The 71,103-nt window shown below is 46.4% G+C and overlaps 3 protein-coding genes, 2 long non-coding RNA genes and 1 pseudogene across 13 annotated transcripts; 3 read left to right on the forward strand and 3 right to left on the reverse strand.

The window, feature by feature from the left end:
* The first annotated feature begins 4,499 nt into the window (after positions 1-4,499).
* Positions 4,500-16,161, forward strand: LOC120713499 (annotated as a pseudogene).
* Positions 16,162-32,726: 16,565 nt separating this feature from the next.
* Positions 32,727-34,959, forward strand: LOC120712716 (DNA-3-methyladenine glycosylase-like). 2 transcript variants are annotated; one of them, XM_039998577.1, is made up of 5 exons: positions 32,730-33,242; positions 33,836-33,893; positions 33,997-34,080; positions 34,171-34,312; positions 34,508-34,959. In XM_039998577.1, exons 1-5 carry the CDS (start codon positions 32,822-32,824, stop codon positions 34,796-34,798), a joined length of 996 nt encoding a protein of 331 aa, XP_039854511.1. In that variant the 5' UTR covers positions 32,730-32,821; the 3' UTR covers positions 34,799-34,959. The 2 variants fall into 2 exon arrangements, with proteins under 2 accessions (XP_039854510.1, XP_039854511.1); XM_039998576.1 differs by having other exon boundaries at positions 32,727-33,242; positions 33,836-34,080.
* Positions 34,960-40,616: 5,657 nt separating this feature from the next.
* On the reverse strand, positions 40,617-45,745 carry LOC120639239 (phosphatidylinositol 4-kinase gamma 7-like). The gene is made up of 2 exons (XM_039915223.1): positions 45,565-45,745; positions 40,617-43,469 (listed from the first exon to the last, which is right to left on the reverse strand). Exon 2 carries the CDS (start codon positions 42,105-42,107, stop codon positions 41,277-41,279), a length of 831 nt encoding a protein of 276 aa, XP_039771157.1. The 5' UTR covers positions 42,108-43,469; positions 45,565-45,745; the 3' UTR covers positions 40,617-41,276.
* Positions 45,746-47,357: 1,612 nt separating this feature from the next.
* Positions 47,358-48,203, reverse strand: LOC120639334 (zinc finger protein ZAT3-like). The gene has a single exon (XM_039915299.1). It carries the CDS (start codon positions 48,201-48,203, stop codon positions 47,358-47,360), a length of 846 nt encoding a protein of 281 aa, XP_039771233.1.
* A 6,257-nt stretch (positions 48,204-54,460) lies between these two features.
* LOC120712718 lies at positions 54,461-60,277 on the forward strand. Of its 8 annotated transcripts, none has more exons than XR_005690990.1 (8): positions 54,461-54,936; positions 55,281-56,149; positions 56,319-56,384; positions 56,964-57,022; positions 57,164-57,485; positions 57,583-57,663; positions 59,022-59,147; positions 59,722-60,277. It is a non-coding gene; the product is annotated as an uncharacterized LOC120712718 (long non-coding RNA). The 8 variants fall into 8 exon arrangements; XR_005690992.1 differs by having other exon boundaries at positions 54,464-54,936; positions 55,824-56,149; XR_005690994.1 differs by having other exon boundaries at positions 54,466-55,960; positions 56,094-56,149.
* On the reverse strand, positions 59,149-60,823 carry LOC120712719. The gene is made up of 2 exons (XR_005690996.1): positions 60,375-60,823; positions 59,149-59,503 (listed from the first exon to the last, which is right to left on the reverse strand). It is a non-coding gene; the product is annotated as an uncharacterized LOC120712719 (long non-coding RNA).
* Between the last annotated feature and the right edge of the window lie 10,280 nt (positions 60,824-71,103).

Consider the following 71,103-nt stretch of genomic DNA (forward strand, 5'->3'; position numbering starts at 1 on the left):
TGTGGGAGCTGGTCGCCCCGCTGCCGGGCGGCTTGAGGGGCCGGCCGCCCGGCTGCCAGGCGGCCTGTCCTCCAGGGGCCCGCGCGCAAATTTTCTGCAAAAACTTTTGCAGAAAAGCCCCTACCGCCCGGCAGCGGGGCGACCAGGCGCCGGCCGCCGGCAGCGGGGCGGCCGGGGTATATTTCTGTAAATTTCGTGAATGAAAATATATTTTTTGTAAAAAACAAAATAAAAAAAATAAAAAAAAATAAAAAATCCGCCGGGCTGGCCAGGTTGGATTGCTGGGCTAGGGGGGTTAGCAGGCCGGCTGTAGGGTTAGGTGGGTTGGGCTGGTTTGGTTAGGGGGTTAGGTGGGTTTGAGTCCAAGTTAGAGTTAGGGTAGTTAGCTTTTGATTTCAAATTTGAATGGCCCAATTCAAATTTGGAATCCACACAATTTCAAGCAAAATTTATTCAACCCAAATTGAAACAAGGTAGATTCAAGAAGAGTCGAATAACTCCAAATATTGCACACTAACAAATTATCCTTATATTTATTAGGTTTAAAATTCTAGAGATTTTGAGAGAGATAGCATTAAATCTTATATTTTTCTACCTATTATCACGATCACACAAAAAGTTTTTGAAAATTCGCATTTTTGGAGAATATAACATTCCGTAAAAATTACGGGATGTTACAGCTTGCATCAATATAGCTGCCTCGGCCAGGTTGATCAGAGGACTGTCGAAAGCATCGTCGGCTGCTTCATCTAGGTCCTGTCGCAGGTTACGCAGTCCGTGCGGAGTTGGAGCGCGTTGAGCCCGAGCGGTCGCATTTTTTCTGCGAGTGGCGTGGCGGCAGTTGCGTTGTCTCCGTCTTTCCTTGTCTTGTTGGGACTCATCTTGCGGAGCATTGACTGTTAGCTCATCGTCTGAAATTTGGTCCAGACTGTCGTTGGCGTATTGATTAGCCCGAGAGCCAAGTGCACTTTCTTCTCCTTGAAGCGAGACGTACACCTGTCTATTTGGGGTCGAGTGAGTCGTGCTGTAATCAACCAGAGCAGTGTCACCAATTTCTTCTCCTCTGATTGGAGGGAGGGTTCTTCCTGGTTGATAAGGCAAGTCTTGTAGGCAAGCTACCAGCCGGACATTGTTGATGGCATTAGCGGATTCGGATTTCTTCCAGAAGACGACTCAGTTTTGAGGCGTAGCCGGGATGGTCAGGTTCTGGCAATCGAGTGAATCCGAGTCGAGGTCGAAGTCATCGCCCGAGTCCGGGTAGGAGTCGAACAGGGGAGGAGTCCGAATCCCAGTCCAGTCCCATTGGTGGAAGAGTGCTGAATATGACATGGCTGAATTCTCCAGTCCAAAAGGAAAACGGGTAGGTGTCGAGTCCAGCAAGGTCAAGTTCTCGATTTCTTTGACGATTTCAGGAAGAAGGATTTCGACAGAAGTGATTTCGCCGAGTTCTTGCTGGGGAGCCCTCGTATTCGTGGGGTTGATCAGATGGCTAGAGAAACCTCCTGATCTGTTGGCGATGCAGACCCACGATCTGAAGACGAAGGTGGTACCGGTGTCGATCGCCGGAAAGACGAAGTTGAAGGATGCCATCAAATTCTTCCGGTGATCTTTGGTGAGAGGCCCCACGGTGGGCGCCAGCTGTCGGTGTTTTACCGTCGGGTTCTCTGAGGGGTATCCCGAGAAGAGTGATTATGTGTAGGGACTCGCCGAGATCAGAACGCGATGGTGCAAGGAACACAAGGATTTAGACAGGTTCAGGCCGCCGGAGCGTAATACCCTACATCTTTGTGTGGTGGTTTGTATTCCCTCTGGTCTTGTTCGATGTCTTGGAGGGGTCCCTGTCTGCCCTTATATATTCTGGGGGCACAGGGTTACACGGAGAGTCCTAGCCGAGTACGTTTTGAGTCTTACTCCGAGTGGGTCGAGTAGTTTCCTTGTACTCTGGCTAGTTCTACTGCAGTACGAGTAGATACAAGGCAACGAGGGGTAGTCCATGTACTACCCCTTATTCCAGAACATTCTATGCCTACGAGCAGTCCCGTGGTCCCGTGTCTGACACCAGCTGCATGTTTCTTGGGGGCTCAGGGGAGGTTCAGGGGTACAGGCGAAAGCCATTTGCTCGCTTGTCGGCCGATGACAGCGACGCCCTCGGCGCTGGTTACCTTGTTGAAGGTGTCATCGACTACCCCTCGTCTTGCTTCTTTGGCGAGCTTTTCAGGTGAAAACCTAGGCCACTTTTGGTCGGATGACAGTGGCACCAGTGGCGTCACATCCTTCTTGAAGGCATCGTCTTATCTTTGGAGCTCTGCCGGCCGGTTGAGGCGTCGTTCTTGGCTTGGTGGCGGTGGTGGTGGTCATCGTCTTCGTCGTCCTGCCTTGGCTTCATGTCGCCATCATCAGTTTGGTTGCTCAGATCGTTACAATCTGGCGGATGCTTTGCCGCCTTGTTGGTTGAGGTTTGTTTCGGGCGGATGCTTTGCCGCCTCGGTCATGCTCTTTGGGTGGATGCTTTGCCACCTATACTGTATTCGTGCGGATGCTTTGCCGCCATAGTCTTTGGCTCTGGTTGCCACCTTGGTCGTTCCATCCGGGTGGATGCTTTGCCACCCTCCCTTGGTTGGGCGGATATTTTACCGCCATCGTTCTCCCTCAGCTCTGGCGGATGCTTTGCCGTCGGGGTTCATGATGTTGTGACGATTGCTGGGCAACCTTAGTGATGTTGTAGGATCTTTTTTGCAGGTTCGGTTGTAAGCTGGTGTGGGCTCTTTAGGTTTGTGGTTTGAGTGTGTTGTCCTCTCTCATGTTGCTTACTGGCTGTGGTGTTGGTGGGAGTTTTCGCCTGTGTGTGTTTTTTTTAGTGTTTCTCTATTTTTAGTCTTTTGTGCTCTTGTGTTTGTCAAGCTCTGTTTGGCCGCATCAAGATTGTGTCTGTAACTGCTTTCTTCTTAATGAAAAACATGCTAAGTCACGGTCGCGAAAAAAAGGCAACACGGCACGCCCTGCCCTCTCGCAGTTCAACGGCCGGGGCGAGTTGTAGGAGTAGCCAGCAGGACTGCTGCCTGCGCACGCTAGTTTTGCAGTTGCACGTGAGCTGCCGATCCTTTTCTTCTTTTTATCTGCTCCCTTTGGACGTGCCTTGGACGAACTCAGATTGGGTGACATAGTATAGACATGTCACAACATCTGTCGGCTGCCGGCGCACGGGATTGAGAGCCGTCTGCCGGCTGTTAGAGCAACTCTAGTAGGGCTTTTAAATTTGGTTGAGCAAATACTTATTTAGAATTCCACTTTTAAATTTTAATTATCCAAATATGGACCTCCATTTCAGCAGGCTAAGTAAATTAGGCTTCCAACAGTTGATAGCCCAAATAGAGGGCCACCAAATTGGGGGATGGGGAGAGAAATTTGAAAGACCTATCAAAATGGCAGCCCATTTACTTCCATTGCTGGAGATTGATTTTTTATGTCCACAGACTAAATTTTCGTATGGACTGGAGTTGCTCTGAGGCCCAAACGGCAAATATTGTGTGCGAGCCCATGGAGTGGAGTCGCTGGATTGGTTTTGGAGGGTCGAGATTCACTGTAGTATGTCACGTTGTTTTCATTTGAATCCCGGCGAGCTCGGATTTTTGAATCCACGACGCGCACCGCACCTCTAGACTCTTGTATAGTATTCTTTCCGTCCTGCAAAGATTGTTCATTTAATCTTCAAATTTTATCTCACAAAGACTGTTCGTTTAGATTGGAGTAAAGTCCATCTAATTAAAATAATATAAAATACTAAGAAATAATTGCATTGAGAAGAGTAAAGAGCCAATCAAATGTTCATGTGGATGTTACTTTTCTAATTCTAATACTTTGTATTTATTGAGGATATAGCGATCCACATAAACAACGCGATCTTCAATCAGAACTGCTGTCGTTAATTAGGTCAGTCTCAATGGGAGTTTCATGGAGGGTTTCATGACATTAAATACCATCATTTTTGCTGACGTAGCAAGGAGAGAGAAGGCTAGAGTTTCATGGGATGTGAGGAGAGTTTCATCACCATGAAACTCATCTGGCACAGTTACCTAGTTCTCAGTCTAGGTAATTGTGTCCATAAAACTCCTACTGAGATTGGCCTTAGGGATAGCATAGTCATGTTACACTACTAGCAGTATATCTGAAATTTTCTAAATGGTTTTGTTGTATGGAGGGAGTAGTTCGCCTTACCATGGACATTAATCATCATCCCCATGGATATGGTTGAGTGGTTGGTTGAGCAGAACATCTCGTTGTGCATGAATTTTCCTTTGTGACTCGTGAGTTGTGAACCTTCCTGGGTTCCTCTTCAGTAGCCGTGACACAGTGATTACTGTAGCCGTCGTCATCATGTGTCTTCTTTTCATTGATGTACCAAGCTATATGTACGTTTCCGTCGATTGATCTGCACAACACAAGACAAGGCAAGAACTACTGTTCCTCTCGGAGCTGTGCATTGCCATCGACCATCGTCTATGGCCGCACCCCCACATACCTACGCAGCTCAAAGCAGCGGCGGCGATGGCAAGGCGCACGTGCTTGCCGTGCCATACACGGCACAGGGCCATATGCTCCCGCTCCTCGACCTTGCGGCGCTGCTCCCCGCGCGGAGGGTCGCGGTCACCATCGCCGTCACGGCGGGCAACGCCCCGCTCCTGGAGCCTCTGCTCGCGGCGTACCCGTCTGTGGGCGCGGTCACGCTGCCTTTCCCCTCCTCGCCCCTCCTCCCGCCCGGGTGCGGCGGCGCCGAGAACACCAGGGACCTCCCGCGCCACCTCTTCCGACCGTTCATAGTCTCCCTCGCCGCCCTCCGCGCGCCGCTCCTCGCATGGTGCAGGGCGCAGAGCCACCGCGTCACGGCCGTTGTCTCCGGACTGTTCACGGGGTGGACGCGGCCGCTCGCGGCAGAGCTCGGCATGCCGCACGTCACGTTCTCGACCTCCAACGCGCTCTACTGTGACACCTCTAGTGTTAATCACTGATAATTAGGGTTAAGCACAGCCATTAGTTACAAACTCATACGACCAAACTTCACAAAACCAAAGTTTTTGGTATCAGCTCAGCCGGACCGGTCGGGGCAACCGGTCTGACCGGGTGAACTGGGTTCAACTGGTTGGGCCCACAACATTTAAATCACTCACTCTCTCTTCCTCATCAATTCACCCACCTCCCTCAGCTCCCTCACGCTCCCACCCCGAGCTCTCCCTCTCTCCAAACCCAAATCCACCAATCCACCCTTTCCACTTGATTCCAAGTCCAAGGAAGTATCAAATCGGCGTGGTGGATCACCCTTCCCACGATTTCCTCCCTGGGGTGGCCGGGATTTAAGTTCTTGTGCACAAAGGAGCTCACTCAAGGTATGACGCTTGTGTCGGCCGATCTCTTTTCCTAGGAGGTTTTAGGAGATTTTCTATGGTCAAAAACGTTCAAATGTATCCCTGAACTAGTACCTAGAAGGGTTTTAGAATTTGTGGGCAATTTTTGCTGCGCCAAGGATTCTAGGTTTTGATCTGGGCAGGACCAGTCTGACCAGTCGGAGGGACCGGTCTGACCGGTAGGGGTCCGGACAGTCCGGCCATTGGTTCGGATACTCCGGGTTTGTGGTGGTTTAGACATACCGGGTTTAGGTTCGGATTCTCCGGACTTGGGAGTCCGGATACTCCGAGCAGGTGTCCGGATACTCCGGGTTTTTGGGTATTTTTGAGTGGACAAGAGCAATTGGGGTAGATCCTTAGTAGTTGTACTCGGTCGATGGTTAATTGTAATTATAAAATCGTATTTGCATTAACTCATATCATATGCATACGTGTAGCAGCCGCAGCAGAGGAGGTGGTATACGAAGTAGTTGCGGAGCCACAGGAGCCCCAGGGGCAAGCCCCGCAGCAGGAGGCTCGCGAGGAGTCGGCCCAAGGCCCAACTCACCCTAGTGCTGAGCAGCAGACTCAAGGCAAGCCCGGTGCACATCCTACTATTTCAAATTATGACACCTATATATGTCTCTAATAACTATGCATTTGGTTTAGGAATTGTTTGAAACCTTAGTTGCATGATCCCTAGGTTTTCCTGGGCCTTATACTAGTATGAATAGGTCGTTAGCACTGCAATGCTTAATAGGGCTCTATAGAAGTCGAGTGATATTTCTGTCACTCGCAAGATATAGGATGTCTTTATATTATAGTATATGAATTATTATATTCAAGATGGAAGGTATGGGATGGGAGACCGGATGGGGGAAGGTGTAGCCCCATCTGTGTTGATTAATGACCGTTCCGTTGTCGGCTGTGCTGATCGGGGATTGAACTGTACTAACTGCATGCCGGGAGTAGGAGGTAGTCGAAACCGGTAAGCCGAGTATTGCTTTGCTTCGAAAGTACAAGAACCCGCACCCAACTCCTGGGGTAGTCGAGTAGTCGCGGAGAAATGGGGATGCATATGTTAACTTTTGGTGGTCTCACGTTGAGCTCAGCTGACCATATATCGTTGGGCTGGTTCCTGTAGTTCGAGGCGGGGAGGGGAAAGGTCGGTGCGTGGGGTCCGATTGGGCTTTTGCGTGCCGTGTTGGTTAGGTCCACCTTGCAAGGTTAAATCGAATTGATTCGCCGTGTCTCGCGGTTATGAGGGCCTTGATCTCTTGGTCACATGGTAGAAAGAAATTGGAATAAGAATGAGATGAGATGCAATGAGGGCTGATATTATTTAATAAATGTTTGCTCACCTTGATTATTGTAGCCTTGCAAATCATAGATGGTTAGTCAGCTTATTGATATAATTGGGAGCTAAAACTTGGAAAAATAAGGACTTACATCTAGTGCTTGTTCTGCAAAATTAATCACCATCCAAAAGCCTCGCATGTCTAGGTATGTGGACTAAGTTATACCCACTAGTCGGGTAAGTCTTGCTGAGTATTAGTTGCTCAGGGTTTGTTGCCACCAATTTTTGTGACAGGACACCCGGACGTTGATTTCTGCCCCTGCTGCGTCAAATTCATCCGCAGAGATGCGGAGGGGTGGGAAGTGGTGGATAGAGACCCTTAGATTAGGGATTTGGCGGGTTGCACACTTGAGGGCAGGGTGTGCAGCCCTCAGTTTTTTTTTGACCGGTCAGTGGACCGGTCTGACCGATGGTTGGTTAGGCCAGGTAGCACCGGTTTGACCAGTGAGACGTACCGATCTGACCGGTGGTGTTAGAACTGAACCAGTGAAGTAATGTAGTTGTATGTTTTCTTTTCTATTTGAGTTTGGCTACGCTATGTAAAGTTTGTAAATTATGTAATTTATGTAAATTATGTGAGCTTGTGTTTGGAACTTAATATGTGAAACTCTCGTTATCAGTTGTCATCCTTGTATATTTTCAAGTATTTTGTCGGGCTTATACCATATGCGCCTGCCTTCGCGTGAGACTTCCGGTGTTGTTTCGATCAGGCCGTGTGTTGAGAAAGGACCGTCAAATTAAACCATTAAGCTAATGCGCCCGATGTGTTCAAATGACGACCATTACGCTTAATTTAGAGTTTTAATTTGGCGGTTCCGTCACAGCTAGTATCAAAGCCGAAACGCACTGGGGGTAGTACGAGCATGACTAATTTTGAGGTTTTTACGACTTAAAAACGAATTTCAACTTAAGATAAAAGGTTAATTAGTAGTGTGGGCGGGATTATTTGTAATAGCCTTGTATATGGTTAATGTTAGGGTTGTGGCTAGATTATTGGTTTTGGAGATGAGAGGATTATCGTAGGACGATCATGCATTGTGCATCATGCCATTCATTGATTTAAAAAGATTCTTGCATTTTGAGGGGGGGAAACGGTGTGAAACATCACGAGTGTAACCGGATACTCCGGACATAGGTCCGGATAGTCCGGGTGGGTGTCCCGATATTTCGGATGAGAATCCGGATAGTCCAGATTTGGTTGCAAAAATTTCCGGCTTTTTTATTTAATTTATGCTTCCTGCATTCTTCCATGGTTGATTGTTTTGTAATCAAAATCATGGGACTAATCTAATCATGGTTGAATACAGAATGGCCAGACCACCGAACCCTCCTGATTTGGCCCAGGCCATTGCGGCCATGCTCACCGGACGCGATGTGCAGACGGGACTCCTCCGGGAGATTGTGGAGCAGGGCAGGGCACAGCGGCACGAACATCACCACCAGCCCCCTACTCCTGGATATCCGGAGTTTCTGGCTACTAAGCCACCGCTCTTCCATAAGGCGGATGAACCATTGGAGGCGGACAGCTGGCTTCGGAATATTGAGTCCAAGTTTACCCTGCACTCATACAACGATGGGGATAAAACAGGATTGGCAGCCCAGCAGTTGAAGGGCCCCGCACGCACATGGTGGGAGAATCACGTGGCCATGTTCCTGGCGGACACTCGGTTCACCTGGGCCCAGTTTAAAGAAGCATTAAGGGCACATCACATCCCAGCAGGGGTGATCAGAAGAAAACTCACGGAGTTCTTGGCCCTGAAGCAGGGCAATAACAGTGTGCTACAATATTCCCAGGCTTTCAACACCCTGTCACAGTATGCCGGGTACCATGTGGACACCGATGAGAAGAAGCAGGCCTGCTTCAGGCAGGGGCTTAGCAGCAAGCTCCAGGATCGCTTGGCGATGGTCAAGTTTGACAGCTTTAGTGAGCTAGTCAATGGGGCTATCATACAGGAGGACGCCCACCTGGCTCATAAGGCAGAGAAAAAGAGAAAAGCACCGGAAGCAGGATCTTTGAGCAGCACCCCACAACGGTTTCGCCTTGTCCAGTCAGGCCCACAGAGAGCCCCCTTTCAGCACCAGCCACAGCAGCAGTGGGGGTATCGGCCACTCCAGTACACACAGCCTCAGGGGACGGTCAGGCCTCCTGTTCCTCAGCAGAGCGAGCAGAAGGTCTGGGTGCAGCAGCCGGGGATATGCCCCAATTTGTTTCCGTGTTACAACTGTGGGTAGCCGGGGCACTTTGCACGGAACTGCCCGATGCCACCAAAGCAGGGCCAGCAGTCCGGTCAGCAGAGCCAAAAGCATCACGTGGCTCATTTCAAGCCGGGGCAAGTGCACTACACCACCCTCGAGGGTATTCCTGAGGGAGCTCCAGTGATGGCGGGTCCGTTCTCAGTAAACGATCAACCCGTTACAGTATTATTTGATTCAGGGGCATCCCATACTTTTATTAGCAAAGAATGTGCGGTTAGATTGGGGCTGAAGATAGAGAGCATGCCCAAGCCGTATCATATTCACTCACCTAGGGGAAAGTTGATCACTAATCAGTTTGTCAAGCAAGTACCCCCTGCATTTGCTTGGAAATTTTTTTTCCTACAGCCCTGATAATGTTACCAACATCAAGGATAGATATTATATTGGGCATGAATTGGATGGAAGGTCAGCGAGTTATTCTGGACACGACCTCATAATCTGTGCACATCAAATCTTCTATTCATGGTAGTATGACCTTGAACTTGAGGGATCACATATCAGTGACTCCTATGCTGAATCAGGTTGAGGGCAAGACTTTGGCTGACATACCGGTGGTATGTGAATACCCGGATGTTTTTTCGGATGATTTGCCTGGCATGCCACCGGATCGAAATGTGGAGTTTGCCATTGAGTTGCAACCGGGCACGGCACCCATCTCTAGAAGACCCTATCGTATGCCACCCAATGAGCTAGCCGAGCTAAAGAAGCAATTGCAAGAGTTGCTTGATAAGAGGTATATCCGTCCTAGCACTTCACCTTGGGGCTATCCAGCAATCTTTGTTAAAAAGAAAGATCAAAGCCTCATGTTGTGTGTGGACTACAGACTTTTGAATGCTGTCACAATCAAGAATAAATACCCACTCCCCCGAATCGACATCTTGTTTGATCAGCTATTCGGGGCTCGGGTATTTTCAAAAATTGATCTCCGCTCTGCTTATCATCAGATAACAATTAGAGATGAAGATATTCCCAAGACGGCCTTCTCCACTAGATATGGGATGTATGAATATCTAGTCATGCCTTTTGGGCTAACAAATGCCCCTGCTCACTTCATGTACCTCATGAACTCGGTATTCATGCCTGAGTTGGATAAGTTTGTCGTGGTTTTCATTGACGACATCCTTATATATTCCAAGAATGAAGAAGAACATGCTGAACACCTTCGCATTATTCTCCAGCGTCTCAGACAGCACAAGTTGTATGCTAAATTCAGTAAATGTGATTTCTGGCTCAAGGAAGTCCAGTTTTTGGGCCATATTATCTTTGAGGCAGGTATTTCTGTGGACCCCAGCAAGATTCAAGATGTATTGAATTGGAAGACTCCGGAGTCTGTTTCAGAGATCCAGAGTTTCCTTGGGCTAGCAGGTTATTATCGCCGATTTGTACCAGACTTTTCAAAAATTGCTAGACCCACGACTGAATTACTCAAGAAAGAGGTGAGATTTAATTGGGATGACAAATGTGAGCAGGCTTTTCAGACCCTGAGAAAGCTTCTGACGTCTGCCCCTATCCTGGCTCAGCCGGATATTACTCGGCCCTTTGATGTATATTGTGATGCATCAGGTACGAGTTTTCGCTGCGTTCTCACTTTTGTTTTGACTCAGCCTGTTATTCCTGGGCCATTTGATATTTATTGTAGTTCATTAGGCATGGGTCTCGGCTGTGTACTCATGCAAGATCAGAGGGTAATTGCTTATGCTTCCAGAGCTCTCAGGCGGCATGAGGAGAATTATGCTACCCATGACCTGGAGCTAGCAACAGTGGTGCATGCCTTAAAGATTTGGCGACATTACCTTCTGGGCAATCCGGTGCATATATACTCAGACCACAAGAGTCTCAAGTATATCTTTACCCAGAGTGAGCTAAATTTGCGCCAGAGGCGGTGGTTAGAATTGATCAAGGACTATGATCTGGAGATTCATTATCACCCCGGCAAGGCTAATGTCGTTGCCGATGAACTGAGTCGCAAGGCGAGTTGCAGCTGTGTCTCAGCTACAGTTCTAAAAGAAACTTTATGCCAAGAAATGGAGAAGATGAATTTGGCTATTGTATCTAAAGGCACAATTGCTAATATTACCCTTATCCCTACACTTCGAGATCAGATTATTGCTGCAAAGAAAAACGATGTGGGCATGGGTAAGATTAGACAGAGGCTCAGTGAAAATGATCCCAGAGTTCAGTGTTTTCATCAAGATAATGAGGGGGTGTTATGGTTCAAGAATCGATTAGTGGTACCTAAAGATTTGGAGCTTAGGGAGCAGATTCTTGATAAAACTCACCTTTCTAGATACTCAATCCACCCGGGCAGCAATAAAATGTACCAAGATTTGAAACAGAGGTTTTGGTGGACGAGGATGAAGCGAGAAATTGCTAAATATGTGTCCGAGTGTGACACCTGCAGAAGGGTCAAAGCAAGCCATTTGAAGCCCACCGGTATGCTTCAACCTTTGAATATTCCATCAGGAAAATGGGAGGATGTCAGTATGAATTTTATTGTCGGACTACCCAACACCTCTAAAGGGTATGATTCTATTTGGGTAATAGTTGATCGATTTACAAAGGTAGCTCATTTACTTCCGGTCAAGACCTCCTATACGGCAAGGCAGTATGCCCAGCTATAGCTGGACCGTATTGTGAGTCTTCATGGGATTCCTAAAACCATTATTTCATATCGTGGTGCGCAATTCATTGCACGGTTTTGGGAACAATTCCATGCCGCTTTGGGCACACGATTGATCCGCAGTTCAGCTTATCATCCTCAGACCGATGGTCAAACTGAGAGAGTTAATCAAATTCTGGAAGATATGCTGCGGGCCTGTGTGCTTTCATATAGTAAGAAATGGGATGAGTGTCTGCCACTCGCTGAATTTTCTTACAACAATAGCTATCAAGAAAGTATCAAAATGGCACCCTTTGAAGCCTTGTATGGATGGAGATGCAGGACTCCACTAAATTGGTCAGAAGCTGGTGAGCGGAATTTCTTTGGGCCCGATTTGGTTGGGAAGCAGAAGACCAGGTCCGCCTTATACAGGCAAATTTGAAAACTACCCAGGCCCGCCAAAAGAGCTATGCAGATAAGAGGCGCTGGCCTCTGATTTTTGAAGTTGGTGATCATGTTTACCTTCGGGTGTCTCCAATGAAGGGTGTGCAGCGGTTTGGCATGAGAGGCAAATTAGCACCCTGTTATGTTGGGCCTTTTCCTATCACTGAGCGTTGTGGGCCGGTGGCATATCGTGTGGAACTTTTCCCGCATTTGTCGGTGGTCCACAATATCTTTCATGTGTCCCAGCTCAGAAAATGTCTTCGAGTTCCAACTGATGTTGTTGAGATGGAGAAGTTACACTTGGAGCCGGATCTCGTCTATCCAGAGCACCCGGTCAAAATTTTTGACTTCAAGACTCGAGTTACTCGAAATCAAACCAGTAAATTCTATAAGGTACAATGGAGCAACCACTCCGAGCGAGAAGCCACATGGGAAACTGAAGAGTTTCTTAAATCTAAATATCCGGAATTGTTCCAAGCCTACCAAGGTACCTAATTTCCTATCTACCTCTAAATTTAACTTCTTCATTAAATCTCGGGATGAGATTTCTTTTAGGGGGAGGGATTGTAATACCTCAGGTGTTAATCACTGATAATTAGGATTAAGCACAGCCATTAGTTACAAACCCATACGACCAAACTTCACAAAACCACAGTTTTTGGTCTCAGCTCAGCCGGACCGGTCGGGGCAATCGGTCTGACCGGTCTGACATGTAAATCACTCACTCTCTCTTCCTCATCAGTTCACCCACCTCCCTCAGCTCCCTCACGCTCCCACCCCGAGCTCTCCCTCTCTCCAAGCCCAAATCCACCAATCCACCCTTTCCACTTGATTCCAAGTCCAAGGAAGGATCAAATCGGCGTGGTGGATCACCCTTCCCACGATTTCCTCCCTGGGGTGGCCGGGATTCAAGTTCTTGTGCACAAAGGAGCTCACTCAAGGTATGACGCTTGTGTCGGCCGATCTCTTTTCCTAAGAGGTTTTAGGAGATTTCCTCTGGTCAAAAACGTCCAAATGTATCCCTGAACTAGTACCTAGAAGGGTTTTAGAATTTGTAGGCGATTTTTTCCGTGCTAAGGATTCTAGGTTTTGATCTGGGCAGGACCGGTCTGACCGGTCGGAGGGACCGGTCTGACCGGTAGGGGTCCGGACAATCCGACCATTGGTTCGGATACTCCGGGTTTGTGGTGGTTTAGACATTCCGGGTTTAGGTCCGGATTCTCTGGACTTGGTGTCCGGATACTCCGAGCAGGTGTCCGGAAACTCCGGGTTTTTGGGTATTTTTGGGTGGACAAGAAAAATTGGGGTAGATCCTTAGTAGTTGTACTCGGTCGATGGTTAATTGTAATTATAAAATCATATTTGCATTAACTCATATCATATGCATACGTGTAGTAGCCGTGGCAGAGGAGGTGGTATACGAAGTTGTTGCGGAGCCACAGGAGCCCCAGGGGCAAGACCCGCAGCAGGAGGCTCGCGAGGAGTCGGCCCAAGGCCCAACTCACCCTAGTGCTGAGCAGCAGACTCAAGGCAAGCCCCGGTGCACATCCTACTATTTCAAATTATGACACCTATATATGTCTCTAATAATTATGCATTAGGTTTAGGAATTATTTGAAACCTTAGTTTCGTGATCCCTAGGTTTTTCTGGGCCTTATACTAGTATGAATAGGTCGTTAACACTGCTATGCTTAATAGGGCTCGATAGAAGTCGAGTGATATTTCTGTCACTCGCGAGATATAGGATGCCTTTATATTATAGTATATGAATTATTATATTCAAGATGGAAGGTATGGGATGGGAGACCGGATGGGGGAAGGTGTAGCCCCATCTGTGTTGATTAAGAACCGTTCCGTTGTCGGCTGTGCTGATCGGGGATTGAACTGTACTAACCGCATGCCGGGAGTAGGAGGTAGTCGAAACCGGTAAGCCGAGTACTGCTTTGCTTCGAAAGTACAGGAACCCGCACCCAACTCCTGGGGTAGTCGAGTAGTCGCGGAGAAATGGGGATGCATATGTTTACTTTTGGTGGTCTCATGTTGAGCTCGGCTGACCATATGTCGTTGGGCTGGTTCCTGTAGTTCGTGGCGGGGAGGGGAAAGGTTGGTGCGTGGGGTCCGATGGGGCTTTTGCGTACCGTGTTGGTTAGGTCCACCTTGCAAGGTTAAATCGAATCGATTCGCCGTGTCACGCGGTTATGAGGGCTTTGATCTTTTGGTCACATCGTAGAAAGGAATTGGAATAAGAATGAGATGAGATGAGATGCAATGAGGCTGATATTATTTAATAAATGTTTGCTCACCTTGATTGTTGTAGCCTTGCAAATCATAGATGGTTAGTCAGTTTATTGATATAATTGGGAGCTAAAACTTGAAAAAATAAGGACTTACTTCTAGTGTTTGTTCTGCAAAATTAACCACCAGCCAAAAGCCTCGCATGTCTAGGTATGTGGACTAAGTTATACCCACTGGTCGGGTAAGTCTTGCTGAGTATTAGTTGCTCCGGGTTTGTTGCCACCAATTTTTGTTACAGGACACCCGGACGTTGATTTCTACCCCTGCTACATCAAATTCATCCGCAGAGATGCGGAGGGGTGGGAAGTGGTGGATAGAGACCCTTAGATTAGGGATTTGGCGGGTTGCACACTTGAGGACAGGGTGTGCAGCCCTCAGTTTTGTTTTGACTGGTCTGACCGATCAGTGGACCGGTCTGACCGGTGGTTGGTTAGGCCAGGTAGCACTGGTCTGACCGGTGAGACGTACCGGTCTGACCGGTGGTGTTAGAACTGAACCAGTGAAGTAATGTAGTTGTATGATTTCTTTTCCATTTGAGTTTGGCTACGCTATGTAAAGTTTGTAAATTATGTAATTTATGTAAATTATGTGAGCTTGTGTTTGGAACTTAATATGTGAAACTCTCGTTATCGGTTGTCATCCTTGTATATTTTCAAGTATTTTGTCGTGCTTATACCATCTGCGCCCGCCTTCGCGTGGGACTTCCGGTGTTGTTTCGATCGGGCCGTGGGTTGAGAAAGGACCGTCAAATTAAAATATTAAGTTAATGCGTCTGATGTGTTCAAATGACGGCCATTATGCTTAATTTAGAGTGTTAATTTGGCGGTTCCGTCACATCTACCTCGCCGTGGCGCACTCCCTCTGAGCAGGCGCCGCCCGGAGGACGCGGACGAGCCGGTCACGTTCCCGGACATCCCGGGCGCGCCTAGCTTCCCGTGGCGGCAGCTGTCGTGGCTGTTCACGCAGCACGTGGCCGGCGACGAGGTCTCCGAGGCGATCCGCCAGTTCTTTCTATGGAACCTGGGCAGCGAGTGCTTCGTCGCCAACTCGTTCGCGGCGCTCGACGGCGCCTACGTTGAGCGCGCGCTCCCCGACCTGATGGGGAAGCGGGTCTTCGCGGTGGGCCCACTTTCCGACGCTGTGAGCATCTCCGGCGACCGGCGTGGAGGGAAACCCGCGGTGCCGGCGGCGAGCGTGGCCGCGTGGCTGGACTCGTTCCCCGACGGCTCCGTCATGTACGTCAGCTTCGGGACGCAGCACGCTCTGTCGCCACCGCAGGCGGTCTGCGTCGCCGCCGCGCTGGCGCGGAGCTCGGCCGCGTTCGTGTGGGCGGTGAGGAGCGGCACCGCCGTGCCGGAGGGGTTTGAGGCGGCGACGACCTCGCGGGGGATCAGCGGTGATCCGTGGGTGGGCGCCGCAGGTGGAGATCCTGCGCCACCGCGCCGTGGAGTGGTTCCTGACGCACTGGGGCTGGAACTCGGTGCTCGAGGCGACGGCCGCCAGCGTGGCGCTGCTGACGTGGCCGATGGGCGCCGAGCAGTTCACGAACGCATGGCTGGTCGCGGGGGCCGGCGTGGCCATGCCCGTGGCGGAGGGCGACGAGACGGTACCAGACGCTGGACAGATGGCGGACGCGATCGCCGCCGCGATCGGGGAAGCCCATGAGGGCGCGCTCGGCGGAGCTTAGCAAGAAGGCGGCGGCGGCACTAGCGGAGGGCGGGAGCTCGCACGGGGACCTGGAAGACGTGGTACGCATGCTGAAGAAGGTCGTTCTACTCAAAATTCTTGGCGCCTTAAACCTTGTAAACGGAAAATGTTCAGGTCGTTCCTGACGTTAATTGTTTGAACTGCATTGTGTTACTTGCTGTTTTTGGTGGCGCTACAAGCACAAGATAGTTACTACTAGCTCAGTTTCTTCACAATTTCTGCCAGGAACATATTAGGTGCAAACCAACCTTTATGTGCAAACTATGAAAATTTCAGTCTGGGACATCAGATCAACATCTAAGGGAAGGGGCGCAGAGAGGTGGGAGTGTGAATTTGTAAAAGTGTGATTGCCCAATCCAAGGGCAGGTCCAGGTTGTAAAATTACTCAATCTCCCATACCCCTTAAATGTTGACCCAATGACTCAGATTGAAGTTTCTATAGTTTGCACGAAGAGATTGGTTTGCACCTCATACGTTGTCTTTCTGCTATGGGAACATATTATGTGCAAACTAACCTTTTCCGTAAATTTGTATAGTTTCTACGAAAAAAATTAGTTTGCATCTGTTATGTCCCCTTCTGCTATAAGCACCTCTATGAACAATCATCGCTTATTCTCTCGTAGTCCATCATCAGTTCGTTTCATGTGGAATCAAAGGACGAGATGTAACAGCGATGGCCCTTCCTCTCCCCTCGTTTCATGTGGAATCAAGGACGAGAAGTGAACACAAACCTGATCTCTCACAACCAGATCACCTAATGTAATATTGTCCTCACTAAAAAAACAGCAATTGAAACAGTTTCATAGAGAATCGCAGCAGGTTTTCCGGGTGAGACGAACCAAGGCCGTGTTTGGTTGCATAAACCAAAATTCCAAAAAAAATCCGACACCTGCATGGAGACTTAAATCTAGACGAAATAAAAAACGCATTGTAACTAGATGCTAAATTGCTACATTAATGCTACAGTAAATAACCTCTAATGACGGATTCATTAGTCTCATTAGATTCGTCTCGCGATTTACAGACGAGTTCTGTAATTATTTTTGTGATTAGTCTATGTTTAGTACTTCAAATGTAGAAAATGCCTTTTCAAAAACTTTACAGAGCGCAATCAAACACGGCCCAAGATAACATGTCATTGTCTAGCAGCAAATAAACAAATATAACACATAATGGTCCAATATAGAGATCTTGATTCTTGTTTTTTAATTTTTTATTTGAAAGACCTAGACATTGACGTGCCCAACATTCATTATTGGTTCTTGATTTATGATTCAACAAACATTACGGTAACCATAATCTTTAGAAGACTTGTGCATTTCTATCAGTACCTATATGTGATATGAGCCAAGCTTTCTTGTTTACTCAGGCTGTCGAAATCTTGAATAATAAATATTGATAGGTTATTAGTGGTTTGCTGCAAATGATAGGCTCCATCTTATACGGTTTCAGAGGGATTGAGAGAAGATTGATTTGATCAAAGTGAAGGGGGGGGGGATCTTAGGCCGCAATAAAATTGGAAGACCAAATAGAAGACTTGAACCTAGAAAATGGCATCGTAAACAAATATAGAAGCTCCAAACAATCACAAAATACTTTCCACATTACTAGAAACGTCAAAGATTGATCTTATTGATCCAAACAATCATTGTGGTTTGGTGCAAATGCTACGATGTCCCTATCGAAAAGGCACGCTGTTTTGGACACCTCTTTGTTTCGTTCCTCCGTTTGATGAGTCTGTTGTTCATTGATTTTTCACAAAGCTCCAGGTGCATGCATGCACATATTATTTATCAAGAGTGCGTTTTACCATTTTATAATTGGTGGGGACATGCATTTTGTTTCCTTGCCTTGTTAATCTTTTTGTACGACTCTGCTCGACATAATACACACACAAAATATACTTTCCCGATTATGCCACGTACGGCGCACCACTACTTATCTATTAGCTCACCTCAATTTAACATCACACAAAAAGGCTAGATTCTGTGGAAAATGTTGAGAGCTCTTACCTGACGTTTTTGTTTTTTTTTCCAAATGCATCGTGTGTCGTGTTACTTGCTGTAACCAGTAAGCACAAGACAATTTACTGCCTCAGTTTTTCCATTTCTGGTAAGCATCTTTGCCACGAGCCCACGAGGAGGGCAGTCCCCGCAAATTCGGCCAGCCGTTCGCCTCCCACGGTCAGCAAGAAGGAATTCCCTTCAAGAAAGCCACAGACATACTTTAGAGACAGGCCGCGGTATGCTTCGCCGGCGGTTTTTTATTTTTTTATTTTTTATTTTTATTTTTTATAAAAATATATTTTCGTGTTCGAAATTTACATGAATATGCCCCGGCCGCCCCGCAGCCGGGCAGCCGGGCGGTAGGGGTTTATCTAAAAAAAAAGTCGACAAACAATTGCGCCGAGGTCCCTGGAGGACCGACCGCCTGGCACCGGGGCGGCCAGCCCTCCAGGCCGCCCGGCAGGGGAGTGGCGGGCCCTGGCCGCCTGCCTGCGGGGCGATCAGCCCCCCAACCCTATATAAGGTGTTGGTTGCCCCTCACCCCTCATTTGCCTCACTAAAAATCCAGAAAAAAAAGAAAAGAGAGGGAGGGAGGGAGAGGCAAAGCGGCGAAGCCCTGCCGGATTTTCAAGCCGGCGACTGTAGGTAACTAAAATTTTCTACATTTTATAAATAGATTATGTTTTAATTATTTTTTTTGAAACAGTAGATTAGCAATCAGTTCAATTATTGTTAGGAGTGATTAGTGGTACATTTAGGTTCAGTTACTTATAGTGATTAGCGTTGATATAGTACATTTAGTGTTAGATTTAGTATTAGAAAATACTAGAAAATTGTTAGAGAAGTATTAGAAAATCAAAAAATTTGCAAGATAATATTAGAAAATTATAGAAAATGTTAGAAAATTGTAGATAATGTTAGAAAATTATAGAAAATATTAGAAAATTGTACAAAATTATAGAAACTATTTTGTTGAAACTGTAGATTAGCAATCAGTTTAATTATTATTAGGACCGATTAGTGGTACATTTAGGTGTAGTTACTTGTAGTTATTAGCATTGATATAGTACATTAGTAATCTAATTAATTAATGTTAGTAGTGATTATTGCTAGATTAAATATTAGAAAGTACTAAAAAATTGTTAGAGAAGTATTAGAAAGTCTTAAAAATTACAAGATAATATTAGAAAATTTATAAAATGTTAGAAATTATTAGAAATTATTATAAATTGTTAGAAAATCTTAGAAATTATTTAGGAAATATAAGGAACTATTAGAAATATTTAGATGTGTGTGATTGTATTGTATTGTTTTGATCTTACGTGGTAGGTATGGCCGGGGTTACTCCTGTGTTGGTAGACCCAACAATAGACTCGGGTCACCGGTTCTTTCTTGCGAAGGTTCAGCACCAAGAACTAAACGTGATGCGTTCACGTCCACCTGCAGAGTTGGTTCCTGTAGACCCACGATGGGGTGCCCAGGTGATATGTCGTCTATTTTCTGTTTTTATCCGTTATACATTTCGTTATATAATGTATTAATATTTGTGCACTGTATGATGCAGGCTGAGCGAGGCAGGTCTTCTCACTGTGGCTCGTCTTACTGAGAGTCTTACATGAAATCTATTTTGCAGTCTTCAGATGCTCCAGAAAACTGTGGTTTTATCAGGTGGGTCGATCCTGCACCAATTGATTCAGTTCAGGAGTTCATCGAGTACCTCCAGATAAAGATCTTTGATCTAGAATGTAAGGTGAACCATTACGAGGAAGTGAGCGAGGGTAACAAAGACGACGAAGATGATACCAGCAATGCTGCCGCTTCACAAGATGAACCATGCACTATTCCTTACTACAACTGCCCTTATCACAAGGAGAAGGGTCTGCCCCTCCGGCACCACCGCCTGCATCACCTGTAATGGGTGGATACTGCGGAGAAGGCTCAACGCAGTTTGCTACGTGGGGGTACGGCTATTAGGACTACCTAGTGCTAGTGACATGCTGCATTGTTGTGTTTGTTGTGTTTTTTTAAATTACCTAAGGCATGTTAGCTTAGTTCAGAATCTGTTTACCGTAGTTGCAACGGGTTCTGCCATGCCACTGCATGTCTGATGTGTGTTTCATTAACATTGTATTTTGATGTAATTCCTATGGTTTACATTGTGTAATGCAGTTTTTAGTTCTTAATTCTTACCGTTATATTTGATGTGTGGTTCACAGTATTCTAGTCTCCTGAAAAGGTCCGAAAATATTAAAGGCAAGTTCGAAGATTCACTAGATTGCTTGTGCGTGCGTGGCACCTCAATGCCGTGATCTGTGGCGCCAAGACGTGTTATCTCGGCGCCACATATTACGGTGCCGACCCCAGAGTCTATTTCTGCAAAAAGTTACAAAAAGGTCACATATGTGAAATTCTTTCGCAAAAAAAGGCTAAATTGAAAAAATTACGGCCGGTCACCCCGCAGCCGGGCGGCCAGGGCCGGCCACCCCGCTGCCGAGCGGCCTGGGGGCCGGCCGCCCCGCTGCCGTGCGACCGCCCCCAGGGACCTGCGCGCAATTTTCTCTACGAAATTTTTTTCAGAAATGCCCCTGCCGCCCCGCTGCCGGGTATATTCCTGTAAATTTCCAAAATCGAAAATATATTTTTGTAAAAAACAAAAATATAAAATATAAAAACCGCTGCTTCGCCGTCTAGCAAAATAATGGCCCATGAGCAGCCTGTATTGGGCTGGGCTACGAGAAGCCGAAATGGCCCGATGAGAGTGCGCGCGCGCGAGTTGCGCGGGCCGCCGCGACTGACGTGGAGCCGCGGCCCAAGTCGAACCGTATCCCGGCCCCCGTCACGGACGGAGAATTTTGAAGACGGGGATTAGGCAGGCACGCGACGGAGACCGCAGGACTCGACCGCGAGTGGGAGCGAAAACCGACGGGACTACACCACGTGAAAGGGACGCGAGGAAAGACGGGCACATGATTAACCGAAGTGTATCTTAGGTTACATATATATATATTATATATATAATTATGTGTACACATACAGCGAATGCACGATCGAGCGCGAGCGGCAGAATATCTGTACGTTTTTGCCTGAAAGCTAGCGTACGCCACCGACCGACGACCGTACCGGCCGATCGATCAGAATGTTTGTGGCTCCATCCGCGTCGGCGAGCTGCGCAGGGCAAGTCTCATGCACGCCAAGCATCCGGTACATGCATGCATGTTTCGAGTCTGGACCGAGGCTTGCCGCGTACGGTGGAAACTTGATGAAGATGCACAACATAAGCCCAAGCATCCGCTAGAAGCGATCACAACCACAAAGGAAACTTGACGAAGATGCACACATCCACGGAAAACTCCCACGACCGAAGCCACTCCAAGATTTGGAACCAAGTGACCGTGGGCTGGCCTTCAGGGCATGCCCCCCCCCCCCCACCCCAGCCGGCGGCAAGGTCGGCCACCAGAATTATAGATGGCCAAATAGGCTGTGTCAGATGGGCGGCACGGAAAACGATATTAAAAAACACGACACGATAGGTTTAGTGTCAGTGCCAGTACGGCACGAGCGTAGTGTAGTGCGTGGGCCAAAACCCCAGCACGCAGTGCTAGCACAGCACGACACGGATACTAGGTCAGCACGGGCTTGACACGATACCTGTCTGCTAGCCGTTAAAAAATCTAATTTTTCTAAGAGGTTTTCTGCAGATTCGTAATACATAAAGAAACACAACAGAATTGCATCTTTCTTTGGGGTCTAAACTGCAAAAGCTCGAGATCTCACATCCATGGTGGCCGGTGGCACTGTTGGCCGGATTCCCGGCGGTCCAGGCCACGGAAGACCGCGGGGAGTGGGGGAAACGAAAGAGGAGATGATGGGGATTCCGTTTTGGTGTTTATCTCCCGCGGGGACTCCTCGTGGCGGCCGGAATCGAAGTCGAAAGGGGGGCGGCGGCGGCTCTGTTTGTGAGACCGATGGCCTTTAGAGGTGGCGGCGCCCAGGTCCGGTGAAAATAGACCTGGCGACGCTAACGGCGGTGCGGTGCATGGTAGGACGGCATGCAAGAGTGAGACCGTGGCTACTGGGGGGCGCGGCCGCCGCTACCGGACGTCCTGCCTGGGTCAGCACGTCGCCGCTGAGCCAACCTACCTCCGGCACGGTTTGCTCCTCTTAGTGTTGTGTCCGGGCCGAGCGACCGGTACGTAGTGCCGGCACGGCATGGCACGACTAAGGCTTCGTGCTAGCCGTGTCGTGCCGGAGCGTGCCGTGTCGGAGTCGTGCCCGTGCCGTGCGGCACGTTTGGCCACCTATACCCTTAGGCGCCAGTGGTGGGGGAGGGCAACCGTCGACTCAAAGCCAAATGAGCACCGGACCCAGTCCCCACAAAGACGGTGCGTCCATCATGGTGCGGTGCATAGGAGATGACGGCTTGGCTCGAGGCGAGCAGCGACGGCGGCACGACCACACCTCCATGACCACTCGAGCCTCCGGATCCACAATACGGTCTAGGTTGCTGGTGCATGGTCGGTGGAGTGGGGGCACGTAGTCAGATCCGGCCCGAAGGATCCTAGATCCAACTACCGAGGAGGCTGGATATGTCCCCACCTCCCCGTCGGCTGGCGAAGAGAGAGGGGAGGGGGGAGAAGGCGAGCCGAGCTAGCTTTGGCTCAGCTACAAGCCACCGCCGCTGGCTAAGGTGGGGGCGGATGGTGGCGCGGGGTCGTCCACCAAGTCGCCATGGAGAGCAACACTAGGGTGGGGGGGTGGGGTGGGGTAGCGTTGTATATCCAATACAGGCTCCAAAAATAAAGATAACCATCAACCACAAGCCAGGTTTGATAAGGAAAAGCTGAGCAAAACCAGGTATAGGGGTGGTAAAGGGCCCAAGATTTTGAACTAGAAAATCTAAGGGCCGGGCCCTAAAAAGGCTGGGCTCTAATCTTATACAATTTTGAGCTAAAAAATTTAAGGGCCTTGTTGGGCTGTGAAGAGGCCACTAAGGCCATGGCCCATTACCACCCCTAAGTACATGTACATGTGCAGTGCAAACTTCGTTCTAGATCAAACTTTTTTTTCTAATTTTAACCAAATTTATGAAAATACATTACCAAGAGGGGAGCGCAAAGGACGACAATACTCTTTCAGTCTTTCTCCTCACGACTCCCCCCTGTAGCACGTACTTGGACTTCTAGGGCGCCCGAACCTAACTGGGATGGAGAAGGCTGTGCATCAGTGCATCCATTGCCTCTATTAAGCCCTTCAAACACGATGAAGGCTGAACAGCAGCTTGTACGATACAGGATCGAAACGATCAGACTCAGTGAAAGGGACCCCGCGCATTATACGCGAGACGACCAGGCGCGCACACACGGTACAACGACGCCAGCACGCATGCAGAATCGTCAGAATATCTCTTGTCGGCAAGTTGTGCAGGGCAAGTCATGCAATCAGGAGCATCGTCCAGTCGTCAGAGAGCTGCCCGGCTTGCCGCGCAAGGTGGTTCGGTGCATGGTCTCTCGCTCGTTGATCTCTCAATTCTCTCTCATCAGCTCAAGCCTCTCAATTCCTTGTAAAGCAGTGCCACTAACGAGCTACGGTCATGAGTGTTTCCGGCAGGGCCGTTAGGTGAGCAGAAGTGATCGAGAGCTGCCTCAGCTTCACCAGAACACTAGCAGTCCATAGCTCCATGCAAATAGCAGCACCTTGCTAGTGGATATGAAGCATTTCTGTTTTCCTTTTCTTTTGAAAGGAACAGGAGAAGCATTTCTTCATTCTTTGCAAGAAAAGAAAAGAAAAGAATGTGTAGCATTTCCTGTTACTCGTAGGTAATAACACTTGCTTAGGTGATTTCTTTCACAAACTGCAGAATATGTGCATAGCATTTCGCTATGTTCATAGAATGGAAACTTCTTCAGGCTTTGCCATGAGTCTTTGGTCTTATCATGATGGTGGGAGAAAGAAGTGTTGAAGTTGCTTGCCTCCGAGTGCAACTTGGACTTAGCATGCCGATCGATGCCGTCCCAAGCTTGGCTTCCACTTCTGCTATTTGCTGGAAAGGCCTCCTCGATCTGCCGGCAACACACACACACAGTGTCACATTTTGAGCAGGTTCAGACTCTAGGCTTATAAAACTAAAGATGGAACTTCCTTGTCCTCTTGGACGAGAGGTCACTGCTAAACCCTACTGACTCCGCAACTAATATAGATGGGGATAATAATGTCAGCGAGTTCAATTGTTATGATGACGATGCAATTTTACATTGAATTATTCGTTCCAAATGTTCAACTAAGTGCACGTAAATTTAGAAACAGGTCTCCAAAACACAAGTCTACCACTGTTTTTTGTTATATGAAAGACACGCTATTATATACTAGCCTATCAACCCGTGCTCCCCGCACGGGCTAATTAGAGATATATAATAATTATCTATCTCATACTCTCTTTCATCAATTAAATATTCTAATTCAATACTGCAAAAATACATATTTATTATTATGTAATGGCAATAACTGTGACAGGTTTAGTTATTCTCATTTTGCATCACACCTCCATATATGTTTGATATATATTTAACTGAACACTTTATTTGAACTATGTGAACAATATGAAAATTGTATTCTTATCTCTTATCTCATACACGAATATATTGTGACAAATACATTATGGTTAGTATGTTTATATAAATAATAACATAAATATTACTATTACTAATGATAGGAATAGTAATTTAGAATTTTATATTGATGCGCTTTAAGATTTTATTATATTAACATAATTTTGATTAATATTTGGGGTTCATTTTAACTTTTTATTATGTTAACATTGGATAAAATGTATAAAAATTTAGGTGGTCGTTTGATATTATTTTATAATGTCATAAGTGGGTAATTTACATGAAGATTATGGGTTTACTTTAGACTATTTTTATAATGGCAGAGGTGAGTAATTTAGATATATGTTTAGGGGGTTACTTTAAATTATTTTTTATAATGACAGAGATGGGTAATTTAGATATATGTTTAGGGGATTACTTTAGTCTATTTTTATAATGGCAAAGGTGGATAATTTATTAAAAAATATAATAAATCCAATGGTTATTATGATTAGAGTTGCCGAATTGATGGCCGGATGTTTCTGATTTTTGTGAGATTTTATAGAATTTCTTTATTTTTTTTAGACTGTCCACCTAGGATCCTAGGTGGCTTCACTTGGAGACTTCAAAAGGAGCCTCCAATTAGTAATAGTAAGATTGAACCAAAGCTTCGATATAAATACACTCATTATTATTTTCAAATAAATAAACTAAAAAAGTATTTTTTTAATCTAAATTAATAATGGTTAAGGAAACTATAAGACGTCACCTATTTGCCACTGGTGAGAGTATTATTGATGTTCATTCTAATAAAGTATTGGTGACAGATTTTCGAGGAACTGACACTGAAGAGCCTACGCGCACATGTGCATTGGGGGGGGGGGGGGGGGGGTTGGTAGTGTACATGGAACAAGCTGGGGAGTCCTTTTCTATCAAGTTATTTTCTTTCACTTCTTTGAATGTGGGTAGTCTTTCATGTTATTCTCTTCTCAAAAAAGATTTCTTTGCATGCATGCCTTAGTAACTGACTAATTCTCGAGGCGCATGGAGTAATCAGATGATGCACATCATGCACTACTGCTAGAGAACAGGTGATCGATGGCAGACAGCTCTAATTCTTCAGTCCAAACAGCTTACCTTCCATCTAATAGATATATATATATATATATATATATATATATATATATATATATATATATATATATATGTGTGTGTGATGGCCACCTTCTGGTCCGATCCCCTCCTTCTCCGACAAGCCACTGGTACAAAGTGGGAGCTGAGATGTACTCTCTTGTAGATCTAATAGTTTTTTTTAGGTTTTTATCCAAATGAAGTATTTGTCTATCCTCACCTCCATTAATAGTGGTGGTGATTCCAAATTTTCTTCCAAATGAAATATCTAGGGGAGAAATCAGGGTTTGAGGATAAAAAGTAAAGACGTATTGATTTTTGGGTTGATTTGATGTCTCTCAATCGGCCTTGGGCTTTTATAATTTTAAGATGGAGAGGACCCTGTGAGGAGTCACATCCTTACACAAAACGCATAAACAAAAAGAGCTAAAATGGATATGCAAATCTCGACTCAGACTAACAAAATCAAAGGGTCCGATTTGCCAAAACCGGATGGCTTTGATTTTAAAAAATGGTCATCCTTAGATCGCCATAATTTGTTCATCCAGACTCTATAAGCATTCTTTTGACTGTTCCATTGGATCTGTGACTTTCACTTATTTAGGTATGCCTTTCACCAGTCATGGACTTCCTACCACACTAGTCAAAAGATGTGAAAATTATTGGTTACCCCGAATTTTGTCTCCCAGGGTGGAAAACCAATTCTAGTGACTAGAATGGCTTCATCTTCAAGTATCTGCCAGTCACTATTGGGCAAGAAGAAATATTTTCCAGACGTTGTAGAATAGCTAGATTCACAGAAATATTTTCCAGACGTTGTAGAATAGCTAGATTCACCTGTATAATGTTTAGTTATTGAAAAGGAACATTTTTTCTGTATATGTATAAAATGAGTAGGGACTTGACCCCTACTGTTCCATAAAAAAAGTTGTAAAAGGCTATCTTGATGAAGAAAAGCAGGGAAAACGAGTCATGTGTATATGAAGCGCAAAGTTCAAACCACTGGTATTTCTTTCTTAAGCAAGTAACAACGCTGATTGTTACTTAATCTAGTGCTTCTGAACTGCCGGATTAAAGATTGCAATGATAAAGATAAGATAGATGAATATGGCATGTCCATCAAGGAAGGACCTAGAATCTCACTGAAATCCAAAACCACATGTGTGCTATGGAGTCCTAAGTTTCAACTACCAATTCTGTCTTGTAGCCATCTTAAAAGCATAAAGAATTTAACTGTATACAGTTTAATTCTTCTGAACATCAAAGAAATTGCTCGAGTTCCTATAGGCCCAAAGTTCTTGGTCCTTGAAATGATCACATCGCTTGGGAAGAATCTCGAGAGGTAGCTCTATCACTGATTCACTGCTAACAAGTAAAATCTATTATCTTATTATTTTGCCAACAAACAGAGCCTCCACGTTCGTTCTCAAGGTCTACAAATTACCACGTTAATCAGAGAAAATAAAAAAAATTACCCACCACTGCCATTATAATAAAAACCAACCCAAAATACCCCTGTATCTAACTAAATATAGCCCACCGCGCCATTATAAAGAAATTAATCCAACCACTGTCATTATGATAAAAATAAACTCAAAATACCCTTGTGTGTCTAACTAAATATAGCCCACCACGCCATTATAAAAAAATTAATCCAACCACTGTCATTATGATAAAAATAAATCCAAAATACCCTTGTGTGTCTAACTAAATATAGCTCACCATACCATTATAAAGAAATTAATCCAATATTTAACATAGTAATAAGACTCCAAACAACTAGCGTTGGGTCAGCTAGGAGATTCTTAAAAATTATGATCATTATTTTTAATTTATTTTTCTACAGGCATAAAATTGAAAAAAAATCCGGACAAGCTTCAGAAAAATATTTACACACCATAGCACCACACTGGAAAAAGTAGAAAAGTTGTAGTCTCACAGTGTACTGAGATATCTTATTATTTGGCCAACAAAGGGAGCCTCCACGTTCGATCTCATAGCCTAAAAATTCCCACGTTAATCGGAGAAAATAAGAGAAATTAAAATTACCTACCACTGCCATTATGATAAAAATCGGCCCCAAAATCACTGTGTTTGACTAAATATAGCCCACCATGACATTATAAAGAAACTAATATAATCCAATATATAACATAGTAATGAGACTCTAAACAACTAGCGTTGGGTAAACTAGGAGATTCTTAAAAATTACTATCATAATTTTTAATTCATTTTTTCTACAGGCATAAACATTGATAAAAAATTCAGGACAAGCTTTAGAAAAATATTTGCACACCACAACACCACCCTCGAAAAAGTAGAAAAGTTGTAGTCTCACAGTTTACTGAGAAATACTATCATTTTAGTTGAATAATTGCAATATTATTTTTAGCATACAATCAAAACATGTACAAACAAAGTTAATATGTGTTCCATTTACTAACATTTCAGTCAAAAGTCATGTTGAAACTAATAAATGGCGCTGAAAAACCAGAAACAATCTTATGTCAACCATTGTTTATCTCACTGTCTTAGTCAAATCAGTTGCAGCATATTTGAATTGATTAAATGAGTGCCCAAGGCTAAGAGAGGAGCAAAATAGGTGCACTAAATCCATATTCCATTGGAAACGATAAGGGGAATGAAAAAATAAGAAAAAAAAAGGAAAGGCCATAAGCCAGCGTGGATACGGACTGGACGACGCACAGCGGTGGAGTGTGGAGTGTGGAGGAATTGTTATTGAATTAGGGGCAAAGCAGTGGAGTGTGGAGTGTGGAGGAATTATTATTGAATTAGGGGCAACAATGAAGAAATGAATGTTTGGGGTGAATAGGATTCACACGCTCTAGCGATTCTACGAATTAAGCTGAGAATGAGAGAGTAAACATTTTCTTTTTGTCTCTCCCCTTGAGCAACCAAGGTAACAGCAAACAAGCAGCAGCACCAGCAGGTGAGTACCAGGAAGACGTCAAGAAGCTGCCGCAAATCATTGACTTAGAATCCAAATTAAATAAATAAAAATATTAAACTACAACATTAACTGTAACACATAAATCTAAAAAGTGCTCAAAAAATTTCTTATGTCAAAAATAATACTACCTCCAAATGAATAATAATCTTTTTGCCATTGACGCGATCCTCAAAACACAACTTTGAGTACTATTAAAAAATTTACACTTTAGTGAAACTAAATATTTTTTAATCAACGTATACAACAATAAATTTAGAACTATCTCAAAATGGTATCCAATTCAAACCTAGAAGGAGTATGAAAATAAAATCAAATTATTGATCCTCAAAATAGCTTTAATAAATCTTGATTTTCGCCAACAAAAAAATTGATTTATGAAAGCCGATTAAAAATGTGTAACTTTAAATATACTTACACTGCAAAAATAATAAATATAAATAATTAAATAATTTAAAATATAACATTAGATATGGTAACATCTAGCCGCGCAAATGCGCGGGTGGCCTTCCTAGTTGGGATAGAATTAGAGATGCATTTCCTTTCAGAAAAAAAAAGTCCCATGAAAAGGAATGCAAGGCCTAGTATGCTTAAACAGTAAAAATGACAGTATTTTGTTATCAATAAACTATCAAGAAGCCATTATCAATTATTTGATGCATAGGAACATATGGCCAAACGCTTGTTTTTCAGGCCAATGATTCGAAGCATCGACAGATGACCAGGTGAAGTTGACCCAAATAGCTTCTTAATTGAGGCTGGTTTGGGGTGACCAAGTACTTGCTCGGGTGGCATGGCTTGTCATTGAGAACCTGCCTCATCCGATTTGAGCCGGGCACTCCCCGCTTCTTAAGCGCAAGTCAGAGTTCCAGAAATATTTTTTTAAAAAAAAAGCTAAATTCCTTCAGTGAGCGCAGTAGACTATAGAGAAACTGGAACTGTGCAATTGAAGGTTTTTTCAATAAAAATCAGAGTTGTGAAAAATCACGCGTCGATGAGATGGCAATGATTCAGAGTTTGAACGCTGTGCACGAACTATATGGAGCAAGTCATGCAGATACGTGGCACATTTCTTGTCCAAATAATGTATTAATGTCCTATTCATAAAGTATACTATTTGTCGACGATGATTTGGTAGCCTCAACTCTCGAAGCTCTGGCGCATTACTAGAGTTAGGTGAGTAGGCAAGTGAAGCTCAGCTTCACTAACACTAAACAATGCAGAGCCTGACACGGACTGGCCAGCCTTCTCCTTATCAAAAAGGAAGGGAGATGATCTAGACCACACCATGAGCTAGGGCATTAATACTTGCTGTTAGGGCTGTACTGCAAGTTTAACAACTCGAATTGTCAAATTGTTTCCTACAAATTCAATCCAGCTAATGCACACATGGGAGACCATTTTTTTTATTATGCCATTTAGTTGGCTGGACAAGCTCATCCTACCCGTACTAACCATCCGCAATACATTGTGTTTTTCTGAACTCTGAAGTCTGAAGAATTTTATTTGATCCTAACACCATTTGATCTCTTCAGAACTCAGAAGTGATGCTTGCAGCTGCACTGCCTACAGGTGCAACTAGGACCTCAAATCTTGGATGCCATCTCACAAGCTTAGCTTCCGATTTTTTAAAGTTTGATCGAAAGGTTTCTTCCACCAGCTATGTCATTTGAGAAACGCACGCACATTGAGCATCTCCAGAGCTTGGTTATATATGAAATATGAATAGAAAGATGGCACTTCCTTGTCCATTTGGACAAGGGGTCACTTGTAACCCTAGTGACCTCGCAACTAAATAAAAGAAGAGCACTCTCTTAAAACAGAAACAGAATGAGAAAATGGAAAAGAGGGAAAAAAAAGAAAAGCTTTAAGAGAGTATTTGATTTGTCCATGCGCCACGCGGCTGACTGGGCTCATAGCCTTGGCTCTTTGTTGAATATTAGCTTTTCTTGAAGTCTTTCCATAAAGCACAGATACTAGTTCTCACTTGTTTAATTTGTTAGGTCTTATAATTGTGCACATAGTTAGGTATTGAGAATGCAAAAATTAGGTGCAACTCGAGGACCACCATGCCATTTGTTTCACGAGTAGTAAAGGTTTTTCTCCTCTGATATTATTTCTTCTCTTTTCAAAATGTTCGTCATTGAATTATATATATATGACTCCAATTTTAATTCTTTGTTCTCCATCAAATTCAGACAACCACCCGCTAATTAAGTGCATATCAAATGCTGCAACTGCACCTGTTTCAGGGGGGGAATTCTTTTGGTACACATGATAATGATCTGATGACAAATTTCATTACCACTTAAATACGAAGATATTTACAACATGGACCTTTATTTAAATGCTAGGAAGAGGAAGTGAGGAACAATATGGATTTTCGGCCCTAGAATGCAGATTTGCTTGGGAAGAAGAAGCATAGCAAACATGACTCCTACTTTGCAGTAGTGATAAAGAAAGCAGGATAAAGCTAATCACGTAACCAAAGCGTCCAGCATAATGCGTATAGCTATCCCAGCTCAAAAATAACACATAGTACCTTTACATTTCTTTTTTGGTGCATTTTGATAAAAAAAAAGGTACCAGCGCCGAGGGGTTCGTTGCCTTGTTGAAAAACAAGAAAAATTGTGGAAAGGCTATAGTGAAAGAGATTAGAGAGATGAAATTGGCCATGAGCTACTGTGGAGTCAGGTTTAAGCAATGCTATTTAGCCCAAAAGTTTTTGAAGTTAACCTATGAGAGTTATGAAACTACCAAACTGAATAGCCACCAGTGACAGAGAAGGGAGGGATGAAACTAGCCAAGCATGCACTCAGTGAGGACAAGCTTTGTAGGGCTGGAATCACCGCTTGCGATGTAGCTGGCTGGTTAAATTAGCCAATCTTTCTGGAAACTGCCAAAAGGTACAGTGGTCATATGATGAAGATAACTTGGACAAAACTGAGTATGTGAAATTTGAAGTTCAAGGAAGCAAATGTGTCCTGTTGTGATTTTCAAACTGTTAGCATTTTCTAGGATTAAACTATCAAAATGCCGATCAATGGAAGTTGGCGGTTTCTGTTAGGTCAATGAAACCAACCTAAAAGCCGATCAATGACAAAGAAAACCAGGATGAAATTAGCCATGTAATCTGGAACTGCAAACGTACTATGTCGTCTATGTTTAAACCACCAGCAGTTTTTAGTGGCTAAAATAACAAGTTACCAACTGTGGCAAAAGGTATGCAGTTAGCTCAGGATTTCTTAGCCAAGTATTACTACCGGAAAGGGGATACTGAAAAAGAAATGCAGACTGAAGTTAGCCACATATGATCTTTGAATCGTCTAGAGGTTTGCCAAGTCTGAGAGAAGAAACGAAGTCATAAATACAGCTAGTTGTTTTTCAAAGTTATCAATGTAGTGGCCAGTTGTGAGTTACTACTAATAGCAAGGTACTGAAGTTACTATATCATGGCCTTTTGGGAGAGAAAAAAAACGACTGTTGTGACAAGGGAGACAGTACCAAGAAGATTTGCCACCCCAAAAAAACAGAAACAAAAATATATTTGCACTAACATGCCAAATGATCATCCAATTACCGTATATGAATCAAGTAGAAAAGGCAGAATGAAATTAACCATGTAAGATGGCTATCACTGAAACCGAATCAGCAAAATCTGTCATAGGTATCATGAATTTGTATATCAAATCTACATTAAACTAGGTGCTTTCTTCTCAAAGAAAATACCGAGTTATCCCCTTTGAGTTACCAAAGAGGCAATTATTGACACCAAGTATCAGGAAGGAATGAGCCATGAAAACTGGAGGACCATCCATGTAGCATGCACCCCCAATCTCAAACCACCAACAATTTCCACTCACTAAACTATCAAAACCATCACACATTTTCAATAAGATCAGGTGGAAGCTTTCAGGCAGCTACCTTGAAGCCCATATGCTACCAAACAAGCTCAGGACGCAACACCTTAACCCTCTCAACCCTTTATAATAGACCCACAGCCACACATACCAAACCTCACAAACTCATTTCAAACCCTCTTCTTAGTTTGCCTCCCAAAAAAAAAACACTTAGCGCCCCTCCTCGCGGCAACACGATGCTCACCACAGCACACAGCCGGCAGCATCATCACGCCTTCGAGAAGAGCCCTAGCAGCCACATGAAGAACCTCGACAGGAAGCTGCAGCAGGCCATGAGCAATGCGACCAGCAAGTACATGCAGAGGATCTACCCTCTGGGCATCCAGAGGAGCAGCTCCAACCTCACATTGTCGTCGCTCTCCCTGTCGCAGAACTCCAACGACTCCTCGCTCAGCAGCTCCAACTCCAGCTGGGAGCCCAAGGTGCCGCTTCTGTATGGCGGCACCTTCAGCCCCTGGGGCGATGTGCTGGTGTCTCTGGAGATGAGGAGAGAGGAGGACGACAAGGCCAGCGACCACGACGTTGAAGGGGGTGAGGACTTCGATTGCAGCGAGCCGGGGAGCTTGCATAGGTGCAGCTGGATCACCAAGAACAGTGGTAAGAGAGTTGTCCATTGCCAATCTTTTTTTTTCACTCATTTTCGTGTATTGCTTTTCACATTTATCAGCATGGTGTTTCTACTGGGTGGACAGTTTTGGATAATATATTATATTTAAACAGAAGTTGGGGCCTTTAATCATACACTTCCACCTTTTGAGAACATTTGTTTCTTTGTCTACAGGAGACAAGCATGTCTTCGGATAGCATAATGACGCAACGAAACAGTAGTTAAAAAGTAGTTTCTTCACCGACTAATGACTATAAAAAGTTTGGTCAGAAAATTTATCTGAACGAAAAAAAATGTTTGGATAGACAATGGGACAAACTTGTGCTTTAAGAAGATGGCGAAGTGTCGACTTCGCTGACCAGTGATAGACTGATTTGACCGAGTTTTGAGTGGCCACTTGCTGGTGAGAGTAATGATCAGTTGACAAGTTCGTCAGAAAGGGACTTGCCTCCGGTTCGTTGTAGTTTGTTGAGCAAAATAGTGAGTACTCAGGAACGTATAAAAAATGGAAGAACACAAAAGCAAAACTGTGAGTTTCCAAAACAACAAAAAAAAGTTTGACTGAAATTGAACCATTGTGCAGATGAGGCGTACGTTCAGTTCCACGACGAGTGCTGGGGCGTCCCCGTGTACAGCGACAAGTATTTACCGCCACATTTCTCCTCGAATTTACCTGTAACAGTTACATTACTGCAGTCCCAGATTTCAGTTCTTCATCCCGGCCATCTCCGTGGTGATTTGCAGCCGCCTCTTCGAGCTTCTGTCGCTGTCCGGGATGCTCATAGACTACAACTGGACCGAGATACTCAAGAGGCGAGACATGTACAGGTGATTGATTCTCTGAACACTCCTGCCCCCAGTTTGCAGTCTCTCTGTTCATGTCAGTTTTCATCAAAACGGCCATGGCTGCATCATCAGGGAGGTGTTCGCCGACTTCGACCCCAGCACGGTGGCCAAGATGGACGAGGACGCCGTCGCCGAGATCAGCGGCAACAAGGAGCTCAAGCTGGCCGAGTCCAGGGTCCGGTGCATCGTCGAGAACGCCAAGTGCATCCAGAAGGCGAGTCGACCCACGGACCTGAACGAACTGAACTGCTCAACTCACCCCAATCACAACACAAAGATGAACCACTGAAGATTTTTTTTTGCAAAAATGATTTATTTCTTCCTGAACTGTTTTTTTTAAAAAAAACTTGTAATAAATAAAAAAAACGAGGACATGCATGAGGGACAAGTGCTAATTCCATGGGTGCAGGTGGCCAAGGAATTCGGGTCGTTCAGCGGGTACATGTGGGGGCACGTGAACCACCGGCCGGTGGTGGGCAAGTACAGGCACCACAAGTACATCCCGTTCCGGACGCCCAAGTCGGAGGCGGTGAGCAAGGACCTCGTCCGCCGGGGCTTCCGCCTCGTCGGCCCCGTCATCGTCTACTCCTTCATGCAGGCAGCCGGCATGGCCATCGACCACCTCGTCGACTGCTTCCGCTTCCCGGAGTGCGTCCGCCTCGCCGAGCGATCCTGGGGCATCACCAACATCGCCGCGTAGCCGCCGGCCGGCCGGTCGTCGGAGGCGTGCTCGGTCGCTCGGCGCTCCATTTTTTTTTTTTTTACACCTTCTGGTGTGACTTCCTTCAAGTGTGTGTGAACTGTAAAGTAGTACAGTAAATGCTAAGTTATGATGTGATAATTTTATTCTCTTTCCTCCAATTACGGGCACCGGAAGCAATCACGCGATTCAACTGCTCCGATGTAGGGGACCACCCATCGCCGATGCGCTCGCGGGATGAGACGCGATTGCGTCGAGCCGGCGGCCATGGGATGGCATGGCGGGAGCAATGAACGTGCTGCGTGCCATGAGTCCATGACATGAGATGCTGCAGATTCTGATGAATTGGAAGCAATCCAGGAAACATGAAAATTGCGAAAAAAAGAAAAGAAAAAAAACGAAATCCTGAGGAACTAAATAATTGATTTCACAAACTGAATTTCCTCTGTAATGTAAGTCATGAAGGCTGTTCACAATCAACATCAGTCGTCAGTTAAGGGGGGCAACACATCGGTGATCGGATGCGGCTCTTGTACTTCCCAATGGATCCTTCCTTCTTTGATTGAACCTCACGTCGGTTCTGCAAATTCAGGTTCTTGAAGGTCTCCATTTCTCCAACGCATTTGATGAGCATATAGGGGCAATGCTTCTTTCTCTGAAGATCCTCGATTAGGTTCGGTTCTCTACCTAGATATAATTGTTACAGCCCATATATCATCTAGGCCCATATTGGCCCATATATTGGCTATATATATATGTCCTACTGGACTAATGGCTCTCTCTCTCTTCAACAATCATCAAAGGTAACATGGAATCAGAGCATGATTTAGGGTTGGGATTAGACTAATCCAATTCCCACCTAAAGATCCATTTTTTTTCTCTGCCGCTGCTCGCGGCCCCGTTACGGCCGCCGCACGTGCGGCGCAGTCGTCTTCGTCCCGCCGCCAGTCGCGGCTGAGCGTCGTCGTCGCCTCCGTACGGCCGCCCGTTGCGGCAGGGTGTCGCCATCCAGCCGCCCGTCGCGGCCCCATTCCCGCCGCCTGTTGCGGCCGCCGTTTGCGGCTCGCGGCCCGTCGCCGCTGCGCCGTCAGGCAGCCCCTGTCCGCGCCGTCCCCGTCCTCGTCGGCGTCCCCTGTCCGCTCCGTCCCCGTCGCGGATCCGCCCGCCCGCTCGTCGCGCCACCCATCCGTGCCGTCTTCCGCGCGTCGTCCTCGGCTCGTCGCCTCTGCTCCGTCCGTCAGTGACATCCGTCCGCCCCTGCTTCGTCCGTCCGTCGCGGATTCGATCTGGGCCTCCCGTCTGCTGCTGCTGTGGTGATTCCGCCTCCTCTGTGGTCCTCTGCTACCTCCTCACGGTGACATCTACTCTCTGTCTCATCTTTGCTTCAACATGTCGAACCCTAGTGCCATTCAAATTCCACTGCAGTTTGATGGTCACAACTACAGAGAATGGGCTTTTTGCGCTCAGACCATAGGTGGTTATGGTCTTGCGTCACATCTTACTGGCACTGCACCGGTTGCTGCGACAGATAATTCTAATGCTAGTAGTCACTTCTTGGATTAATGATGATGGCAGGGTTAAGACTACCATAGTCACTGTGTTAAGCCATCTTTCATGATGAGTCTTGCGCCTTTCCGGACTGCCAAGGAGATGTGGGATTATCTAAAGAAAAGATTTGTTCAGATCAGTGGTGCTCATCTGCACACTTTGATGCAAGGTCTTCGTGGACTTCAACAAGATGACATGACCATTGATGACTATTATAATGCCTTTGATCGATTCATGGGACCTGTACTGTCCATGGTTCCTCCGTCTACTGCAGCATGTGATGGATGTTCTAAGAAGACCAAGTTCATTGAGCCGTTCTTGATGTATCAGTTTGTTATGGGATTAAAGGTCTGAATTTGAACCTGTTCGTGTGCAGCTTCTTAATACATCTTCCACTCCATCTATTTCAGATGTGTTAGCCTCATTGACTGCAGAAGAGGCTCGACTTCGTTCCTTGTCACCTGCTCCTTCGGTGATAGCACCTTATAGTGTTCTTGCAGCTGCTCAGAAGGCTAGTACATCTGCTGGTGGTTCTTCTACACCCTGTGAGCATTGTAAGAAGACTACTCATCGTTCAGAGAATTGTTTCAGCAAGTATCCGGAGAAACTAGCTAATTATCGTGCTCGTCGTGCTGCTCGTGGTTGCGGTACGACTGCCACTCCTAGGGGCTCTGTGTCTGTTGCTGCTGCTTCACCTGTTGGTGCTTCTCAGTCTTCTTGGGTCCTTGATTCTGGCGCCTCTTTTCATATGACTTCTGATTCATCTCAGTTGGTTGATTGCAAAACTGTCCATGATGGTACTTCTGTTCAGACAGCTGATGGTACTTCTTGTTCTATTACTCATCAGGGTTCACTTTCCACTGCACACTTTACTGTACCTAATGTATCTCTTGTACCTCAATTGTCCATGAATCTCCTTTCAGTAGGCCAGATTACAGGTCAGAATTGTTTCATTGGATTTGATGATTCATCTTGTTTTGTTCAGGATCGTCGAAGCGGGACTGTTATTGGGACTGGCCATCGCCGTAGAGGTTCCTCTCACCTCTACATCTTGGACACCTTGAGTCTTCCTTCTTCCGCTGGCTCTACCGCTCGTGTATCATCCGTTGCATCATCTGCCTCATCCTTCGCCAAGTGGCATCATCGTCTGGGTCATCTATGTGGGTCTCGCTTGTCGACCTTAATAAATAGTGGTTGTCTAGGTCAAACATCTATTGAGTCTAGCTTTCAGTGTAAGGGGTGTACACTTGGCAAACAGATACAACTTACATATTCCTCTAGTACATCTCATTCAGCTAGACCTTTTAATCTTATTCATTCAGATGTATGGGGCCCTGCACCTTTTGCAACTAAGGGTGGTCATAAATATTATGTTATTTTTATTGATGATCACTCTCGGTATACTTGGATTTATTTTATGAAACATCGTTCCGAGTTGTGTGCCATTTACAAATCTTTTGTTCGTATGATACATACACAGTTTTCCATTCCCATTAAAGTTTTCCATTCTGACTCTGGTGGTGAGTATTTATCTGGTGCTTTTCGTCAGTTTTTAATTTCAGAGGGTACTCTTCCTTAACTTTCTTGTTCTGGTGCTCACGCTCAGAATGGTATTACTGAGCGCAAGCATCGCCATCTTATTGAGACTGCTCGAACCCTTCTGATTTCCTCCTTTGTTCCTTCTCACTTTTGGGGCGAAGTTATTTCCACTGCAGTATATCTCATAAATAGACAACCATCATCCAAATTGACTGGAAAAAGTCCTGGTCAAGTGTTGTTTGGTACTTCACCTCGCTATGACCATCTTAGGGTTTTTGGTTGCACATGTTATGTCCTGCTTGCCCCTCGTGAGCGGACAAAGTTGACTGCTCAGTCAGTTGAGTGTGTGTTTTGGGGGTACAGTCCTGAACATAAGAGTTATTGTTGCTATGATCCTTCCTCTCGTCGTATATGTATTTCACGTGATGTGACTTTTGATGAGAAATGCCCTTTCTTTTATAACTCCTCCACTCAATCCTCATATTCTCCCACAGAGTCCACAACTTTCATGTGTCTTCCGCCACCAATCCCACAGCCTCTATGTCAACCACCATCCCCACCCCCACCCCCACCTCCACCTCCTCCCCCACCATCAAAACCCCCTGTCACGCAGGTTTACACTCGTCGTCCTAGAGTGCCTCCGTCTGATCCCCCCTCGGCCAGTCCTAATACTCCTGTTTTAGATGAATCTAACAATATTGATGAGTCTCATGTTATTTCTGATGAGTCACAGGTTGGTCCAAGATATAATTTATGAGATCGTACCACTATGGAGCCTCCTGATCGATTGGGTTTTCCACGTGTGAGTGTTGTGCTAGCTGAACCATCTACTTACAAGGAAGCTTCTGGTGTTCCTGAGTGGCAGTCTGCTATGTCAGAGGAGCTTGTTGCACTTGACCGCACTGGTACTTGGGAGATTGTTCCTTTGCCACCACATGCTGTCCCTATTACATGTAAGTGGGTGTTCAAAATCAAGACCAAATCAGATGGGTCTATTGAGAGGTACAAAGCTCGCCTTGTTGCTCGAGGTTTTCAGCAGACTCAGGGGCGAGATTATGATGAGACTTTTGCACCAGTTGCACATATGACTACAGTTCGTACTATGATTGCAGTGGCTGCTAGTTGTTCTTGGACTATCTCTCAGATGGATGTCAAAAATGCTTTTCTTCACGGTGATTTACATGAGGAAGTTTATATGCAACCACCTCCTGGTGTTGATGCTCCTCCAGGTTATGTTTGTCGTCTTCGTCGTGCCCTATATGGCCTCAAACAAGCTCCTCGTGTTTGGTTTGAGAGATTTGTTTCTGTCATAATGGATGCTGGTTTTTCACCTAGTTCTCATGATCCAGCCTTATTTGTTCATATTTCTCCACGCGGTTGTACTCTTTTTCTGCTCTATGTTGATGATATGCTGATCACGGGTGATGATGTTGAGCATGTTTTCTTCATCAAGAAGCATCTTAGTCAACAATTTCATATGACTGATTTGGGTCCACTCAGTTATTTTTTGGGAATTGAGGTCTTGCATTCTTAAAAGGGGTATTATATCTCTCAATCTAAATACATTCAAGCTCTCATTGCCCGATCTGGTATTACTGATAATCGCAGAGCTGCTACTCCTATGGATCTTCACTTGCAGCTTCGGCCTACTGATGGTAACCCTCTTGAGGATCCTTCTCGCTACCGTCGCATTGTTGGCAGCCTTGTTTATCTCACCGTCACAAGGCCTAATATTGCTCATGCGGTTCATATTTTGAGCCAGTTTGTGAGTGCCCCAACTTCGGTTCACTTTGGGCATTTGCTTTGTGTGCTGCGATACTTACGGGGGACCTCCTCTCAGTGTTTACTATATCCTCGTGGTAACCCACTTCATCTTCATGCTTACTCGGACTCCACTTGGGCTAGTGATCCAACATATCGTCATTCTGTCTCTGGTTATTGCATTCTTCTTGGTTCTTCTCCTCTTGCATGGAAGTCCAAGAAGCAGGCTGCTGTCTCTCGCTCTAGTACAAAGGCAGAACTTAGAGCACTTGCTACTACTACTGCTGAGATTATTTGGCTTCGATGGTTATTGGCCGAGTTTGGAGTTTCTTGTGATACCCCCACACCTCTCCTTTGTGATAACACTGGAGCCATTCAGATTGCTAATGATCATGTGAAATATGAACTTACTAAGCATATTGGTGTTGATGCATCTTTTACACAGTCTCATTGTCAACAGAAAACTATTGATCTTCAGTATGTGCCATCAGAATTGCAGCTTGCGGATTTTTTCACCAAAGCACAAACTCGAGAGCATCATCGACTTCATTTGCTCAAACTCAATGCTTCTGATCCGCCTTGAATTTGAGGGGGGGTGTTACAGCCCATATATCATCTAGGCCCATATTGGCCCATATACTGGCTATATATATGTCCTACTGGACTAATGGCTCTCTCTCTCTCTCTCTTGACAACAATCATCAAAGGTAACAATAATTACGCAGCAATTTACGTTCAAAACTTATTTTGATGCAGCAGCAGGAGATGATGGCACATTCTTACCTTATGGACATGATGGTTTGCTTTACCAATTACCACTACAGCAACTTGAAAACAATGCCCATCTGAACGGATCCTGTAAAAATGATGGCAAACAATATCTAATCAGTCAGTAACAAAAAAGAGGAAAAGAAACTCGAATAGAGCAGTGATAGCATGTTACGAGATTTTGCAGAATAAAAAACAAACAGAATCAGGGTTCAAAAAGGAACAGAATGCAAACAGCAGAACAGAAGAAAATGTACATTCAGAAACCTGAGGGCGTTGTGAAGACACTGCACTACTGCAGCAAAATGCAAAACAAGATGAAGTACTTCTGAAGCTACAAGTGGAAACAGCACCGTGGAACAAGGTTACAAGATATTGCGAATACATAGTTACAGATAAACACAGGGACGAGTGCTGATGTATGTCGTTGATATGTTTCAAAGCAAGTTCAGCATCATTCTTCAGTCAATGTGCCTGCACATGCCACAGAGAACAGATATGTGTGTGTACACAGTATTATCTAAATGCCATTGTTTGATAACTGTCCACAATACTTACAATGGCAATGACCAAGAACTGAGCATGCCATCACACTCCCTCATAAAAGCACATATCATGTTCAATGTCACCAGACATACAACATACATACAGAAATAAAAATGCACCACCCATAAGTTATACCTATGCACAGACGCCACAGTATTCTGCTGGAAACACAAATATCTCATGGCCTTATTCTCAATACACCTACCAGTAGGCCAGCACTACGACCGGTTGTTGACACCATGGTCGAACACACCGGCTGCTGCATACCCCAGGCATGGCCTATGTTACCTTCGAAGCATACCTTTGTTGTCAAAAGTCAAAACTGGCAAGAGGTGCCCAGCCTCTGCGTCAGCCATGGGCTGCAGGCTGCAGTTTGCTTCCTCTCATGGAACATGCTTGGGAGCAACTCCTGAAACTTTTCAAGGAATGCACTCCATTCAATGGCATTCAAGTCTGACAGCTTCACAAAACTTGAGCTGGGAGGCAGCATCTCATTGGCGCTCCAACCTGCAGACTGATACTCGCTACGATAACCACTACAATAGTTAGTTTTAGCACTCACCCTATTCTTTGGAACACCATTGCGGCACTTGCTGTTTCCACTAAAGCAAAGCCCCTTCAAAGAGACCGGCAATTTTGAGGTGGAATGAGTACATTTAGGAACTGGACTGGTGCAAGTGTCGACATCATCCTGGCTCACCTTGTTACTTTCATCCTCCTCGATGTCCTCATTACCCTCGGTTAATTTTGAAAGTGGGTTCCTGCAACTTACCCCAATAGACCCATACTTGTTGAAAAATGATGCTTCATATGTAGCTGCATCATCTCCTGAGTCAAGATCGAACTGGGTGAAGTCTGTATCACAATCATCATTGTCGTCATCTTCTTCAAAGTCACCTTCTGGTAGAAGTAATTCTCTTTCCTTAACCCAGTTCCTTGCTTCCATACACAGAACTTCAAGCATACTAGGCTCCTCTTCTTTCCCAGTGAACTGCCTGCTCATCATGTCCCCTATCTCAGACAAGCAGAGGCCATAAGCTGCAGCTTCCTTAAGAAATGTTGTCGAGAGGACCAGCACCCTAAGACTTGCCTCATGAATCATGGGCAGCTCCATGCGAAGCATTTCAGCATCCTTTATAGGGTCCATATTTCTGATGTACTCAAGTTCTTCCTCGGAGAAAGGAATAGATGCCTGCGGCCAGTGAATCCACTCAAAGTAAGGATCTTCCAGACTTTCTGGAAGACAGAGACCATGATCAATCGGAATGAGTTCTGCCTGTGCTTCAAACCGACCAGATTCACTGTCAAGCTTCCTGACTAGAAGATTTCCACCATGTCTATCGGTGTTGAAGATTCTAATATCAAGTATGCCAATCCTGTGAATGCAAGATACAGGAAAGCTTGATGTTCCATGGTCACCGGCGTCATAGTCATGTGGAATGAACTGCTGCAATGAGGCAATCTTGCTATGAGCCTACGATCTATTCTTACTGGTCTTATTTTTGCAGTTAACATCTTCATTCACATTAAACACACTTTGGGTAACTTTGACTAACATAGTAAGAGGAACGTTTGTGAAATTCTTGTGGTCAAGGAGGTATGCAGCAACCTCTCGAAACCCTGTCTCACCAACCCGTACTGATCTTTTGAGGCCTGGCTGCCCAAGAGTCTTCCCCACAAAACCTTTAGGATTATTTGGAGCAAAAGGTTCCTAATCAGTAGGTTTAACAATTGCAACACGTTGGCCCAAGATATCCCCAAAATAGTAGGCACCTCCCATCCCACCAGTAACAGCTACTGGGTCAACACCATTGGTAATTCCCCTGATGATATCCTTAACCAGCTGTTTCATTGCAGCAGAAGGGCTTGAACAGCCAAGGATTTCAATAACTTTACTTCGATCACGCTGCTGACCTTCCCCTTTGGGAGAGAGGCAAGGTGTGGAGCAGCTTCTATGCATGTGATTTCTGGTGAGCAGTAATGGCGAGTCATTCAGAACATAGCTGAGATCATTGTTCAAAACTTGATCACCAAATGTCAGTGAGCTCTCCTCAGTGGATACATTAAGGGCTATCTGCATCTTCTTTTTTACAGTGTGTGCATTTTCTCCTGGCTCTAGTTCAATGCCTAGAACAGAACCATTGTCAGTTTGAACAAACACACGCTTCCAGCTAAGGGACCTCCCCTCAGTTATGTTCTTCGAGGGGTAATCATTGCTCAAGCTGTGATCCAGAACTGCAACAGCCATCTGTGTCTTAACAGGACTGCCAGTGTTCCAAGGCATATATTGTTATGAAGAAACTGTCGGTAATAGCTGCTACCTCCTCTCTTGTGCCCTGGCAAGCATTAGTTGAGCTGGCAATAAGAGGGAGACTAAACCAAGTTTTCCAACTTATGGCAGTTGGATAAATTTCTAACTACTGATGGCTTAGCATGTCCAAGTGCACATTAAGCTGCTGTGACATCTAATACTGAGTGCTAGTCATTACACATCTAACTGGCATAGATCCTGAAAACAATAAAAAAAAAGCTCAGTGACTTGCACAGTTCACGATTATTTCACCATGTCTATATAAAAATGAGTAAGGAAAAGGCAGGACCAACCAATTAGGAGGAAATTAACAAGATCCCCATGTGCTCAATCAAGACTATAGTACATAATAAGCATACCTTACTATTACTAATTGGGTGTTCCTTTTAAAGCATTCACGTAAAGCCACCTAGGATCCTATATGGACACTCTAAAAAAATAAAGAAATCCTAGAAATTCTCACAAAAATCAAAAACATCCGGCCATCAATATCCTACAACTCTAATCATAATAGTCACTGGATCTATTATCTTTTATAATAAATTACCCACCTCTATCATCATGAAAATAGACTAAAGTAACCTCCTAAACATGTATCAAAATTACCCACCTATGCCACAATAAAAAAATCTAAAGTAATCCCCTAATCTTTGTATAAATTACCCACCTATGCTATTATAAAAATAATGCAAATAACCCCCTAAATTTGCATATAAGTTATCCAATTATGTCATTATTAAAAGTTAAAGTAACCTCTAAATCTGAATCTAAATTATATAATTATAACAAAATATTAAAGTGCACCAATATAAAATTCTAAATTACTATTTCTATCATTATTAATATATTATTATATAAAAATACTACCCATGAAATATGTCATCATGTATTAAACACATATGGAGGAGATAAGAATACCAATTCACAAATAAATAGTTCAATTAAATATATATTAAACACATATGGAGGTGTGATGGAAAATGAAATCTATTGCAACTAGATAATGATAAATATGTATTTTAGGGTATGTGTTAGAACATTTAATAGATGAAAGAGAGCGTGAGATAGACAATTATAATTGTTAGCTACTCCCTCCGTTTTCGTTTATTAGGCGTATGAGCGTTTTGTGCTTTTCTTCCAATATAGGGCGTGCAGCCTCGAGACTCCTCCGACTCCAGTAATGATGGTGCTCGGTCCGAGGTGAATTAAATCACGGAAGCCATGCAGGTTTTCACGGTGGGAAAAATAGGCTAGCTGCATGCGGCCATGCATGCTTTCTCTAGAATCGAAGCGACATTTGCATCCAGACATGCAAATCTCCACAGCATTAACACAAACCTTGGTTTCTATGATCCTTCTTGGTACGCCTAATAAACGAAAACGGAGGGAGTATAAGCTTTATTTTTATATTAGTTCTAACTAGCCTGTGCGGGAGCACGGGTTGATAGGCTAGTTAAAGTAATTATAAACCCAGCGCTAGAAATGGCTAATTTGTGGGAGGTTGACATCCACATACTATTGTTACAGCTCTGCCAACTAAACGAAAGGATAGGTAAATTCTGGTTTCATTCGAACACAAGGATCAGCTATAGAATTTCAAATTCAGTGCCTTTTTGTTTTTTTTACTTCAGACATAAGGATATCATTGAGTATATGCTGGTCTAATAATATGAGGAGAGACAAAACAGGCACATTCCACTATATTTAGTACATGCTATTGCTTAAGCAGAAATCCAACACAAACAGTCAGAAAACAAAACGAAACTGTCTTTAAAAAACAAAATAAACTAAAACCGGGTGTATCTGCTTGTTCGGAATGGTACAAACCAGAATTCAAACTAAGCCACATGATTCAATTTGTATTAATTCATTTGTTCATCTTACACGCAGGAGGCAATTGAGTAAGGAGCTCTATATCATTTCCATGGCCTCTCCCAAGTTCATCGGACATTGGTAACCAATTATAGGCATAACAATCAAATAAAACTTACACCGCCGCCTGCAGCTTGCATCAATTTTTCTTATACAACGGCAATGTTCAAAAATCCTGCTCATTCCATCATAAAAGCCCCCCAAAAAAATTCCCAGCAACGAGCTAAAAAAGTACTGCTCGAACCACATTATTACACACAAACATAATAAAATTCTCCGCATCCTCCAAAGTCCAAACCCAAAATTTTGGAGGAGATTAAAAGTCAGGGCTGAATCAAATCACTAGCCAGCCGCAGTGCGCCCCTCCACCGCAATCAGAGCAGCACACCGACATTGAGACCAGGGCGGCATCGGAACTCACCGTTCAGTCCGGGCGGCGCGCGGGGGGTGGCGGCGATGAGGGAGGAGCAGCTTGTTTCCGGCCGGGGCCGGGAAGGAGACCCACGAGCGGCCGCGGCCTCACCGCCGCCGAGCCGACGGCCGAGATTGGCCGGCGCCATCCCCAGTTACAGGCTCAACTCGCCGTCCACCCAGGGGACGGGTCAAACTCATAACCGTGGTTAAAAAGAGAGGCGAGGCGCCCGCGGCCGGCGGCCTCTTATAGCCCCCCGCTGCCGCCCCTCGGGGGGGCAGTTGCAGCTGGCGATGCCACCCTTTTAGCCATGGCCGAGAATAGCATCCGAGCAATTTTTGGCGCGGTCTTAGCTGGAAGATACGATCTTTTCTTCTTTAGATTTAGAAAAAAGCTCGCTCGTGCGCAATGCTTATCCGGAGATGCAGCTATTTTTAGTGCATGTCTCGGGCCAGTGAATCCACCCAACTGTGGCGTAATACTCCAATGAAAGTTTGGTGATTCAAGAAAAGTCCATGGAAAGAGAGTTCCTTGTACTACATGGTTTATGAGAAATGCCATTCGAGCAATTTTTTTTGGGGGGGGGGGCAGATCATCGTCATCTTTTCTCAGGTATGTTCCAAATTAAATTAACATACTGGGCGTTGTGCAAGCAGACAACAACCGCCAGCTGCTTCTGAACCTGGTTTTATTTCTTGCATTTTACACCGAAAGGCTCGCGAACACGACGAGCCGCCCGAGCGTCTGGAACCAGAACTTTTCTTTCTACTCCTACTAGGGATCCAATGCGCATCGTGCGACCATGTACATGCTCGCGCCGTCCAGGATCAACAGCATCACAAATGCAACCACGCAGCGCAAGAAACGGCAACCGTCGAAGCAAACAGCAAACTTTCGGGCGGGACGTCTGAATGAATGGTTTAATAATCAAGTAGTAGTGCAGTGTCTATACATTTTCATGGCTGCAACCAAAGTTTAGAACTGTTGGCTTAGAACAACCACAGAATATTATCACCTATTTGTAACTGGTTTACTGGAGGAAGTCGCGACCACGCAGATAAGATGGGGATCGGTGCTAAACCTCCATTGCCGTCGAGCCTATAACCATGAGCTTGCGATTGCAAGAACATGCACGTTTGATGTGATTAATTCACGGGCTTCATGTCTGGTTGCTGATGTACTAGTTATCAGGCTGCATCATGACAGCCTATTAGCTACTGCTATACTTTTGGGTAACTTAAGGTCCGGCTTTACCAATTTACCATGCTATGAGATGTTGCCAACTTAATTAAGAAGCTTCCTTCAACGTTATTACTTAGTAGTATTAATTATAGCTAACACAAAACTAAGAGCTTACATGATCTAATCTGGATATGCGCGAGCTATTTTAGTTGCAATAGCTTGAGTTGGAAGGTGTCATAGCTACATACGAAAGATCAATTGGCCAACTACGACATACTACATGTACTGCTCCTTGACTTGCAGATCTGACGACACAATGCAAGTCAAACTACATTATTGAACTTGAACAACGATACAGAGATTGCTACATAGCATCGTGTCACACAAAAAAAAAAGACAGAAACTCATGTTATTCCAACATATATTACCACACATCAGCTAAACATATACACGGATATGTTACAGACTTACAGTTAGTACACTGGATAGTTCAGATTAAGCAAGTCGCCAGTTCAGATAGATCAGAAAAGTTCCTTTCTCTGAATCAGCCTCCTAGAAAATGTACAGACAAAGCTACCAACATTGTACACACGTGCACATATAGATTACATGCGCCAACTCTAGAGCCCAAGCCTCAAATCCAGCGCCGCGTTCAAGCTTCCGTCCTCGTCGATCTTCCGTGGCAACGGCGGCATCGTCCCCGGCGGTGGCAGGTTGAGGTCCAGCGTGGTGGCCGGCGCCGCTCCTGACAACGCTGCCAACGTGCTGCAGCTGCTGGGTGCTGCAACCGCCATCCCCTCCGCGCAATCCCTCTCCCAATGGCATCGCTTGTGCCCGCCCAGAGCCTGTCCGGTCGCGAACCCCCGAGCGCAGACGCTGCACTTGTGGCCGTCGCACCTGGGCGGCGGCGCGCCGGCGGTCGTCGGCGTGCTGCAGCTCTCCTTCTTCGCGCTAGACGTGGCAAGGGTGCTCTTCTTGCCCTTGCCGACGCCGGGGCGTGCGGCGGACAGCATGAGCAGGCTCGCGGCGGTCTCGCGCTCCTGCACGGTGAACTGGTCCCCCGCGACCGCCGCCACGGCGAGGTGCGCGCCGCCCACGGCCTGGTGCTGGAAGTGCGGCGGCGGCGTGATCCCGCGCCACTGGCGCTGCGGGTGGCACCGCATGTGGCCGAACAGCGCCTTCCACGACTTGAACACCTTGCCGCACTCGGTGCACGGCGGCGGGTCCCCTGTGGGCGAGGACCTCACCCTGGCGAACGCGGAGGAGGAGGAGGAGGCGACGCCGTCCGCCCGCGGCCTCCGCGCTTGCAGCGGCCTCGGGGAGAGCGCGCAGGCGAACGGGGGAGGCGGCAGCGCGAGCGCCAGCGTGAGCGTCGTGTCGTGGTAAGGACGATGCGGCGGCGGTGGCGGCGGCGGCGGCGGAGGGCGAGGAGGAGGAGACGCGGCGGGCTGTACCGGAGTGGCCATGGCGAGCCAGCAGATCGATCGGGAAGGTTGGAAAATGGAAGTGGAAGTTGCGGAGGAGGTGGGAGCATGGCGGCGGATATGTACGGGCGCCCTCATATCGTGGCGGTTGCCGGCTTGCCGGCGGTTGCTGCGTTTGGAGAGGATGCCTCATACCTGCTGGCCGCGGTTGCACGTACCTTCGTGCGGCCTAAGATGGCACAAAAATTGTTGTAAAGTGTATAACCATGGAAAGCAAACGCCTGCCCTAGTTCCTACTCTCGAATTGACATGTTTTTCTGTTTTCTGATGAATGTTCATTCGATAACTAGGAAGCCCGCCCGCGCATTTGAGCGGTTAGATGTTACCATCTCTAATGTTGTATTTTAAATTATTTAATTATTTATATTTATTATTTGTGCGGCTAGGTGTGAATATATTTAAGATTACACTTTTGTAATTGGCTTTCATAAAGCAATTTTTTGTTGACGAAAATCAAGATCTAGTAAAACTATTTTGAGGATCAATAATTTGATTTTATTTTCATACTCCTTCCAGGTTTGAATTGGATACCATTTTGAGATAGTTCTAAATTTGTTGTTGTATACATTAATTAAAAAATATTTAGTTTCACTAATGTGTAAATATTTTAATAGTACTCAAAGTTGTGTTTTGAGGATCGCGTCAATGGAAAACATATTATTATTCATTTGGAGGTAGTATTATTTTTGACATAAGAAATTATTTGAGTATTTTTTTAGGTTTATGTGTTACATTGCAGCGTAATATTTTTATTTATTTAATTTGGATTCTAAGTCAATGATTTGCGGAAATTTCTTGGCGTTTTCCTGGTACTCACCTGCTGGTGCTGCTGCTTTTTTTTTATGTTATCTTGATTACTCAAGGAGAGAGACAAAAAAGAGAGGTATGTTATCTTGATTACTCAAGGAGAGAGACAAAAAAGAGAGGTTTACTCTCTCATTCCCATCTTAATCTGTAGAATCGATAGAGCGTGTGAATCCTATTCACCCTAATCATTCATTTCTCCGTTGTCATTCCATATCCGCACTGGCATGTGGCATTTTCTTTTTCTCATTTTCCTTTTTCTTTTTTTCTTATCTTTTCTCACCCCATTATTGTTTCTAATGGAATATGGATTTAGTGCACCTATTTTGTTCCTCTTTTAGCCTTGGGTACTCATTATATCAATTCAAATATGCTGTAACTGATTTGACTAAGATAGTGAGATAAACAATGGTTGACATAAGGTTATTTCTGATTTTTCAGCGCCATTTATTAATTTCAACATGACTTTTGACTGAAATGTTAGTAAATAAAACATATATTAACTTTGTCTGTACATGTTTCGATTGTATGCTAAAAATAATATTATAATTATTCAACTAAAATGATAGTATTTCTCAGTAAACTTTGAGGCTACAACTTTTCTAATTTTTCCAGCGTGGTGCTGTGGTGTGCAAATATTTTTCTGAAGCTTGTTTGGAATTTTTTTATCAATGTTTATTCCTGTAGAAAAAATGAATTAAAAATTATGATAGTAATTTGTAAGAATCTTCTAGTTTACCCAACGCTAATTGTTTGGAGTCTCATTACTATGTTACATATTGGATTAGTTTCTTTATAATGGCATGATGGGCTATATTTAGTCAAACACTGTGATATTTTGGGTCGATTTTTATCGTAATGGCAGTGGTAGGTAATTTTAATTTATCTTATTTTCTCCGATTAACGTGGAAATTTTTAGGCCTTGAGATCGAACGTGGAGGCTCTGTTAGTTGACCAAATAATAAGATATCTCAGTACACCGTGAGGCTACAACTTTTCTACTTTTTCCAGTGTAGTGCTATGGTGAAGCTAAGTTGGGCTGGGCCATCGACATACTCCATTCAAGCCAGCGCTCCCCTTTTGTTGGCCTGTGGTACCACAACTATCATTCTATCAAGAAGAGAACCAATTCCCCTCAAAAAAAATCCTTCAAAAAAAAACAAAGAAGAAGAAGAGAGAGCCAATGTTAATCTGTAGTCGATTGTGCAAGTGCAATCTGTGGTTTGTGCTTGTAGCCAGCCACTACAGAGCCGCTGCATTTCGTACAGGTACCAAGGGAAAACTACTACACGTACCTGGCCGGGCTGTAGTGGAGGATCGAGCGTGGGCACGAGACAGGGCAGGGCAGGGCAGCTCAGAGCCGTTGCTGCTGGCCCGTGCGTTCTTGGCTGCTGCAAGCCACCTCGCACGGGAGACGGCAGGTCGGTAGCGCCGTAGCGTCCCGGACTCGCTGTGTCCGGTGTACCCTCTACCTGAAGGGCAAGAGGATGAGCAAATTGTGAGCAGCTCCCCCAGTTGAGCCGCCGCGTGCACGTCACATCACCTTTTTTTTAGTGAAAACACATCACCGTTCCCCCACTGGAAGATCTTGCCGTGGCGGAAACCATACCGCACCAGTATCCCACCATGCCATTGCCATTGCCACCAACCCTTTCCACGCGCGCATCGCTTTTTTTTCTCCTCTGCCAGCCTTGGAGTCCGCCGGCCGGACCATGCCCGGGCCATCGGCATCCATCCTGATGACTCGTTTCCCTTCCCTGATCCATACTGAAGAAAACGCATCAACCAGAGTGCATGGGCCACTCATGGAGCGGCGCAGGATTCGTGGATCTGCACTTGACAATCGCGGCTTCGGAACCCTGGCATCGGTGAGCGTTGACGTGTGCGCCGTCAACCAATCATGGAGCGCTGCAAAGAGTGCAGGGCTTCGAGGATCTTTGTCGGGCGACAACGGCCAACGGGGTCGGGATGCCGGCTGTCCGGGACGGGTGAAATCAGAACACTGATGGATAGGATTGCAGCTGTATGATACTATGCTACAGTACTGCTAATCTTTAAAAGACTAGGGGGGATTTCTGTCTCCACATTGCGCCACGTAGGCTGAAATATCTCGGCCGTCGGATCGCGCGTGAATGGCTCGGATTGATCCAACATATGGGTCCCGCATATGGGCCCCGTAGCACCCAACAATGTGGGGCCCACTGGGTCCCACAAGTGGGCCCCACTGTGGACCCACGGGACCCACAAGTGGGTTATGGACCCACCGTGGGCCCCGCAGGACCCAACAACGTGGGTCCCACCGTATGTGGGGCCCACATAACCAATTATATGTGGGGCTTACTACAGTTTTTTTTTAAAATCATCTGAAGTCTGATAAAATCAACTCGCACTCTATCTACGTCGCTCCACATAAAACTCTATGAGCTTTGGTGAAATCAATTTGCACTCCACGACCAACAAATCCACAGAAAACACCCCAAGACTTCTGCAAAACCAACCCGCTTAATGTATATCGCTGACGGGTTAAATCGTCTCACACATTTACACACTGCATAATGGGCTATAACACTGCCCATAATAGAATATACCAAGGGGGGATTTCTACCCCCACATTGCGTCACGTAGGCTGAAATATCTCGGCCGTCGGATCGCGTGTGAATGGCTCGGATTGATCCCACATATGGGCCCCACTGTGGACTCACGTGGGTCCAACCGTATGTGAGGCCCACAGAACCAATTATATGTGGGGCCTATTACAGTTTTTTAAAAAATCCTCTGAAGTCTGATAAAATTAACTCGCACTCTATCTACGTCGCTCCACATAAAACTCTATGAGCTTTGGTGAAATCAATTTGCACTCCACGAACAACAAATCCACAGAAAACACCCCAAGACTTCTGCAAAACTAACCCGCTTAATGTATATTGTTGACGGATTAAATCGCCTCACACATTTACACACTGCATAATGGGCTATAACACTGCCCATAATAGAATATACCAGATACTCCCTACCTTTGAAAAAAACATAGTAACTTTATTGTCAATTATACTCAACTCATTTATATAGTCCAGCCCACACTCAGTTAATTTCAGCCTACACTTCATTTCATAAAAAACTCCTCGAATTTTATCAAAATTAATATATAGTCCAACCCACACTCAGTTAATTCATAAATATCATTTATTCAAGCCACCTCTTCAGCAATTTTACGAGAACTCTCTCGATCCAACTACCTCTCAGATAACTTTATGACAACCAACCCACGATTCATGCATTTTTTACAAATCCAAGCTCTACAGCAATTAACCCATGCTCCATAGACTTTTACAAAAAAGCCCTAAACTTTCTAAAAATGTACTCACACCCAAAACTTTGCAAAAAAGCTCCCAAAATCATGACGATCAACCCACGGCCCCTACATTCTAACTAAGTAATAATACACAAAAGTTTCTATAAATTAATCCACATCCTAAAATTTCGCGAAAAATATTCCCAGCCTTCGTACCAATCACTGGGCTACAGGTTATGGTGCGGCAATGCCGCGCCGGTCTTTCTAGTCTTCAAAGACCTAAAGGGGGGTTTGCGGCCCCCATTGAGCCACGTAGGCTCAAAAATCTCGGCCATCGGATCGTGCGTGGAAGGCTCGGCAATTTTACAAAAAAAACCCTTTATCAAAATTAATATATAGTCCAGCCCACACTCAGTTAATTTTATAGTAACCCCCTTGAACTTTGAAGAAAATAGCATTTGCTTAAGCCACCTCGCAAACAGTTTTACAACAACCCCCTCGACCTTTATAGAAATACAACTTGAGCCACGTCATTCGAAATTTCTCGGCCATCGAATCGCGCATGGATGCCTCAGATTATCCATGAGACTCCGCAATTTTATAAAAAACCCCTTGAACTTTATTAAAATTAATATGTAGTCTAGCTCACACTCAGTTAATTTTATAGAAACCTCAGACCTAAAGGGGGGGATTTTTTACCCCCCCCCATTGAGCCACGTAGGCTAAAAAATCTCGGCCGTCGGATCGCGTGTGCTGGCTCGGATTATCTAGAAGGCTCAGCAATTTTTTTTAAAAAACCCAAACTTTATCAAAATTAATATATAGTGGCTCGGCAATTTTACAAAAAAAACCCTCGAACTTTATCAAAATTAATATATAGTCCAGCCCACACTCAGTTAATTTTATAGAAACCCCCTTAAACTTTGCAGAAATAGCATTTGCTCAAGCCACCTCGCAAACAGTTTTACAGCAACCCCCTCGACTTTTATAGAAATACAATTTGAGCCACGTCATTCGAAATTTTTCGGCCGTCGGATCGCGCATGGATGGCTCGGATTATCCATGAGACTCGGCAATTTCATAAAAAAAACCCCTTGAACTTTATTAAAATTAATATGTAGTCCAGCTCACACTCAATTAATTTTATAGAAACCCCCTTGAGCTTCGCTAAAATAATATTTGCTCAAGCACCTCCCAAATAATTTTACAGTAACCCCCTCGAGCTTCATATAAATACAATTTTAATGAAGCCAACTCTCAGGCAGTTTTATGGAAACCACCGCTAACTTTGAACGAATGCCAGCAGGGTTGCCAATTTTACAAAACTCCCCAAACTTTATCGAAATTAAACTGCAGTCCAACCACTCCTCTGACAATTTACTGAACCCCCCCCGAGCTTTTCATAAATACCATTTATTCAAGCCACCTCTCCGGCAATTTTATGACAACTGTTTCGATCCAGCCACTTCTCAGATAATTTTATGACAACCAACCTGCGATCCATGTATTTTTTACAAACCCAAGTTCTACAACACTTAACCCACACTCGACAGACTTTTACAAAAAGGCCCTAAACTTCCTAAAAATGTACCCATAGCCCGAAATTTTGCAGAAAAGGCCCCCAAATTCATGACGATCAACCCACGACCCCTGCATTCTAACTAAATAATAATACCCTAAAATTTCTATAAATTAATCCATAACGTAAAATTTTGTGAAAAATATTCCCAGCCTTTATACCAATCACTGGGCTACAGATCATGACTCGGCAACGCCGCGCCAGTCTCTCTAGTCTATCTATCCCCTAAAGCACGGAGTTTGTTTTCCTATGACCACCCAGCACATCTACCCCCTGTGAGGAGCGCTATCCTTGTGTACCCACGGATTCGTCTCCAGAAAACTGCCTTCATAAAAATCAATGGTCCAGATCACCGCCTGGAAGGCTTCAACGCCATCCAACGATTAAGGATTCGCCGGCTTCAACGCCCGCCCGCCTCTCCCGCGCGCGACGCCTCTCTTTTTCCTTTTTTTTTTTTTTGTCGTCCCCTCTCTTCTCCTTTTTTTCGCAGAGAGAGCCGGCATCCCGCGCGCCTCCCGCGAACCTCGCCTCCCGCCCCGCCCCGCCGCGAGCCTCCCCCGCCTCGCCTCCCGGCGAACCCGCCCTGCGCCGCCGCCGTGAACCGCTCCGCCAGCGGTTTTCTCTCCCGCGGCCGCTCCTCCTGCTAGGGTTTCGGCGCTGCCGAACTCCCCGGCCACCATCCCGCCCGCACCGTCCCAGCCTGTGTTCCCCGCGCCGCCGCCGTCCACATCCATCCCCGCGACCCCGCTGCTGATGAATCCGGCCACGCCGCCGGCCACTCCGGCCACCCCTACCACCACCCCGCCCGTGCCCTCCCCGCCGAACAGACCGCCAACGCCGCCATCTTCGCTGCGCCGCCGGTGGCCCACCCTCCGATTCGTGACAACCTCTGGCCGCCTGATCAGTCCAGCACCGCCATGACGATCCCCTCGACGAGAAGACTCAGTTTTGCCACTCCCCGTCGCCTGCCACCCGCCGGAAAGCCGCCGCCGCGAGCAGTCCCCTAAGCGGCCGCCGTTGGCTGGATTCCGGCCATCCCTGTGAGTTCCCCTCATCCTCCTCTACCTTTCCCCAACCCCCATCGAATTCCTTGCTCTCCGGAACGCCGGCTCGCTACCCAGATCCACCGGCGGCCATGGCCACGAACTCACTGAGCTTTTGCATCCCATGAACACAAGGTGCTTGTATTTGGGTCTAAACCAATTTCATCACTATTTTTTGAGTTCGACGAGAGCCTTGGGGGTGGATTTGAAACAAGGTGCTTGTGCATGTGCAGCCTTGGGGGTGCATGTGCTTGTGCTTGTGCATGTGCAGAGTTAGCGCATCTTCATATAGCACTTATAGTTTTTTTTCTTTGTGGTGGTGATCTTGATTTTGCATACAGGCAATCACAGCTGCAGGAACAAGAAAAAATGATTCCATATTTAGCGAGCTTCAAACCCAGATTAAGAACAAGAAGTTGACAGTTCATGTCAAGGCTAGCTCAGAGTCAGATGTTAGCAGCAGTGCTATGCATTATTTAGAATTGTTTTCATACATATTATTTAAAAAAGCTTGCAGTTTGTGCTGAGTTCTTTGATTCATGGCTTATCTCATTTATTTGACTCATGCCTTATGCTGCTCGGTGAATTGTCATGGTTTAAGTAATCCTTTGATACATTTGATAGTATATCTGCCACTTTGAACTGAATGTGCCACAGACTTTTTTTTGGGCAAGGGTGGATCCATACAACATTGGCAAGGGTGGTTATCAGGCAAGCGATGTACCAGTTGTGTTGCTTGTAGCAGGTTGCTCTGGTCATGCTTTGGAACTACAATTTGCATCTGTAAAGGGATCCTTGTGTTTGCAGTTCTGCCGTCCGACCCAAAAGTAAATGGAACAAAAAGCAAGTTTCAACTCTGGTTAATATTCTCACTATTGTTGCAGGCGTACCTCAAATACCACTAGAGGCCTCAACTTGGGATCCTACAATGCTCCAACGGCCTTGGATTTGCCGCAACAGATGAGTACTGCACTCTGCGTGTTGTTATATCCATTTAGCTGAAATGTGGCTAAACCAAGAGGTGATTAGTTTACCTTTTCACGATAGACTGATATTGTCCATCTATAATATACTGATGATTTCAGGCTTCAGGTTATTTGTAGCCTCTAAGATATTAATTTGCATGCCTGCCATTTTCTTATAGTTGTTTTCAGATAGCTTCTTCATCTCCACTTGTGCAAAATTCAAGAACCCAGATGCTGCAATCATGGTTGGTTATTTTCTGTGTACCTGAATGCTAACTGAGTTTATTTCATTATGGTACATTATACTTGGACTGCCTATCTTGCCTTGACGCTAGGAACCCAGTCCTAATTCTGTGTACCTGAATGCTAACTGAGTATATTTCGACTGCCATCTTATGGTCACAAACTCTTCAGATTATGTAGAACCATTTGGAAAGGGTGGGGACTCAGGATTCACATTCCATATATAAGTAGCCAGAGGTAAACACACATTTGTTGGCAAATGGTCTATTCTTTTTAAGTTTCCTCATCTTATGAGAAAACTAGATGCAGACAACTGGCAAGAGCTCATCCAAAGCATTAAATCTGACATGTGTCGAGTCATGTTCTGAGTTCTGTCCATTTGGTCCTCCAGGATTTTAGTGGTGTATCCATTTCATGCAATGTTTAAAAGAGGCATAAGTTAGGTTGTGTTGGTCTGGTGTATCCATTTGATCTGGCGCGATTCGCACAAGGAATAAGTTAGGTTGTGTTGGTAATCATGCGAGGACGACAATTTAGGGAAACGGCTCTGTCCTGTGCGAAATCACTGCAGGACTTACTAGGACTTATCTATCTAGATTGTTGATTATGAAATTTCTGCTTCGTCTGACAGCTACTTCCATTCTGTATTTCTGTTAATGAGGCTGTGACTATATTAATTGATACCGCAATTGTTATTTTTTTTGTGCATAGAAATTTGATAATGAGTTTGTTTTTATGCTAAAAACACCTGTTGTTCCATATGACTGCTGTCATTTTTTTTAGTTTGAACAGTTCCATTCTACTTTATTCTTTCAGCTTCGATAGATCAGTCACCCTCCATCAGGAACAGGTGGATTGAGTCCAATCTTTTACTGGTAAGAAAATGAATTCCTGCATATATTTTTCTTCCATTTTGCAGATATATAGTGGTTCTTTCATTTTGCAGTGATCAAGACATGCTTAATTCTTGAAACTGGATAGCTGCATGTATTAACAAGCTAATCTTTGCTTTTTAGGTCCCAGGTGAACTTGATAAACATATGGCCCATTGTGGAGGGATCTTGTTTTGCAGTAAAATAACTTCTATATTGTGCTATTTTTTTAATGCTCTGTGAGCAAATGCTCTTTGAACAGAGATAAGCTTGCTGATTGGATAAGATTAGCTGATGGACTGATAGATGCTTGTTTCAGATATCTGATTGTGTTTGTAATGGCTTCTTCACCTAGCTGTTTGCCTGTTCCAGTGGCCATTACAAAGAATTATGCTGAGTGTCATTTTTGGTTTTTGGAGTTGACAGAAGCCATGGCTCAAAATTTCAAGCTCCTGTGGCAATGCAGGTTAGCATATTTCCCTCCTATTCTTCTGTGTTTGAATTCTCGTTTTGTTTCTTAAGTCCTATACACATGATCAAATAACATGCTTTGAGGATTGCAGAATTACTGAATGGCAGATTATAGAATGCATGTGAGTGCTTGGTTCCAGCCTTTGGGACGTGTGGAATTCAATGGGGTAGGCGTAAGTGTCTTCCATTCTTTTTTCATGTTACTCTGCTTAATTGGATGCTCCTTTCCTGACCGCATGTGTTAAAGTTTCATCAGTTTCATTAGTCCATGCCTGAACTTATCTTTTGGTTGGACCCATTGCGTATTGGGAATCCTATGCCTTGGTGCTGTTTGCAAGTAGACAAGGATCATGCTGGATTGCAAATGGAATCTGCAGAAAATGTGTAACTAGAGGGTGACATATTTAGCATTATGATATTGCAGTGCTTGAAAGGGAAAACAGTTAACGGCCCTGTTTGGTTCTCCTAGCGCGCACAAGCCGAGAAATGAATCTCGCATGCATGGAGTGCTAAATGAAGTCTATTTGCAAAACCTTTTTAGGGATGGATATAGTTAGAGCGCCCCACCTAGCCAACCCGACCATAAAACCCAGGTGTTATAGTGGGAGGGGCGGGGGCCTTTATCCATAGTCCATCATTCCCCCTACGGCGTGCGAGCCCGGCGTAGCCCGCAGCAGGTTCTAGTGCCCGGCGTAGCCCGCAGCAGGTCTCAGCACACGAGAGACGCAGGGGAAATCGCGCAGCGGAAATGCGTGGCCGGGAGGGATCGAACCCAGGACCTCGGCTCTGGTACCAAGTTAGAGCGCCCCACCTAGCCAACCCAACCATAAAACCCAGGTGTTATAGTGGGAGGGGCGGGGGCCTTTATCCATAGTCCATCAGATATAACTTTTCGCGACGAATCTAATGATGGTAATTAATCGACTATTGGCTACTTTGATGCTACAGTAACCATCCTCTAATCACGCGGTCAAAGGCCTCATTAGATTCTTCAGGGTTCCTAGCGCAGGGGTTCTGAAGTTGGTTTTGTAAACTGACTTTATTTAACACCGTAATTAGCGGTCAAAGTTTCCTAGCACTCACTAGCGTAGAGAATCAAACAGGGCCAACGCATTCCAATACACGCAGACTGTTTGATGACATGGCATCCTATATAGAGTATATATTACCTTAAGCTCCCCAAGTTTACATATTGGGCTTAGCTGTCAATGCCTAGCAGTCATGTGACAAGTTTACCTTAAACTGACACACTGAAAATTAAAAGTGACCAAATGCATGAATAGCTATAAATTCAATGCAGGTAGCGGTTTGTCAGGTGAATTTGAAGGTATTCTGTGGCACTTGCTGTATCACCGATTGGATTTTGTCACTGTTTCTTTGTTCTGAATCATATGAATCGCATGCTTTAGGTTAGTTTTGGTAGTCTTCTATTAGACCGAGCATATAGAACAATATAGCATCTTATTATACCCCCCCTGAACAGAAGTATTTAATTTTCTTCTGATTATTGAGTATTATTGTGATTTTTTAGTTGGTGGAAGCATGCATCAAACCTCGCAAGCTACGAGCAACAGGATGCACATGAATTTTTTTATCTCCATCCTTGACCATATCCATGAAAATATAAAGGATGATCAGCTCAAGACACATGCCCAAGGTAGTAAGCTTCTCTTTTGATAATACAAGTTCAGCCAGATCCATGTATTAGAAATTTAGAATAGCGAAACTTGTAGAACCTGTTGGTGTGGGTAGTAATTACAATGTTCATTGTTGGCCCCAAGTGTCTTTGGAGCTTTTCACCAATAGCCCTGCAGGAGCTTTTCACCAAAAAAAGGGAAAAAGCTCTTCAATAACAGTTACCTGCAGTGTAATTGTGTGGTCTGATATGTCAACTTTCTGGGCCTAAAAAATCTGAGCAATATCTAGGACATCCCTTCGAGCTGCAGCATTTGCAGCGACCTTTATGATCATCAACTCTCTAGCAGCAAATGGTAAATGAGTAAAATCCTGGACCTGAGAAACCAAAAAAGAATTTGAGCAAGACTTTCAGGTTTTCACCAAAAAAGGCAAACATGAACAGAATAGTCTTCCTGTATTATTAGGTGAACAAATCAGCCTAATTTTCTTGGATGAAGTGTAGAATAACTTTTTTTACTTCGGTGTGCTGTAATGCTATTCTTGAGTAAAATAATCTCAGTTAATGTCCCATCCTAACATTGTTATCATAATAGGCCATGGGGACTGTTGCATTGCCCACAGAGTGTTTTCTGGTGTGCAATGGGGAACGGGGTTTGGCTGGCATGAATTCCTAGGCATCAACTCTAATGAGATGTTTGGAGCGGTTTACAGGGGCTCAGAGACTTGATGCTGATTAAAAGTTATGCAGTGAACGCTGCGATGAGAGGCAAGAATCCCTGAAGCAAACGTCCATTCGCAGGCGTCCATTAGTTTCCTGCTTTCACATAAAGAGATTTGAGCACTGCTGAGCAAAAGTTCAGTTTCCTTTGATGATATTTATTGGTAGCCTTTTCACAACCTTGACAAAGACGTATACAAAGATGAAGCCATATGAATATGGATTCCGTGTGTTATTGTTGATATTCTGTTATGTTATGGTCTCACTGGGAAGTTCACTGATACAGCTACAAGCAGATTTATATTGATTGCTCTTGTCTAGCAATTCTTAAGATGATACATCAAAATTAAATGTATGATCCCATAAAGTTGTGATTTTACTCTATGCATATGGTTGTGTAATCAACATAATAACTTTGTCCTTTGTGTGAAGCAAATATTTCTCAGTTCGAACTATAGATCATGTGTTGTTTGATGTACGATCGAAATTTATTTGTGGCGTTAACACGGGCACCTTATGCAAACTTACTAGTGCAACTGCAATTGCTAAAAGAAAGGGGACGGAACAGTGGCCAGGATCACTGCTCCTGCAGACACACGAGCGGAACAGCAACCCCATCGAGTCCAAGCGGAGCGCCCACAGGCTGCTGCAGCAGCTGCAGAGGTCGGCAGCGAGCTCGCGTCATGGCGGGTTGGGAACAGTTGCTCGGCAGGAGGCAGCGCCAGGCGCCGTGGCCCGGCCTGCCCAGGGGAGGACTGGCGCCGGCAGCCGGCGGCGTCAGCGTGCCCCGGGCACTCACGTGAGGATCTGGGCCCGGCCCGGGGCGGGGACATGCCGCCGCCGGGCATGGCGTCCTCCTCCCACATGCTGCTGCCGCACCCGCACGGCCGCGTTAAAGAGAGAGGCCCCGGCCAGGCGGGCGACGACGGGAGAGGAGAGGCGTCCCCGCCGGCGGCGCGGGGGAGAAAGCAAAAGCAAGGCGCTTGGTGGTGGGCTGCGGGGGGCCTGTGGCCCACCAGCGCCCACTTGACACGTCCTCTGCCCGTGGGCCCGACCCGTCTGCACGTGCTCGGTTACTCCGGGTCGGGGCCCGCCCAACTTCCAGCTCGATCCAAAGCCTGCACGAAACGAGTCGCTGTAACTTTTTTTTTTTTTTGCCCGTTGTGCCGAGCCGGCCGAGACTGGGGCGGGCGTTCGGCGACGTGGTTGATGCTGCGCCCGGGACGGGACGGAGGGTCACGGCACCCACCACCCGCGTCGAGATACCGGCAGAACCTTTGACGGGCCCGGGGAACCACCTCGCCGCCGGGAAAAAAGAGCAGGGGAATCGGACTAAAAGTTGACGTCAACCTCTCGTAAAACGGACACGCTGCGCGACGGGCAGGATGACGGGAACGGAGGGTTCGAGGCCACGTGCGCTGCGCGGCGCCGCGCCGCCCGGACTCACGGCGTCGCCGTCCGTCCGCCTAACGCCGAGCCGTCCCACCCGCGGCCTGGCGGCGTCCGAGCCGGACGCCTCGCTCTCGGCTCTCCGGCCCCCTCCACCTCACGCGCTCGGCGACAAGCGGGGGCGACCGGCCGAGGCGGGGGGCGGGGCCCACCGCACGCGGCGCGGGCCACCTGTCACGCCTCGCGAGGCGACGGGCTGGGTGGTGGGTGCCGTGCGGTGGGTCCGCGCGTCTCCCCGCGGTGCGTCTCGGCCTCTCGGGTGGGATGGGAAGGCGAAAAAAAAAGGAGAAGAGAGGCCCGGCCGGCTAGGCTAGGGTGGTCGTGCTGTCTGCACGTGACCGGAGCCGCTCCGACGCCGACGCCGACGCTTCCCTCGCGTGGCCTCGACAGCGACGGCGGGGTGGGTTAGCAGCAGAGCCATGACTTTTGCGGCCGGCAAGTTTAATTTACGGATCCCTAAACCGATTCTTTAAACAAAGGTGAAGGTACAGACCCAGCGCAGGGGGAAATGGGAATGCCGATCAAGTGGGCGAACCAGTTCTTAAATCCGGCGCCCGCTTAAACTACTCCGACGCGCGGGCCTTTTCATCCATCCATCCACGGAATCTTCCTCCCTGTCAGACTGTCACTGTGTCGGCTACCTCCGTCACTTTACTAATCAAATCCACCACTAATTAATAATTAATTAATTACGTTATATTATAATTAGTTCCTTCGGCAAAAGGACGGGGCTAGCTGCCACGTACTAGCTCTGGGAGTGTTTTTCTTTTGTTCAGAGCTCTTTTGCTTATGCCAAGGAGCTGGCATGTCCGGCTTTGGGGCGGAGGGCGCGCATGAGGCGTACGGCGTGGCGCGATCGAGTGGCTCATTCCTCTTTGGAGCAGGGAGGATGAACTGGTAGGTAGGTAGGTGGCCAAGGGGTCATGTGACTCCATGATTGCAATTAGCGTGACCGATAATTAACTTCATCCTGTCAACGAAAACGTCCCGAGCGCTTGCTTTAGTTATATTTTATTAGGTCCCGTTTTGGAAGGCTTCTAACGCAGCTTCGGCTTCATATATTTCACGCAAATTATGGCATTGTAGCGTGAAGTTGTTTTAAAAGCTGAGGTAAAAATGAAATTAGAATGCGGGTGAAGCCACTTTTTTTTCACCAGCTTTGGCTTCATGAGTGAATCTGCTTTTGGAAAAAGACCTCCCAAACAGGGCTTTAATTGTGTTCTCCGTGTTTGAGTTCATTCCATTCGCTGGGTCATCTTATCTCTACAATTCCATGTAACTAAATTTTAACCGCTACTCACACCGCAGAAATAGATTTATAGGCGAGTTAAATTTTACTTGGAGAAAATCAATATTTATCCCATACTTCAGGCAAAACTATCTCGCTTGGTCGGTTGAATTTGACAATGTTTTATCCTTAATCACGTCATCTACTGATGAGCTGCTCCAAAGCAAGGAGCATGGGCAAAAGTCTCAGCGCGATATAAAGAAATGCGATCTAAACAGCATTGTTAAGTGTCTTTAATGATTGGTTTGGAAAAGAAAAATTGGGAGAACATGGGGGGATGCCGCGAGCATGATGGAGGGAGGGAGCGGGTCCAAAGCAAGGTTTTAAATAGCCGGCTATAGCTTCCGCTATAGACGGCTATAGCTTCTAGGAAGGCCAAACGCTATGGCATTTAGCCCGCTAAAGCCGGCTATAGCCCGCTAAATGCCGGCTATAGCCCGCTAAACGCCGTAGCGGCAGCTCTGCCGCTAAACATCTTAGCCGGCGATTTAAAACCTTGGTCCAAAGGGAGGGGAGCCAGCGTGCATGCACGAGGATATACAAATGGAGAAAGGGGCTTAGCGTAACATGCATGGCCGGGCGATGCGAACAAGGCTACACAGGCTTAGACCTGGGCATCCTCCGGGCCGGGTCGGGTTCGGGTCGGGCCAAAAAAAGCCCGGTGTTTTTTCTAACGGCCCGTGCCCGACCCGACCCGGTGGCCGGGCCGTAAAATTGAGCCCGCACCCGACCCGACAGCCAGTCGGGTCGGGTCGGGTTCGGGTCGGGTCGGGCCGGGCCTATGTAAAATGTCGGGTTCCTTCGGGTTTTTCGGGTTTCGGGTCAAAATTTTTAGCCCGTGTCCGGCCCGTCAGTCATACCGGGTTAAAAATTTTGACCCGAGCCCGCCCATCAAACTCTTCGGGTCGGGCTATTTTCGGGCGGGTTGGGTCGGGTCCGTCGGGTCGGGCAGTCCATGCCCAGGTCTACACAGGCTGTTGTGTTCCGGGCGCGCCGTGCATACGGGTGCGGATTACTTGTAAAGTTACTGGTATTCTAAATCATGGTCGCAGCTAGATCTCTGCAGAAATGATTGGCGTCAGGCACTTTTCTCGCTCTGACATGGGGATACTGTTGTCAGAAGAGCTCGTACCTAATTGGACTGCCTACCGATAGCCGCTCTGTAAATCTAGGACTACTACTAAAATTGGAGATGTGCAGTGTTCAGGGCTCAGGCAAGATACAGCAGCGTCAAAAACGTATGCACAAAAATAGCAACTGTCATCAGTAGTCAATACTCCTATATACATGGGCTTTACTTTGATGATTTATCTGGGTAAAAACAGCAGAAACAAACGTTTGATAACCTTTTTACCTGGCAAAATCACAGAACTACGCACCCTGCAACTTCGTGCGGCAGAACACAGGGAGTGATGATTGGCGTGCGGGGAGATTAGCCGACGGTGCCGCTTGTGACATGTGAGGGAAACGGGGGGCCGGCACTTGTTTACGCTTTCTTAGCTGGATAACGGGAACGCCCCCCGCGGCTTGCGGCCGCGCCACTAACACTGCTTTTTGCGTAGCCCTGCACTAAACAATGCACCGCCACCGGCGACCCTGGAAATGCTCGTAGTCACGAGCCCGTCTTTTCCCGGCACACACGGAGACGGAGACGGAGACGGAGACGACGGTGCCTACGGCCTACGCGCCGCGCATGTGCGTATCCCGCCCGCTGGCCCAGCCTCGCTTTCGTGTGCAACCACCGCGGCATATGGGGGTGCCGCCTGTCGGCCACGAGTCGGGGAGGGTGACGGGAAAGGGCGCCGCGCCAGGCTTCAGCTGCCGGCCCGTCCTGGCTAGCTCGGCAAAGGCGTAGCCTCGCTAGCCTTCGGGGAAAAGAACTCGTTGGGTCGAGTTGGCGCGGCACATGACGGCCGTGGATCGCTATAGCTGGAGAGGACGGCCTCCGCCCTGGCCGCGATCTCGATCTGTGCCGGCAGCCGGGCAGGCCCGAGCAGCAACTAGCGCCGGGTAAAAGGGACGGGTTTGCGGACGCAGCGCCTCGGCTCGGCGCCACGCTCACGGCGCGCGTCCGCCCGCGGGCGGCGCGGGTGCCGGGCCGGCACGCCACGCGCGCCTCTGACGGGCACGAGCCGGCCCGGGCGGCCGCGGCGCGGCGTCGGCACGTGCGGCGGGTGTCCTACAGTCACAGTGTCAGCGCCACACGTGGGTCGTCGGCCCTCCGGCGGCCACAAAGGCTGCGGCGCGGGCCTCCCAATCCCAGCCGGCCGCGCACGCGACGCGAGGCAGTGCGCCTGCGCGCGTGCGGCCTGTGGCGCCGCGCTTGGTCTCTTGCGCCCAGTTGGAGGGGCCATGTCTGCGCACCCGCACGGGGCATTGTCCCCCCCCCCCCCCCCCCGACTCCTCGGCGCGACGGCGCGGCCCGGGCGGGGCTGCAGGCGGAGGGAAGTAATTGGCCGAGGTGACGGCACGTACCATCCTCGTCGTACGTGGCCGCACACGCATCGTGCGTTCGTGCACGGTGACCGCCTACACATCGTCGTCCGTCTCCCGTGGATGGATCACATGATTCATACAGCGAAACGTTTTTCTCGTCCCAAAAGACAAAACCAAATACAGTTTTTATTTTTAAAAAAAAGATTTTGACGCTATTTGACTTGGCAGGCTTTCTGTTGATCACCCGCGCACGATGCAGGTTATTTTTGCTTCGGCTCAAGCAGCCGCGCAAAAAGACAGGCTCGGTAACTCGCGTGTAGCTGCTGGCAATCACTGGCTCGACACGTAGTATCATCAGTCAGCATTAGTTTTTTTTTTTAGAAAACCGGGATTGTATTTCACATATAAGGATCAAGGTTTACATCGCAACCCTTACACAAGCACCCTTAAACAAAAAGAAAATTACATGTAGATCCAAACAAGGGTCTCCCGGTTGACTGAAGCTAGGGCATCAGTCAGCATTAGTAAGAGCAACTCCAGCCGACCGAGTAAAATTTGAGCCCGTATTTTGTGTTTGCAGGCCGGCCCGACCAATTTAGGGGCCCGGCTTCCACTCCGCGCTCCAGCCGGCCCGAGCAAATGCGACCCGTAAAATCAATCTGCCTAGTGGGACTCACCTGTCAGCGAAAGAGGCCAAATCTTGCCGTCGCTGGCCCTCGAGCTCGCGCGGCGACCTCGCCCTCGCCGTCGACCTCCCTCTCTCCCTCCCGCACTCGCCGGCGACCTCCCTCCCGCACTCGCCGGCGACCTCCCTCCTGCCACCAAATTTCCCATCTTGGCGAAGGTCTTCCCCCGCGTCGCCTCCTTGCCGCCGCCCCGCCGTGCGCTGCCTCCTCGCCGGCTCTTTGCAGTTGCAGGTAGCACTCCTCGGACTCGTTGAACCTCTTGCGGTCTTGCAGCCAGCAGCAGCCTAGATCTACTTGCCTAAATCTACTGTGACCGTTAGCTCATCTCAGTGACCGTTGTCAGGCACTGATATTTGTACTAGATTCTTTTTTTCTTCAAGGGTTCAATCACTTGAATTTCTTGTTTCAGAAACATGTTTCTATAATCAAGTTGAGTTGGTTAGAGGATTGTTTCAGAAATATGTTCAGGTGTCGATCAATAACACTGTCAGCACTGATCAGAAATTAAAATTCTACCATTCTCATGTTTGTTGAGATATTGGACCATTTCTTCAGCAATGCTTGTGAACTTGATTTAGTATTTAACTTCCACAAGGTGACTGCTATTTCTCAATAGGCTAATATAGCAATGTTTGTGGCAGATGTCGAGGTCCGAGAGGCTTCGGCGGTGGCGGGAGGAAGAGGAGGAATCCGATGAAGATGATGTCGTCTTCCTTGGTGCTATGCTTGCGGCATTGAAGAGGAAGAAGAACAACAAAAAGTTTCGCGGATCTTTGACAGCTTATTAGTTGTACAGAAGTGTTAACCTTTGGTCGCATCATAGGATTTCTGCGCTAAATTGATCTGCAACAAAGATGAAATCAACAATTAGAGAATGAGAAGCATTTGATGAAGTCATGAATTTACGAACTTACATATTCTGTATGCGGAACGCCACTTGGACGGAGACGTTCTATCTTCTCGATGCATTCTTGAAACCGAACGCATTCCCTTTGGATGTCATTCCACCTTTTTTCAAGGGAGGTAGCATTTCTATCATAGACAAAAGTCTTGTTCTCGTGATAGTGTTGTGCTATCCGATTCCAATATGTGCATTTTGGTTGATCACTTCCTATTCTTGGGTCAAATGTTATGGCCATCCAAGACCAACACAACTGGATGTCTTCATTGTGATTGTAGTTTCCTCCCCGCCCTCTGCTACTGCCACTATCTGGGATTGGTGCTTGTGCGAGAACCTCCAGATCGGCTTCAGAGTCTTGTGTCAGCATGTCCACCAATGGCTGAGAACTGTCCATTGGGTCCTATAATGGAAACATAATACATGGAATAGGTTACTACTTACTAGTAAACATAATACAACTGATCCACAACCAGAATTCTGAAGGAAACTGTAATTCCCGCTGTCAGACAAAATATGAGATCATTCTAGTAAACTGTAATTCATCCTTGATTCAGAGCATGCATGCAGAGTCATTGAGTCAATCAAAGAAAGGCATCAACTGCTAACAGCCACAGTATAGTTCATTTACAAGGGAATGAGATAATTCTTGTTATGAGACAATACCATCCAGCCATGTCACCACATTATATAAGCCGCAAAGCATCATTCTTTATGAGTATCTAAACGAGGCACCAGAACAGAAAATGTAGTGCAAAGTAAACAGACTTGTGAGAAACCGACTACATCAATAACATGTCACCAGACAGAGTGTTTACACAGTTTGCAGTGGCAAATGGTTCATCACCTGATTTGCAACAACCTATCTAGGTGCCCACATTAAATCAGCACAGCTAGCAATTTAATCCCCTAATATAACTGAATCTAAAAAAGATTCTGAGTGCGATAAAACCGCATAGCTGCAACTGTGGTGCAGACAGCAATCCACTATTTAGCAACCTGTGATAACCTGTGATAAAGAATTATGATCCAGAAGATGCTGCTGATATATTACCAACCAATGCTTGTATAGTTAAAGCAAACAAACATCAAAGATACAAAGACTCAATTCTGTGGCCTGATAACAGAAATATGATACAAGGCATCTTGCCAAATTAAACTGAGAACCAGGTGGAGTTGCTCCTACCTGCATGGTGTTGTCGGCAGTCAGGGTAGGGCTCCAGTCATACAATGGCATCGAGGAGGAGCTGAAGTAGTCGTCGTCGTCAGTCGTTGAGGCGGCTCTTCGGGTGTCCGAGGCGGTGGTGGTGGCTACCATTGACGTCTTCTGGACTTGGTGCGACGGAAGCTGTGCCGGTTCGGAGAAGCTCGTCGTTTGGGCCTTCCTGCCGGCGCCGGTGAAGACAGAGCTGCGATGTGGTGCTTCATGGCGCAAGGAAGCAGGCAGGAGGGGCCGGGTGGAAGCGATTGGAAGAGCTGGCGAGGCAGGAAGGCGCCGGGTGCGAGCGCGGCATCGGGGACCTGGCGTGGCCGGACGCCGACGGGGATCAACCCTGGTGTCGAGGTTCTGGCGAGGTAGGACGCCGCGCGGGAGGAGGACCTGCCGATCGTGTGGGTGCCACGAATGTCGAGCGGCGTTTCTTGGATGCCGAGGTAGGCGCGGCCGGCCGGGGAGAGCGCCCGTCGCCGGAGATGCCGCGAGGCAGCGGCGCCCCGGCCAGGCGCGGTGGCGGCCTGGTCCGGCTCGGCCCGTCGCTATCTCCGCCCGAAGCCGGCAGTCCGTCCACCAGAGGGGCGGATCCGGCCATGGCGGGGATTCTACCGGCGGCGGACGAGGATCTCCGGCGACGGCGAGCGGGATGGCGGCGGCGGCGGCGAGTCGGGTGCTGCGGCGGCGATTCAGGATGGAGCGAGCGGACCAGAGAAAGGGGAAATAAGAGGTGGGGCTCACACACCGGGTGGAAAAAGGGTGGAAATAGAGGGCCTCCAATTGTAGGGGCTCTGGATTAAAATTTGGTGGTTTCTCCAAAATGGGGGCTTGTTTAGGGGCTTAGTTGGAGATGATTTTTTTCACTGGAAGACTAAAAGAAGAGATGAGGGCTCATTTGGAGGGCCGGCTGGAGATGCCCTAAAAGCTGAAAGGGAGCTCCGATTCCGCACGGCACCATCACGAGAGTCAAGCGAGCGCATGTTTCTTTCGTCCCGATCAGCTTTATTTCTCCGCTTTTGAAGAAGGGCCGCTTTTGAAGAAGGGCCGTGTTTGGATGGCGCCCGGTGTTTTGACCACTAATTAGGAGTATTAAATAAAATCTAATTACGAAACCATCTCTATAAATATGGTACTGTAGTTAACGAGGTTTTTGACCGCACGTTTAGAAGATGATTAAGTGTGGTTACTGTAGCATCACTTTAGCCAATCATAATAAAACTTGACTCATTAGACGTGAAAAGGTTTAAATAAATTTCGTTTAGTACTTCATGCATACATTCATTTTTTTTGTGAAAAAAATTTCAGAGTATCATCCAAACACGGCCAAGAAAAAAAAGATCGCCTCGTGTCACGCGGAATCGCCGAGGTTGCCGTCGCGATTTTACTCAGGCACGGTCCGTCGTCGACTGGCGTGGAAATACGCCCGCCCGGCTCCGGACCTCACGTTTTCCACAGGACCAGTGCACGAGCGCCAACAGAGGAGAGTCATTTTATAAAGAAAGAAAAAAGGATTCGAATCCTCTCACAAATTATCCGCCGTAAAACGAAGCTTCCCAAAGGATCGATCAGCACGGGATCGAAGTTTATATGAAAAATAAATAAAATCAGCCGTACCAGCGCTGTCCTAATCTAATCCTCGCGAGGTGTTCTAGTTTTCACGCGGTGCACGCGCGGCACAGAAACAAAACAGGCACGGCGCGAGAGAGCACGCGCGCGGGGAGGGCGCGGTCACGTGAAGTGCTCCCCTTTTTACCCTGGCGAGTTCTCTGCGATAGCCGCTGACGTTAGCTCCGAAACCGTCACCCACTGAATGGCGCGGTAAGAATCTTTTGATCAGGTACTTAATCCGCGGCTGATGGCGTTCACTGTTCAGCCGCGCGGTGGATCGGCGCCCGGCGGTGATGAGATGCCCGGTGCCGCGCAGCTGATGACAGCAGGCAATGCAAAGCGAAGCGAAGCAGAGAGCAGGCGAGACGCGCGGCGCGGGTGCCACCTATCACCCCACCAGCCGCACCGCACCATCGGTGCTAGCAGCCAAACATTATCGAGGTCGCTGTGGGACAAAGGGGCAAAGGAAAGGAGTGGCCCTGCGGAATCTGGCGGGCGGGGGGCACATGACATGACCGGCCCCCGCGACCACCCCTCCTCCCCCGACCTCCGATCTCTATCCACGGGATGCCCGCAATCTTCGGCCTCATGTGCCGCCGCTTGGCCTCCCCCACCCCCAACCGTCACGGGACCCAATCACCTAGCCCCCCCCCCCCCCCTTTGCTTCCCCCCTCTCGCCCTCTGCTCCAGTGCTCCTCCTCCCGTCCTCCGACCTCCCCTGGTCGCCGCTCCTCCCCTGGCTGCTGGCATCGGCGCCGCGTCGCCGTCCGGCAGCACATGCTCCCGTTCCCGTCCAAAATCCCTTCCGTTTTCACCGGCCCCCCGCGCGGGCGCGTGAGCCAGCGACGAGCGGGCGCAATCAGACAAAGCGACGAGCGCCTGATCCTGTCAGCGCCGTCGCGATCACGCCCCCAGTGCCCCACTACCGACCGTGATGATTTTAGCGTAATCTAATCTACTACTACTCCCGTGGCCTGGCCAGAGGATTGGCCGTTAGCTGCGACTCTTCCCGTCGGGGTTACAGTGCTCTTGTTTGTTTTCAACAACTTATTTTAAGTCCCTATCACATCAAAATTTTTTTAACTATTTTGTTATATAAAATAAAATCTGTTTATAAATTTTTTTTGATAACTAAGTGCTAATTCACGAGACGAATCTAATAAGACTAATTAATTCATAATTTGCTATAATAATGCTACAGTAATCATCCGCTAATTATGAATTAATATACCTCATTAGATTTGTCTCTCCGTTTAGCACTAGGGTTCTGCAGTTAGTTTTATAATTAACTTTTATTTAATATTTCTAAATATTAAGATTCTCTTTGATGTGACATGGACTAAGTTTAGTCCCCGAAATCAAACAACCAAAAAAGGGGGAGAAGTTAGAGCAATTCCAACAGATTGATCTTTTTCTTTCCCCTTTCTCGCCATATAGTTCTAATCCACTTTCTCAATTTTAACATATATAGAAGAAGTGCTCCACCAAATTGATTTTTCCCTCTATCTATATGGAAAAGTGAGATGTGATGTATCCCCTTTCTATTGAGGATTGGAGAGAAATTATTGGGGATTGAGAAAAAATAAAGGGGAAAGGGAGATGGAAAATCAATCTGCTGGAGTAGATTTTTTCAATATCAATTTCCTATATTGAGAAAAAATGAAAAGAGAAAAGGGAAAATC

Source organism: Panicum virgatum, chromosome 6K, assembly GCF_016808335.1.
Source record: "Panicum virgatum strain AP13 chromosome 6K, P.virgatum_v5, whole genome shotgun sequence".
Taxonomy (NCBI): Eukaryota; Viridiplantae; Streptophyta; class Magnoliopsida; order Poales; family Poaceae; genus Panicum; species Panicum virgatum.

Excerpts from the sequence above, each read along its gene's own strand:
- LOC120712716 (XM_039998576.1), top strand. The coding sequence starts at position 32,822 with ATGCTCACCACAGCACACAGCCGGCAGCATCATCACGCCTTCGAGAAG. Across the intron at positions 34,081-34,170 it reads AAGAGGCGAGACATGTACAG|GGAGGTGTTCGCCGACTTCG; the intron begins GTGATTGATTCT and ends CTGCATCATCAG. Across the intron at positions 34,313-34,507 it reads ACGCCAAGTGCATCCAGAAG|GTGGCCAAGGAATTCGGGTC; the intron begins GCGAGTCGACCC and ends CCATGGGTGCAG.
- LOC120639239 (XM_039915223.1), bottom strand. The coding sequence starts at position 42,107 with ATGGACCCTATAAAGGATGCTGAAATGCTTCGCATGGAGCTGCCCATG.
- LOC120639334 (XM_039915299.1), bottom strand. The coding sequence starts at position 48,203 with ATGGCCACTCCGGTACAGCCCGCCGCGTCTCCTCCTCCTCGCCCTCCG.